The 72089-nt window shown below is 39.4% G+C and overlaps 1 long non-coding RNA gene across 1 annotated transcript; it reads left to right on the top strand.

Annotated features, from left to right (window-relative positions):
* Positions 1–32509: 32509 nt before the first annotated feature.
* LOC113746351 (uncharacterized) lies at positions 32510–68739 on the top strand. The gene is made up of 3 exons (XR_003462783.1): positions 32510–32923; positions 59384–59607; positions 63848–68739. It is a non-coding gene; the product is annotated as an uncharacterized LOC113746351 (long non-coding RNA).
* Positions 68740–72089: the final 3350 nt, after the last annotated feature.

Genomic DNA, 72089 nt, shown 5'->3' with positions numbered 1-72089 from the left:
TTGCCTCTATCAAACGAAAACCCTTTTTTGAGGCCAAAGAATTGAAGAGGAGTTTGAAGAGCAGATTGCATGATTCTGTTTGGTCAAAGAAGAAAAAAAAAAGAGGAAAGCAAAAGGTATCTTTGTGTATTCTTTAGTGCCAGCAACTGATGTGTTGTTTGTGAGTATCTTTTGACACAATGAGCTTGAATTATTTACCTCCATTTATCCGTTCTTTCCAGTCAGTGTGCAAGGTGATATGACGACAATTGAACTAGAGTACAGACCATATATAACTAGCTGCATCTTTCAGTAGTTCACTAGAAAACATCTCATCACAACGTTTGAATCACATTTACATTATGCATGTGGAAAAACATGTGGTGTCTTTATCATTGTTGCTAAATACACTGACATAACATTCAATACATTATTTTATTAGAAATTTGGGTTGATTTTTTTTTTTCTCCTACTATTTCAAAGTCCACCTATTATGCAGTTGAAACCATCCTATACCCACAGGGCCATTTTTCCCTTTCACTGCTCCTTTCTTCTTGTAGCTTTTGTCCTTCAGAGACTTACACAAGGGGAGAAATTAGATCAGGGCACAGTCTGTATCCAGGCAACCAATGCATTGTAGCAACAAACTACATAGATATGCATACATGGATACGCATTCAGTCTGATAACACATTAGTGTTATCAGAATGAAAATGACCAGTGTCCTGCATCCTTACAGTTTTAGAAAGAATATTACGGAGTTACTTTTTCCTGCCATAAAATGACAGTGCATTATTAATTCCATTAGGAAATTGAGGTTTTGTGTCACAATTAAGCCATTGACTCTAATTATAGTATGATTAATGGTATGGTAATTGCGACCCTTTTGCGAAACACATTAACTCGGTCAAAATAAATCATATTGAATAAAAACTCTCAAATCCCAGTGATAGAATTTCCATAGTCAAGGGTGATAGAACAAATCAGTGATGAAAGCTACCATTCATATAGCGAATACATATGGATGGTAAGCCACGCTAAGCAAATGTTGCAGTTACACTTCAGGTATGCTGTATAAATATATATTACAGTCTTATCCTTTAAATTCTTTATTTAGCCCAGTGTCCTCTAACCTAAATTGTTGTTTTAAAAGTGTCAAAGTCAGTGGGACGCTTAACTTATCTTCATGGATCATATGCATGGAAGTCAAACTGGAGGCCCTGATGAAATACTGTAAAAAGAAAGTTGAACAATGCATTTTTACAGTCTTGCCTGTATATTTAAAAGGTATTTCCAAACACATTTTGAGCTTTTAGCAGAGCATTTAAAGCTGTAATGCCATGCTTTCATTCCTGCACATATAATTAGCTGGGCTGAGGAGGGAAGGGCCAAGACAAATTGATCTTAAAAGACGCAAACTATTGTAGACTGCCCCTAAGACATTTGTTTAGTTGTAGTGTTTATCCCATCACACAGCACCTGTAATTTTTCCCATATGGTGCATAACTGATATGGATTAAACAATTAAGACTATTTTCTCTGCATGACTTCTGGCTGCTCTCCCTGCCTTGAAGAACTGCATTTCAAATTAAATTGCCCCAAAAGATGAGCCTTTACTTCCCCCAAACAATTAAATATGGCAGGTCTTATTATCTATAATTCAAGAAAAAGGGAGGTGCGGTGACTTTAACTTGAATTCAGACCTTTTGTTTTTTACCGAAAAGATAACTTTCCCTTTTTGTCCAGTTTTGTTTTGTTTGCTGTGTTTGCCACTCTCCCTAATGAATCTTCAGAGACCATAGCTAGCTGTTGAATTGCTAAAAAACATGCAGGTCAGGGTAAGGGTCATTTTACCATCTGTGTGGTTGGAAGTAAATTCAAACCTAATTAGATTTAAGAATAAATATTTGATCATGAAATTATTTCAAAATTAGATTTCTTTTGCAATAGAAAACATGCTTCATAAATGTGCACAGCAGAAGTGAAGCACAAGCTCCACACAGATCACAGCACTTGTGACAAATGTTGTCGCTACACATGAACAGTCACATTTGATGTGTGAGTGATAAAGCAACGGAGCGTAGTCTTTTTGTATTCTACTGACAAAGTGACTCATTTGAAATCAGCTAACAAGGCAAATTAAAGGGAAAATTTCATGTAACAAATCTGAATCAACAACCCTGATCAACAATGGTCTTATTCTCTTGGCAGACGAATGTGTTTCACATCACAATGCCCCCTCTTGTCATCACGTATATATGCATACGTTTTCACAGCATCACTGCGGGAGGGTAGAAAAACAGAAGTGGGAAAGAAAAGCTGCCTTTTGATTGAGGAAAAGCTCAACCCAATTAAGCTTTATAAAGACAGCGAGGACAGGTGTACTACTTCTGTGGTGACTTAAAGATTTGTGACAATACCCCAAAGCAAAGGCTTCAACTACACAAAGGACACCCAAGTGTGTTAGGGTTAATTGGATGACCCAATCCATCTCAATTAAAGATTTTAAAGCACACATCCCCTTGTGTGTGTGTGGAAATTGAAATCAGCTACAGATGGCTCTTCCTGTGGGGTTGCTCCAAATAATTGCTGGCAGATACCACCGTTAAGGGGGGGGTTGGGTTGGGGAGGGTTGTTCATCATAGAGTCATAAAATACTTTTAAGTATTTGGGTCAAATTCAGCATTGACGAGCACCATGTGTGCATGATGGTGCGAGTAATACTGCAGCTTGGCCTTTTACAAACACCATGTTGAAGTCTGCGCTGCTACAAGTAAGACTTAATGAGGCAATTTTTCAAAAAAGAACTTCAGGGGGCAAAAGTCAATGGGTGGGTAGGAGTGGGGGGAGGATAAGTATCTGTTTACTTTTTCACCAATCACAACAGGACTGGTGCTTGAGTTGAAGGAGGAATAAAATGAGTGTAAGTTTAGTTAGAGTTATCGGTGGGCAAATCAAACCTTAATCCTGTGTTATGGCAGGAGAGAACAGAGTTTTACACAATGACACACCTGATCTGCCTGTTAGATTTCTTGTTAGAAATTCTCAGCATAATTAAATGTCTATTGCATCGAGGTGCAAGACTACGGAAGCCCTAAAAGGCCATACATACATACATTTTATTCCACCCGCTTTCCCGTGATAATGAGATAATTAATTCGAGATCTTGAGAAAACAAAACGTGTACAAACCTTTGTCAGAAATTATGGATAAAAGGGTTTTTTTCATTGGCGTAATAGGTTTGCTCGCTCCGTATCATGGACTACATTCATTTGCCATACATTCTGTAATACGGGCGCACTTGATTTAATACACTAGACTATCGTTTTGTTTTCTCGGATTAATTATCTTGTTATCACAGGAAAACGGAGGAAACTTATCTCGTTATCACGGGAAAACGGGTGGAATAAAATGCATGTATGTACAGTATGGCCTTTTAGAGCTTCTGTACAAGACTAATGCACTGATGCATTTTGATTCTGTCTTAATTAACTAACATTAATTAACAACAAATTTGTCAGTTAATTGGGACTTTTTAAAGAGACTCCAGATTTCATCTTGGATTCATACCTTTTCCTTGTCAGGAATTATTTTCTGACAACAATGTCAACAGTGACAATTTCTGAATGTCATTCAGCTCGCCTCACATCTTTGCCCGATTTTAGATTAGCCCCAGAGGCAATTTGCCAAGATGGTAATGTCTAGACCCAACACCAGAAACCTACTGTCGAAGGTGAATCTTGGTGAAGGAACATGCCACCTCATACAATATGGCTTTTAAATATGGCTTTTTAATAGTTTTGGGACAACAATGTTGGAGTTACTGACAATGAGAAACATGTAAAATATCACTAGAATGATCTTTCACAAACTTGTTCTCTAATTACCTGCTTATATCATGATAACTATTGAGACAGATTCCCTTACATTTATTATAAAATTATTTTTTATTAAAAAAAAAAAGACCAGGATCGTAATATCTCAGCTCTTTCAAGATTGTTCAGGTATATATTTGATCCTATTCATATGCCCAAAGATGTCTATCAATAAGGACTCAATGGGAAGCCATCAAAAGCCATTGAAACGCGATTAGTATAGAATGAGGTATTCAATTAATTCAGCTAAATGAACATGTTCTCATGCTGGAAGAGATTACAGCTGTAGGAACATCTGCTATCAACGTCTTAGTTGTATTTTCGAGTGTGTTTTGTGCTTTTCATCGAAGCGGTTCATGAAATTATGATTGATTGCTTGAATTCATTTATGCTACTTTGGTTAATTATCATCATTTTCACAGTGAGACGATAAAAATCCATTCTTTTCTTTGTGATATGCAATCAATGGAAGCAAGACCCCATGCATGAGCCAGATATATGTGTCAAATGTGACTCATATTGGAGGCCTTATGGCTAAAGACATTTTACTCCATTAGGACCTAAATTGAAGATTGTGCTGATTACACACATTACCCACATTTAATAAAATTATAGTATAATGACAAATTACATGCCAAGTCCATTAGCAGTTTTTAGTGTCAAGCTGTTGGCCTGGTCACATTTCAAATTCTATTTTTGTTTCAAATCCTAGTCTTCCCTGCAGTCCTATTTTTGTATATGTATAATATATAATAATTAAAACATATTAAGATGTTAAAACTACTACTACAAATGTGTGCTTCTAATATCCTGTAAGTAAAACAGGATGTAAGTGTGTTGTTTTTCCTCAGTTTGCCATCAGAAACAGGTGTCACCATATGGTTTCCTCTGTGAGTGGAATGTTAATTAGCCTAAATACACAAACGTATTTTTTTTAATATATCATAGCATATCGCGTAACACATTGTTGAGTGTTTAAGTGTTGCAAATTAATATTTTCCAGGATATCTTTATGAAATTATATGATTTGAGATCAGTTTGGGCTTTGTTCTTTTAAATCAACAAATCATCTACTCACATTTTGTTAAATAGAAGTCAGAATAATTAATGCATAAGGGACTGACGTTAAAAGATTAGTTATTAGATTTCCACCAGTCCGATTCCAATCCGATGCTGCAGTTATTGTTCACACACATGGTTAGAAATGAAGGAATGAGTGCCGATGAATGCAAAGACACACATGTTAAAGATCCAAATACGTGCCTTCACACATACATCACACACATGCACACATAAAAATTCTCACCCTGGCTCACTCCTACCTCACAATGGCCATCTCAATCGTCTGTGTTGACACCTATGGAATTGATTTCCCATGACAGCACGGTCCATCTATTGCCACAAACATTGGGTTGCAGTCACATCATGTTGACACAGAACACAATCACTTCTGCTTGTCTGCATTGTTCCTGTGGCACAATAAAAAAAGACAAGGACTAGAAGATGTCCGGTGGGATGCAACGCATCATCTCTGAGATTCAATGTTAACCTCATTTTGTCATTAATACTGAGATGCGTTCGTCTACACAACAAACGAAGAGAAAAGCAGTTCTGTAATCAAAGGCTTGTGCTCCCACAAATACTCACATAAACACACACACACCTACACACACATTCTAGCACCTATATTAAGAGACCGAAAAGGAGCAATGGGTGAACCAATTCCAGTTTCTATATTATCAATAAATATGTTCACAGAATATATTATTGGCTTGTTAAAATAAAACAGTGACAAGGTGAAACGTATTTAGATCCAAAACAGTAGTCGACAAGACAAATGCCTCATCGATGATGCTGTGACACGAAATCAATTTAACTCACTGGTAGGTGAGAAATTAATTCCAAAGAGGGAAATGTATTAACGATGGTCAAGCTTGTTCAATTCTAATAGTCTGGCTGTGCAAATATAGGATGCATACATGCATTTAACAACCCTTTAACACCTGGACACTGGTGTTGATTTTATAATTACAAGACAATCAATTAGATTTTAATCTCTGTCCACACAAGCGTGTTTGCATACTTATTTTGTCTTTGCTTTAGCACAAGTCATATTTGTACAGCTGCTTTGCTTTGAAAAAAAAAAAAAAGGATCTTTAGTTCTCATATTGTGCCTCTGCCTTGCGTAAAGCATGGATGTTGTTTTAGAATGTGAGGAAATAAATAATGCCAGCATGAAACATCTAGCAGAAAACCTTTTATCGAACACTGTATGCTGCGGCCATGAACTTCAATAGCTCCATAATCCTTTGTCTGTCCAGCATTGATATTTGCCCACCAATTGAATTTCACAGTCTAGACTTATTTTTGGCATCTTCATTCAGGTCATGGTAATCCTACTGAACACTTTGTCACTACGATTGTCTGTAGTTCACAACATTCTGTTAAAGTTGGTTGAAAAGGTTTCATTGATTTTGGTTTTCATATAAATATACAGTATATACACAGTATAGGCCTACATTTGTACATGTATATGTTATTTCTAAATTCTGCATGGAGTGATCTAATATTGGTTTTCCATTTAGTTAAGGTGTGGGCTATTGATGTTTTGTTACAACAGAAGATGCAGCAATTATTAATGAAGACATGTCCTACGGGTAATTACAACACTAATTTGGTTATGGTAGACTGGTCAGGTATCTGATTTCTCCATTGAACTGATTTGTTTGACCAAACATAGGCCTAATTACCCCTATGGATGGGGAGTGACTCTGCTAACAGTTTCAGATCAGAAGGTCCCTACCACAGGCTCCCATAAAAATCAGCAAATCAGTGCATTGGCATTAGCATTAAACCATTTCTGGTGAAAGGCTTGATTGTGTCCGAGATGAAAATGGATACTATGTGTTGTGTATGTCAGATGAATATGCAGTGATAAATAGACATGTTTGCATGTATCTGCAAAACTGCTTGAGCTGTAGGCAGAGTGAGCTGCAGCCATTTATCTGTCTGCTACTCATGTTAATTTGGATAAATAACAAAGCAAGTAAGTTTGGCTGCACACAATTGTCCGGGAGTCATAAGGCTAATCAACTATTGTCTGCCAAAGCCAGACAACATTGTAGTTGCCTTTGAGTTTTTATCCTTTTTTCCGGCATCAGGCTACATATCTAGTTAAACTAGTTTGCATCCGCACTTCAGTTACAGCTCTTTATGCACTGAATCAATATTCTCTTATTATGCTCTTTATTTAATCTAATGCATAAAGCAGGATAATGCATTGTTTTTCATTTAAATTTAATGTTATAAGGCACAGATTGAGAGTGAAATTGAATCTGAAAGCAGTTTTAAATGTATTTTGTGCAGATTCTTCTTTATATATATATTAATGTAGAGCAAAATCCTTGAGTAGGGACGTGCAGAGACATTTTAAGGGGCACTTAAAGTCGCAGTGCTATACCAACATTTGACATAGTCTTTATGCAATTCAACCTTTGCAATAACGTGGTCAATTAAAGCTGTCATTGCTCTTCTCAATCGTTTGAATTATGCAATCGAGGGACACCACAATATTCAATAAGAGTATTAAAAGGGCATAAATCAGCTGTAAGGTAAGGCCTTCATGCTGTGCAAACAAGATGCTATGGTCAACGGATGCAAGTAAGTATCACACTATTTTGGCATCACTGCCCTAGTCTTTCAGTAATACAACCGTGATTTGTTTTGGTTTCTTTTTTCTGAGCAATTAAAAGCGTCAGCTGGCAGAATAATCACAAAAAAATGTCACAAAGAATGCGCCCATTGTTGGGGCGAGATTACCTGCGACACCCCCCTACTACACCTCTCCTCCACTGCAGCACTCAGTGAGACACCGAAATACCACTTCGCTGAAACAAAGCGGCACTTTGCAGCATGCGCGGGTAGGAAAGGCAGGAAAGCAGAGTCCTCGATCTTCATCAACATTCCGTACCCCGCATTCGAATGTGATAATTCTGTAGGTGACTCTCAACAGGCTGTTAACAATTGACAGGCAGCACTTGCCAGAGCTGTCTTGCTCTTACTATCTCTACTCTGCCATCCAGTATTATTGTCACTGAAGATTCATCATATTACGTCAAAGGGACAATAACCTGAAGACGGTCTGGAGGATATGAAATGTGCCCTTAAATTGGCATGATCACATTAGCTATGACCTTTACTGGCCTTCATTAGCAACTAGTAAAAATTGCAATAATAGTGAAACTTTTCTACAGGTAACCCCGTCCCCTGTGTCTCATAACTCTGACATTAACTATAAGATTATATTTTTTTACAATAAAGGTAAGCTAGCTAATTAGAGTCAAGAGCCAAGAAAGTTATGTAATGCAGAAGTTAAAAATCACACTTTGTAGCATAATGGTAACACTGCATTATCTTCTGTTTGTTTGTCTTGGGTGTAAAATATTCTACGATGCTGGCCACGAGTTCATCCCAACAGTCTCAATTGCTGTGCAGTAGGAAAGATGAGTGGGTGAAGGAAGACTGGAAGTGAGAAGGAATTCTACAGCACTGGGTGAGAAGTTTTTGATTTCAAAACATCATAGAGGCTATACTTTCCACAGTCAGAAATACCAGCTTATAGTGATGTAATCATTAAGTCTGTGGCACTGATCAGCAACCTTGTAAACCATTGCATATGTAGTACGGTCACAGAGGCAGGAAACATTTTACTTATCACACTTGGCCAGTGGTTAGCGAAGGTGAAGCCTTTCCTGACGGTTTTGACAGCAAGATAACACTTTGGAACGTTTGAGTAATAAGCCTCACCAGTTTAGGCGGAGGACAGTACTGTACTGTCTTCCTTCCCTGCTCAGACGCACACACAGAGACACACACACACACACACCCGCACACAAACTTCAACATGCCAGTTTCTCTGTGCCTACCACCTAATTAAGGCCAGTCCTTGCAGTTTCAGCTCCAGAAAGAACTGCATTCCCCATCTCCTTCAAGGCAGTCCAATACGTTAGTTGTATTTTCAAGGCACGCTGTTAGCTTGTGGTGCCATATTTTTAGGGGTGAACACCTGCATGTTTGACATCTTGTTCCGTTTGATACCACTTCTCTAAAATGGCTGAAGAAGTCTGGTAGTTTATAAAAAGATGTAACATGGCACCAAATCAAACCCGGTACAGAATGTTGTTGAAACGCAGGTTGTAGTCACATATGCCTCCTACTTACACGCTTAATATTTTCAAGCTGAGTTTCATTGGGAACCTTTAAACAAATTGCTTTATTCTAACATTATACAAACACAGATATTCTCGCTTATCAAACATTCACACAGATTGCATTATGTCTACTGTTTTTTACTGGACCATGAACATTTGATAGGCACCTCTTCTTCCATACAAGTACAGCGGCTTCACTGATCAGGCAAATTAACATATTAATTGTTTACTTGTGTCCTCACTCTGGTTTCCAGGGTGTTGCCTAAGATATGAAGCATGTTTCTGAGCACACACACACACACACACACACACACACACACCACTTAGTGTGTCTGTGTTCATGTGTGTGACCGAGACCGCGCGAGTTGCGCAAATGCTTATGCGCGACGTTGTTCCTGTCTACACTCGCTGGTACATGTGCGTGTGCATGAAGGTGTGTAATCAGAGCCGCTTTGGAACTTTACAAGAAGTCATTAACAGTCAAGACTATTGTGCAGACACCATTTTCAAAGGTGCTCCACAACAGCTTGTGCGGCGAGGGCTGATTGAACCAGAGCACTTGAAAGGGGGAGAGAGACGTCAGGTTCGCAGCATCCTGTCGCGGCCCATCTGCCTCTCTCTCTGCTCCTGCCGTCAGTCTCCTTTGTGAGGAGGAAGGGGTTTGAACATCAAAGAGCAGCCATGCTACCTTGGAGACAGAAACAATTAGTAAGGGATCTGGTGAAAGGTGGTATGGAGGAGAACCCTGATCCATGATACTCAAAAAAAAATATATCCGGGCATTGCTGGGAAGTAAGGGCAGCACTGTATCCCAAAGAATGTATTCCACAGAGAGGCACTGTACAGTATATGAATTACACATTTTAGAAGGCAAGAAGAAAATATGTCAAGCTACCAAGAGTATCAAGCACAATAGTGTCAGTCTAAATTCTCCTCTCCACACACTATTTTGTGACGTAATTCTGTTACTCATCCGTTGTTGTGCATCTTCAGCCTACAGTGTATTACAACACAAAACGCAGCATATAGAACTAGCGAGGATGAGACAACCGACAGATAACACCTCTGGCTGTGATAAGTATATTCTCATTAACACTTGTATCCCGCAATATCTCTACAGTAACCCAGCTTGAGTCCAGAGCAAATCTCAGGGGGACGCTGCCTCATATAGAATACCCTTGAGCTGTTTCACAGCTATCTAAAATCTCCTAGATGTCTTTGCTGGCTCACTAAGCAACTCCACCTACTTTCACCCTGGCTTGCATTTCATTACAAACGTGAAGTTTGAGTTGGCTAAGCTGCTATTTAATAATGCATTTGTCATCCGTGACCAGGGCAGCTGAAGGGGTTAGACCAAACAAACAAAAAATGAGGTCAATATCACCTGGTCCTCTATATTGAGGTCGAACGCTAACACATGAAAGTAAGACTAAAGGAGAACACTTGGTGCAATTTACTCATGTGTGCTATTACATTTTCACCCCGGTGACAAGTACAGCTGACGGTTCTTACATAGAAAATGGAAAATGTATTCTTAACAGCAGTAAATTACAGGTAACACATCTGAAAGTGTTTTACACATAATGTCACTAGTAATTTATCACACAATCACTTCAGTGCCCCATGCTGTATATTTACAGCACATTAATCAGAACTTTTTACACTAAAAAGAAGAGTTGCATTAATCCAAGTGAGTCTATGATGCCAACAGATATGGCCATGCAAAAAGGAGACAAGAGAAGATTGGTATACATAATCAATTTACCAGGAAATGAGGAAAACATATTAAAAGACCCTGAATAATTAAATTCAATTATCAGCCAGGGCAAAAAAAAAAAGAAAAAAAGAAAAGTAATAATAGACCGGAGAGCAATAATTGCTTTGTACTTCATGTTCTTCATTGTGCATTTTCTTCACATGATAATTTATTGTGCCATATTTTTTTTAAGCCACTGTTAGCCACAGAAGAGCTCCATGTGTGTACTGAGTTAAAGCGTGACAGTATAAATAGATGCATTAGATGTGATTGAATGTATCAATCACTCAGTTGACTGCCACTTAATCTCCAGAGTCGAGGACATGCACCACATGACGGACAGGTGTGTGTGTGTGTGTGTGTGTATGCATGATAGCATACATGGATACACACCATTAACAAGTAACTGTACCTCAACTGACAGGAGTTTTTTTAATTTTTTTTTTTTTTATAAGTTTTACGTATTCACAGTGTGGCCTTGTCTTACTAAAAGTGATATAAAGAAAAGTACATTTATTTTCTTTGGTCAATGTGATTCATTTGCAGGATGTTTTACTTCTCTTCATGAAGTAAAATGAGCGCTTTTATCTTCAGGTATGTGGGTGGACAGCAGCCGGACAGTTTTGCATGTAATTTTGTAGAGTTTGACGATTTTCTTTTCGTTCTAGTTCTTGCAAACATACAAGTAATGAGACGGACATTTTTTTTCAAGGTTATTGCACTTATAATTCCACCCATTTCAGTGCTGGAGAGAAGACAAGATACACAGACAGACAATCAGACTGACACCAGCTGACTGTCGAGCTGTGAAAACCTGTAGGCATGTGAACAGCAGAGGCGGTATCAATCCCTGGAATGAGGCCGATGACCGATTCCAATTCAGGGCCACATCAAAGAGTGTGAATGCAGCAGCACTAACAGGGATGCTGGGGGTCAGGGACACTGGCTGAGGGATTTAGTCATTTCAGGGCTTATGTGAAGCACCATGGAGAGCAGCCATAAAAGCACAATGTCACTTTGTGACCTGCAGTTGGAGGGATACAAACCTGGAGCGTTGTGAGCTGGATGGGAACGTTACCCTGTTTTGACACACTCAGACATGCACAGGGTTATTGAATTGCGCACATACACACAAACCCACACACGGGCACAAAGGTCGAGACTTAAAGAAATAGGCTACTTTCTGTTTCTCGTGTTGCTTCTCTCTTACTTACTCTGTAACTTCCATCCTTTTTCTTGTCATCCATCCCTCACACCTCGTGTCTTCTGTCTCTCATAGACACAGATGCATGCAGGCAAACACATATATCTGTCTATGGGCGTAAATCTAGAGCAATTTCTAAGGATGATGATAGTAAATGATGATGGTAATTTTTGACAGTCAATTTGCCACTGATGTCCAGTAAATTTGCAGCGTTTTTTTTTTTTTTTGCCTTTAATGCAGCTCTACATGGTAGCCATATATCGTCTACTTCTGTGACATTTACTGGGTGCAACGACACTCATAGGAGACATTTAGATCTGTCTCATCCGCATGCAGCGCTCCAAACATCCATCCGGGAATAGTCTTGCAGCTTTTAGGGGCAATAAAGCTCATCAGACACTGTTTCCTTGTCAGAGTAGACCTTGTCCTTCCATAGTATTTTTTTCTCTCCCACATAGGTAAAATGAAAAGGCGATTGAATGCATTTATCTCAAAAGTTATGTTTGCTTAACAATGAGCTCGATGAACAGTATAGGTGCCACAGATGCCAGTGATGTTGTTTTATAAGATGAAGGGAGGGAATAGGGAAGGACGTAACATCCATAAAACCGTTGTTGTTGTCTGAAATCTCCTCTCCCTTTTCAATAATACTAGGACGCTTATTAAAGAATTACTTACAGTACATGGTTATTATACTCCTGTGCTTCTCACACAGTCTATCATTAGCTTTATATATCAAGTCCCGTCACAAATCTGAACCTATTGTCCCCTCTCCTTTCTCTTTGTAAGCATACTGTCCACATCAGCGTTAATGAGTGCCTGCTACTGTTGCTAGCAGCTCTCACATTCTCATCCACTTGTTATGCAGTAATGAATCAAACTCTCTTACGAGTGCACTGTAGCATGCTGAAGACAAACCAGGGAAGCTACTTAAAGGCACAGCTCAGTTGGGTTGATCACAATGTCAGTCTATTAGCAGACTCCATTTTTTCCCCTTCTTGTTCACATCTGCACATCTGTAGTCTTTATGCGTTGTGACTGATAGATTACTATTTTGCCGGAGTTCTTAGCCAACACGGCCAGTTTAAGTCTTTATGCACTTAGTTAGAAGTTAGAAGCCCCCACATAGCAATGCTGCCCCCCAGTGCATGCAGAAGTTGACACCCAACATCAAAGAAATGGGATTCGTTGTTTGTCCTTTAAAATGAAGCTGCCCTTTTTCAGTATAGCTTGCATTTGATTTTTAAACTAAGTGACATTATTTGGTTGTACCTTTTACATAATGCAACAGAGATGTCCAAGTTCTACTTGCACTCCACAGTTGAGTCCGGGGAGAAAGAAAAGGAGTAAGAGGGTGTCATTGCCTGAGTCAGCGTGGCTGTGATTTTGCAGTTTGGATGTGTAGCTGGCACCTACCCAGGAGCATGCCATCCCTTCCATTCTTCAAAGTGCATTTATATTACTAGCTCTCTTGGCAGGCAGGCCTCTCTGGCGGTTAAGGCTGAAGCGCCTCCCAGACTAGCGATGATTACGATGGCTATAACATAAAAGCTGTTATTGGGCTTGTTTGGTGATGGTTATTACAAGTGTATCAAAAACCCACACATGCATCTCCCTCTACCCCAATTCTTCAGTGCTGCAGCCGTGTATAGGCACTAATGAATAGGTGATTTCAGTGATTCGACATGTGTCATAAATATTAAATGGCTCACTGCCCTTGGTTACCTTTGCTGCCAGCTAGAGCCTTTGTCATGTATACCGTAGCTGTTTAGATTTTTACTTATCGACAGAGGTGACAGTAGGGGACATTTCAAAGAGAATTTCAATCTCCATGGTGAAATACTCCTTTGTAGTGATACTTAGGCTATGTATCTGTTGAAGGCTTAACTCTGTAGTACAGTTATGATTGTTGTTATTGTGGTTGTAGATGACAACAACAATGCAAATGGCAGTTTTGATGCAAAAAATATGCCATCAGGAAGAACCAATGACCTGTTCAGTAGGCTAATAGATTGAGTAATTGTGCGACTTGTGAATTAGAGGCAATTATTGTTTATTTTTATTACTCAGTTGATAGTTAGTTACATTTTATACTGTGTAATTAATGGCTTATAATTAAAAGGGTCATATGTATTATTCATTATGCTTTGATTAAATGTAAAATTAACATAACTTAACAAGTGCCTGCAGTTGAAAACACATCAAGCGGAACATTTAGCTCTGCAGCTTTAGCAGCTTTGTTTCACCAGAAAGTTGGTATTGTGGCCTTGCAGCCAATGCTGCTGGGAGTTCACTGTCATCTGGTTTAAGGGCCCTGCCTAATGGCTTACAGTTTTAGGGGGGTAACACTTTCCAAAAGTAACACTTGAAATTAATGGTCTGACACAGAAGAAAGAGTGAGCGCAACCACAGACTCTCATTCAGCAAGTTAAAGAACACATAGAGGCCAGTGGGTAAAAACAGAAAGTAGAGCCAGAATATTTTCAGTGGTTCCACTGGACTCTTGACTCCGGGGACGACAAAGATACAGTGGGGACATGCCAGGACAGGGGTTCAGAAGCAGGACAGCAGCAACAGGGAGGTCGTGTATCAGAAAGGCACTGACAGCATAGAGCCAGAATATTTTTCACTTCTAACTATGCGAGTTAAGAGTTTATTTCATCCAAACAAAAGTTGGTAACTGTCAGAATAGTTTTTATTTTTTAGAATAGTTCTTTTGTTTGGTTTGTTTATTTCTGTGAACTTTGATTGGAGTTAAATAAGTTAGCACGTTGTCAGTGACCACATTAGACAATGTTAGTATCAAGTATCAAGCAACACTATCATGACAGATGTTGAAATACAGTAATGTAGGTCTAACCTACTCAGCTAAGGACAGTTTATGTAGGAGGCAAGTTTATTCCTAATAAGAACGTTATTTATTGTTGACTGTTGCTGAATCCTGAATGGAACCATTTCAAGAACCACAGCTAATTTGGTGGAAAGGGAATACTCCTGAGTCACACTTCTCTTTGTAATATTTTCCATTTGGACCTACTAATACTGTAGGTGTCTTTGAACCAACGCTGCCTGTTATCTTGCAGACACATTTTAGCAAACATGGATGTGTGCCTCCATTCATGAGTGAAGACTGATCCAGCCATCTATTATCTGTACCCACTTATCCTTATCAGAGTCACGGTGGGGCTTGAGCCTACCCTAGCTGACTTTGGGTGAGAGGCGGGTTACACCCTGGACAAGTCGCCAGCTTGGGAACATAGAGACAAACAATCATTTTACACTTATTAGCACCAATTAGCCTATTTAGTGCATGTCTTTAGACTGTGGGAGGACACTGGAGTACCCAGTGAGAATCCACTAACTAACACAGGCTAACCACTGCACCACCATGCCACCCCTACGTAGACTGATACTAAAACTAAATATTACAGGAAATGTCAAATTACTCCACATAGTGCTAGAGGGAAACTGCATACCACCAGTGGTACAAGAACTATAGTTTGAGAACCAGTGTTCCATATCATCACACTATTGCTAATATAAGCAGGTGATTTATTGATTTTTTTGTTGTTTTATTTCAGAAGTGGTCACCACTACAATCCAATTACATGAATGGACCTGTGCCCCTGAGAAGAACCTTAACTATACAATATTTCCCACCACTGGATTTGTAATTAACCACTATAAACTTGAGCTTTCTTCCCAATGTAGAGTGAGGGACATTATGCTCTTAACTAGCAGTGAATGGACAACAGTCTGCTTTTCCAAAGCTGATATGAGTCATTGGTAAAGTGGTTAACCCTCACCAGCGGAGATGTTCATTTACTTGGCAGATAAAAGGTGTTAAGATAAGCAACTAAATAAGCGTGAAGAAGGTGTTGATGAAAAAAAAAAGAGCATATGTGTTCAGCAGATCCTCCTCTTACAAAATGAATAACCAATTTAATAGTTCCACACAATGACTTAGCCTTATTGCAGCACCACTGGGCAAAGAGTACCACTTGAAATATGTTGTTACAGACTTTTCTTGTTTCACGAGTAGCTGAATGATTTTTTACATAAAAGCCATTACTTATTCTTCCTTTTAATACACAAAAAGCCTATACTTCTGAGCCAAGTATGAAGCCGAGAGATTGACTCAATTTATAACAAAATTGTTGCCCTGCAATTCAGCTGCAGGAAATTAGTTTCCTCATTTGCTTGTGGCATGGAGTCCCCATCCATTGGTTGAGATGTGTGCCTCTGTCATACTAACGCCTCCCAAACCATACAGAGTGTTTGCTTTAGATCCCGGACAATAAGCAGCAGTATAAACACTCCCCCACATTTCTCACGGCTGGGAGGCCTAAGCTGTAAAATGCCCAGATTGATAGAGCTATGTTCAATTCCTCCCCTGAGTTAGAAGGGCAAACTCCTGTGGCGCTCCTGTATCAAGCATGCCCTCCCTGTGAATCGACACTGGAGATAAACTTTCCTAGACAACAATGCCTCATCAGTGGCAGCAGCAAAGGGGCCCTCTTTTATTGCCAGGACTCCGATGCTGGACAATTAACAGCTCACAGTGGTCCCCAGCACAAAATACTATGGCCAGGTAAGCATGGTCTCTCCCTTACACTTTCCCCCTTCACCACCACTGCAACCCCTCCTATCCCCAAACCTCAGGCCCCAGGCCTCGCTGCAATGCATCTCTCATTGCACTCTGTTCTATAAATTGCCAACAGCGCGAGAAGGCAGATACAAATAAAGGTGATTTAGCCCAAAGAGATGCTGAGCGATTGCTCTCATTAGTCTGGAGTGGAGACCAAAGTCGAGATTTAACTGAGAGGGATTCCTGGCCATTAGGGCACTGGCAGAGGCTGTATTGATAGGTTTTTAATAAGACGCTACATTAATGGTTATCATGAGTGAGTGGGTTTATGGTAATGGGAAAAGGCAGAGGAGGGGAGAGGAGGTCTCCAATGTGTTTTCAGTCAAACTCAGCCTCGGCTTGGCCGCTGCTGTCAGCAGCTTGAGCATGTACCTTTGCGGGTTGACAATTTGTGGAACACAAACTCTCTCTGTGCTCTGCACATAGCGAATGGAGGAAAGGTGTAGGGAAAGCAGCAAATTGAGTGACGTGAATGTGGAGAGGGTGATGTCAGTGATGAACGATGCCGGAGGGATGTCTCCTGTGTGTGCAGAAGTCTTCATTTCCTCCTATTAATCAGTTGGACTAATTCTCCCCTTGTTCCATTTTTAACCCTACAGTGTCACTGCCTCCAGTTGCTCTAATTGAAATATTAGCAGCCGGTTAAGTAAATGAAGACAATTTAATCAGTCCCCTTCTTGTGTCTTCCTCGCCTTTCTCTCTCTCTTTTTTTTGTCCTTTTCCCATGCGACGGTGTGATCTTTCTATTAAAGAGAGAAGTTGAGAGATCAATTTAGATTGTCTTTTTTTTAACTAAGCTGACAACTCTATTGTCTCAGTTCCAGAAGAAGCTGAGATTAACCTTGTTCAAATGTGAACCTTGCCAAAGAGTGTCAGATTCTGCCAACAACTTTTTCCCTCCCCGTCCGTTTCACCATTCACCAGTGGAGATCCAGCAGGGTGAGTAGGCTCTAAGGCTCTAGCCAGCAACAAGGCGAGTCATTTTCTTTCCAAAGCACAAAATGTTAACTGAACTTTGTAAAGACTCCGAACTTACACTAGTTTGATGAATTCAAATTAGTCTCATAGGGGCTGTTATATTACTTCAGTAAGGAAAACAAATGTCGGGAACATTTGGATAATTGGCCTTAGGGCATTGTAGGATGATTAAGTCAAAACTACTTTCTAAGTTTCTCATCTTAACTTGCCTCAAAGAAGAGTGATAACACCAAATGTTCAATCAAGGCAAATAATATTGTTTAGAGAGTGACCTTTATGTGCATAATATTGATGCATAGTATAAGTACATGTGTTTCAGGTAAAGGGGCAATATGTAAGATATGAACATTATTATAGTTCATTCATCTTTAAATAGCAAATATTAGTTAATATTATCAAAAGAACATGCAGAGGTAACAACAGCTTGTCAAAAACATCTTGTTGCAGAGATATATGTATACTGAATTTATCATGTTAACTAGCTTCTGCCCTTCTTGTAATACCACTTATGTCTTGAGAGGCATTAGCGAGTCACTGTAGCATTCAGTATGCCCTCAGTCCAACAGCCTCAGCAGCCCAAGGTGAACTATAGAGGAGAGACCCGGAGGCAGACCTGGAGATTCTTGATGAGATTTGTTTCGTTTTTTTCGTCTTGTTTTTAAGTATCCTCCCTGTGGCACTGGTCTGCAGCTGTGGTAATACGACTTTATATTAATACAGACCAGACAAAAAAAAGAGATCGCTTGGAAAAAAAAGTAAGCAAGGAAGTTGGACTACCTACAGTAAGTGCTGACGATATGTGTCAGATACTTGACTCCAGCTATCAGTTGTACTTCACTATGAATTAAGTTAGAACAGACCTAATGGACCCAAACTCCATTCAGAAAAGAAGCATTTTAAAAGTGAATTATTTTTTACAAATCACCATCATGATGTAGTCATTTGAGTGGAGTCAGTAGGTCCAGCAATTGCATAACACAACAACGCAATCCTGCGGTCGTATTCCCTATTATGAGAGCTTGGAAAGTTTGCTGTACATTTATGTGCACACTGTAAGGCCTATAACTGGTGTCTTATTATAAACAATCTGTGTCATTGCGAGTGTGGGAGGACGTGAAATGCTGGCCTATATTTCTTTGGAGCATGTGGCCAGGAACTACGCTTTAACCAAGTGGGTGGTTAGTAGGCTTCGTTTTTGTCAGGATTACCTAATGATCCTGCTTATTGAGACTGATACTTATAGATAGTCAATCAATACTCTGGTATAATGGAGTGGGACTAAAAGATACTGATCCAGTGTAATTCTTGTTCTCCATAGTTACATTTACCACTGATACACTTGTGATTTCAGATAATGATGTAATTAGGTCTTAAGGGTTGAAAGGGAAAAGTAGAAAAAGAAATAGATGGACACCATTGGTAGGAATAGCTGGTTTTTCTAAAGTTTGAACATATTCATTTTCTTCAGACATATTATCTTATCTGCTACCTTAGCCAGTTGATGGTGAGCCAGTATATGAAATGCCAAACATTTGTTCAAGCAGCCAGAAACATTATGCTTTTTATTGCTCTGTTACACAGATTTTTATTTGTTGTGAAATTAGCTATACATCTGTCTGCTTCAATAGAGTTCTCAGATCAGATCAGATATCTTTAGTGTATATGCTCATGGTTTGCTCTGTTAGACAGCAGTATACAGAGAACTTACTAATTCATGTAGAAACCAGGTGGGTAGGGGGAAAAAAGGTAAATTCTTTGTCAGATCTTGTGAAAAACCAATCCAGATGGCCTATAGTTTGATTTCAGTGTTAATTACATTCACAGACTTCTTTTGACACATTAGTTTTCTTGCAATATTACTACATAGATTTCATGATTAGATTTTTCATCATTACTTTCTTAATTTTTTCCCCCCACCACCTCTCTGTCACTTGCTTGGTGCTTGGTGTCAGAAGCAATAATACATTTCATTTTGCCATTCTAATCCTGATTGGAATGACTAGGCTAATCACTCGATGCAGCTGACAGGTATAGAGGATTTGTCGTAATGATGTCTTTGAAACTTTTGACAATTTGGCATGAGAAAGTGAGGTTTGTCTGGCATGATAATAGTGAATCCAACAGCTGTAGATGCAAGTGAAAGTGACTAAAGCATAGGCGTGCAAAAAAGAACCAACAAGTGTGGTGGCCAAGCTCAACACACTGCAGACAGAGGACAAATGCGTAAGCAAACGGAGAAAACTACTTTTACAGCACATGCACGTCATTTAGGGAAAAATGCTGCAAAAACAGAAAATAACCAAATACACACAACATAATCAAATACAGAGTTGCTTTCTATTCAGCTGTGCATTCTAAATGCTGCATGTTGTGCTGTTGAATTGAGGATGTTTCCTACATTCAACAATACAATATTCATGACAAAATGTCAGCCTATTAAGTTCAGACCATTGTTTCTATTTTTTTCCAAATAAATCTCAACTTATAGTTGATTTTTTTTTTAATTTATTTATATTTTATTTAAGTTAGTGTAAAACTTCTCCCTTATTTTTATGTTCTATCTAGAACTGCTTTTTCTGGTTTTTCTGGGTCTCAGGTCTTTAACAATAAATTAGAGATGGTGGGTTGACTGTAGCTTTTGCCTTTTATCATATTTTGCTATCAGCTGTTCTCACCAAAAGGGTAACACATGATTAATATTTAAATCATGTGTTAATCATTTCAGCAGCAGTGCTAATTCAGCAGCAATGCATAATTGTATGTAGACTTTTCATCAAATTGCCCCGTTCCCTCTCCAAAATGAATCATATCGTCTCTCCTCCTTCTGTGCTCTATTTGTAATGATTTGTACTTAGGAAAAAAAAAAAAAACCTTTCTGCTTTTCTCATTATCGCTTTCTTTCATTTCTTAAGACGACATTAAGTCTTTATTTTCAGGGCAACGTTGTTATGACCCTTGTACTGCTTGCTTGCAAAAAGCAGGAATTCAACTTCATTTTTAGTCATGCACTTACTGTGAGTTCTGGATAAGAGTATGAGCTCTATGCTTTATGCTAAAAGTCAATCTCAAAGTGCTAGCTACTTAAAACACCATGAAATAGGCTTTGTCAACTTCACACTGTGAATGTACCATGTAATTTAATTAACACGTCTATCTACGTTTTGCAGTTACAGTACACGGAATATTGATGAGCCACGTCAATTAATATTAGATCGCACCATCCATTCGCCTGAACCAAATAATCAGCCCCCCCCTTTTTATTTACTTTCAAAAAGTATGTGCCTTTTACAGTAAAGCACACGAAGAAAGTGGAACAAAAATTGAGGCGAAGCAATCAGCTGATAAATCTTTCCTTTTTTCTTTTTTCAGCTTCCCTATCAGACGTGAAAGCCCGATAACCACTGCCACCCCAACACACCCCCCTTCTCTTGCCCTTCACATCTGTGTGTCTGCACAGCCGCGATAAGCAAATCAATATCCTGTCACTTCTCATTTTTACTAGCCCAATTCTGCTCTCTGCACCTTCCACAAGGTGACAAGCTCCTGCCTCACGGTCTGGACTGGACAATCTCAGTCTCCTCTTTGTAGAATATTGTCTCTCAAGCGACTCTGAAAGACATTCTCTGTCACTAGAATGATGCCAACATGTTAGTGCCAATGCAGCCAAGGTAGGTGCTCAGTGATGCTTAACTTTTTTTATTTAGTATTTTCAGTTCACTCTCAGTTTAGATAAAATGAGACTGTGAGGAGTTGTTGTAAGATAATTCATGCTGTATATTATTCCCTTGCTTTGGTGAGATTGCACTGAGGTCTCAATACAAGGCCTCACAGCTCTCATGCAGTGCACTGCCGCATCTTCATGCATAAAAACTGCCTTAATCGCACAGCTCCAGTGCAATTTATGAGTCAGTGGCAACTTAGGTCACCATGATAATCAAAGGAATGTTTACATTTCATATAAACTTTTTTCCCCCTTTGGATAAATTAGCCTTAAAGTTGAGTTTGGGTGATTACCTAAAAATGTGTAACTGTAAAATGTCACTGTAGTGGTTTGCGGCTATGTATGTAATTCAATCCTTTGGCATCGATTCATTTCAATCATTAGATTATATGTTGGTGCTGAAGACTTGGAGGAGATAAAGATTGACTCCATGCTTTACGTTGTGCATATTAAACTGAATAGCTGTGCCCTGAGCAATACAACCACCGCCGTAGAGGAGTTATGTGTCTGAAATCACTAAAAGCTTCAGCCATTCCCAGCGCTTCATGATAGATGCTAAAATAATCTTACATTTATTGGCAACAAAAGCAATTCAAGGCAGTGGGGGGGAGTTTTGGTGAATATGGCTTGACAACTAAATTTAGTTGTCGGAGGTTACAGCTATATCACTGGAGATTTAAAAAAAGTTTCAGGTTCCATCAGAGCTGGTGCTCTTTTAAATAAAAGACTGCCTCAGCGCAGCATCCCAAGGTAAAGTACTGTGCCAACTCAATATAACCTAACTATCATCATACATCTGCCACAACGGTCCCAGGAATTGTGAAACACCGTCTTTGTTCATCCATCATACCAAAATTCCAGCTGTAAATCACTGTGGGCAGCCTTATTGGCCCTAGCCCTTTCCCCAAATTATGTGCTGTGTTTTTTTCAAAAAGTAGAGACGATAGAAATATGACATGCCAAGTTGCAGGATAAACAGAGATAATGGGAAGAGAACTTGGGCCTGATCTTTTTTATGGATGGCTAACATTCTACAGAAGAAGATAAAAATTAATTTGGTTGCAGCCACTCAAGCTTTTTGGGCAGCAGGGAGAAGATTTGTTTAAATATTCAGTGCCCAAGGCAATGTCAAATGACAGCAGACTCTGATAAGATTTTCAAGGCTTGCCACTGAAATTAGCGCCTTAAACAATGATTTCTTGGAATTATTTCTTGGGGCTTCAGGTTTAGGATTTAGAAAATGAACTGTGGAACAGAGGGATGATGTGTCACTCCGTGGAATCTTTCATATCCCCAACTTGAAAATGCCAGTCATGGAGTGGGCATAATGAAATATAAATTGAGCCGTAGACCATCACTAGCACAACAATGATTTCTGCCAAATGTGTACCCTCCAGATTACTCCTTATCACTACCAAGACACACACTGGTGTCCTGTATTGGGTAAATAAACACCAGCATCTAAATGGACAGGGCAAAACACAAACTTGAAGGCTTCATGTCCATTTTTGAAGTCTGGAACCATAGGCTAAATGGAATTGACAGCCATGCATAATCACCTGCAGTTTTAGCTGGGGGGCTTCGGCTTGGAAAAAGCCTTGTTGAGAAAAGATTCAACCCCAAAAGCCCCATTAAACTCTAATCCTAAATGGGGTTCCATGCCCCGACAGTTTAGGAGAAACACAGTACAGTTAAACAATTCCTGCCAAATAGATTTGGAAACTACTCTGTTGTGATGCCCAGGTCTGTGATAGAAATATAATATGGGTTAGACAGCTGTTTTTCCCTCACAGTCTGAATCCCATAAAAAAAGTGATTCAAGTAATAATAGACTGACTTATGTGCTTAATGTACGTACTGTCTCAGTCAACTGCTGTGTCACTATCTCATATGTCTGAGACATACAAGGAGTCCCTTTCTCATTTATTTTTCCTTGATACCACAGGGCCTGATACATAACTAATTGATTCAACCTTTCAAGAGACTTGAATAATGCAATTGTTCCTTTTGTTCACATAAATGTCCCCACGGGACCTGCTTGATCAATTAACGTCAGATGAGCAGTCGCTTTCATTACTGTCTTGCTCAGCATACCTTACAGGGGAGTTAACGAAGAGAGTCAGGCAGATGTTTGGGAGCCTTCATTTGATGCTTGAATTCCTTCAGTGGGTGTGTATGTAGTTGACATTGTTTTTTTTTGTGTGTGTTTTTGTAGACTTACATTGTTGTCCTTATGAGAACCCAAGTCATTTTTAGAGTTGTTAGATTTGGCGTTGCAGGTATTATTAGGTCCTTGATAGAAACTGTAGGCAAGACTCATAGCAATGCTCAAGGCTCTATGAATGGAAATGTCTGTTAGTCTGTTATCCATCGGTCCTCTTTGGACCAGACTAAAATATCTCACCAATCTTGAAAATTGGTGCATATATCCATAGCCTCCAGAAAAGTAATACTAATGCCACCATCGGCAGGTCAAAATTTGACTTTGTTGAGTATTTCACAAATTTTTGCATACTAACATGCTAAACTAAGATATCATGGTACATTACCTACTAAACATTTGCATGTCACTGTGTAAGCATACTGACATTAGCAATTAAGTCAGTCAATACCTAGATCTTTTAGTCCAAATCGATTCTTTTACAGGTTTGACATGTTGCAAGAAATATGAATTGAACTTAAAGAGATAGCATATGTGAGCTAATGTATTCATACTTCCACCTCTTCTTGTCCAGGGTGTGATTATTTGTTTCCTCATGGGAAAACATGGGAAAATCTTCTATTACCAGACTGTCAGGTCAGTGTGGCAGAGTAGGGAGCAAAGAAACAAGTGAATATGACTCTAATACAACCCCCTATAATGCATGATTTATCTCACACATTTGGGCTACTGGCTCAAGGTTAACAACAACTGAAATAAAAATTTAATATAAAACAAATAATATACAAATAAATGTACTAATTTAAATAAAATAAAATAAAATCTACAGAAAAATTATCTTTGTTCAAAATGGCCCAATTTGTTCATATATATATAATATATATATACAGGCTTTTCACCTTTATTTGTTGGTGCAGTTGAAGTCAGACAGGAAAGAAGAAAGAGAAGAGAAGACATACAGCAAAGGTCCGAAGGCGGATAATCTAACTCAGGCCACTGCAGTAAGGACCTCGGTATATGGGTTGCACACTCTACCAGGTGAGCTACTGGAGCACCCCTAAAACTGAACATTTTTTAAACAATAAAAACTAAACTGAAATGAGCAAACCACTTTGAGACTAGACTTAATAAAAAATTTATAAATAAAGAAAGAAATGAAATATAAATAATAATAATAATAAAAAATACAAAACTATAACACCTCTGACCATGAATAAAATATCAAATATGTATGCCTTTTGATTCACAAAGATAAAAGTATTAAAGTAAAGCACTTAAAAAAATATTTTCAAATAAATAGCACTTGAAAAGGCATATGTAAATATCCATCTCCTTAGGTTTAGTAAAGGGATAATGAATGTAGTAGAGAACATGAAGCTTTACAGTTCATGTTTGGGGAATTTGTACAGTAAGACTAACATGTATCTGTTGGTGCAGGCAGAGTTGAGTTTTCTAAAAGTAAAGTGTGAGTGGGTGGTTGTCATCAGAGCCACATGGAGGTCACATAAAGAAACTGGAACGTGTCTTTGTGTGCAGTGCAGACAGATTACCTACTTCTTTGGTTACATAATGCTCCCAACCACGCAGAGTCAAGACGGTCAAGTTACAGTCCAGTTGTGTCAACTGCAGCTACTACATTTATGTCTGCTGTGGAAGAAATACAATTAAATTGATTTTATTCAACAACAAAAAAATAAATAAATAAAAAAGTTGCACTGCCATGTTTATACAGCACAACTTTGCTGATAACTTCAGTCTAGCTCATAAACTATTGAGTGCCTACAATAGAATTCCACCGTTGGGGTTGTCTTTGAGTTTCTGATGGTTCAAGATTATACTTGGACTGAACTTCACAAATGTAAAATGACATATTGATTTGCCAAATCCCAAACACACCTGTGCAATCTCTCACTCACATAAACAGATTTGAGATTTTGCTGATGCATAAAGGTGAAATTTTCCCCAAGATCCGTCCCAAGTCTGTAATAAGCTCTTTTCAGGATACACATGGGTAACGTCTGTTAAATGCATTACCACCCATTACAGCCTGCGGATGAACAAAAGCAGTTAAGTTGTCATATGACTTTGAGCAATATGACCTTGTGAAGTCCATGCAACAGCACACAAGTTCACATAGTAACTGCCAACATACTCGCACACATTTGAAGAAACACACAGATGCATCTGCACGCACATCCATACACAATTACACATGTGCACGGACCTATTTACGCCCCCCCTAAATTCAAGTTCCCACCCACATTCACACATTAGCACCCACACAACTGCACCAGCTAGCTCTCACTTTATTTCATAAAGCAGTTGGCTGAACATCTATAAATAGGCTGTAGGGCACTGCACAACCTCAATTTGCCACCCCCGTACACTCCTATAGCAATTATCCCAAGGTTTATTTCGGTTAAGCAGTCAAGCACGGGGAATAAACGACTCAGCCCATTCAGCGGTGGTTAATAGGAATGAGGATACTTAATAGCAGCCAGCAATCAATCAGATCAAAAGGGAGTGAATAAAATAAGCTAATTTGTTCACTACACATGATCTGAGAATGAGAGTATTTGTTGATTTGTACCAAATTTAGCAAATCTGATGTTAACACCTCTTTTGGGAGTCCAGTGTTACAGATTTTCAGGTTTGCCCTTGCATAACCCACCTTCACACACCAAGAAAAAAGTCTGTAGCACAGTTATCTTCCAGGTTATGACCAGGTAATGTATGTATAAAAACGTACTATAAAAGCTTGCAGTACATAATGCTGTCTGGCAGGAAATATAAGTTGTATTTGCACAGGTTGTCATCCAACACAACACTTTATTTCAACTCTTCATTTTCAAGAAAAATCGAAATTTTAAAACTTAAAAAAAGAAGATGGATATTGGAAAGCTCAACCTTGCAAAACTACAGCTGAAAATCATATAATAAAAGTTTTTTGTTAGATAGGATGACTTCTGCGAACTCTTGTTTTCTCTGCATACTCTGTTTCTTTCGATTACTGGAAAGATAGTCTTTCTGTCCTTGCCACCAGAGAATCCTGTATAGTGTAAACTGTGCAGAACACTGTCCTCTGGCTGCAGGAAACATAACAATTTTATGGTTTGTTTGCGTAGGAATCAGTTTAAACTGAAGCTTTTTTTTTTTTTTGGCATATTTCACACAGAAAAAAACATCCTAAAAATCCCAAACCACAAGCCTTAAAAAAGAGAAAAAGTTCAAGCTCTCTACAGCCACCCATATGAACGCTATAATCATTCCTAATCATTCCTCCTGTTCATGCTGGTCATTAAGAGATCCTTTCATAATGTGCTTACAACGGAAATGATGAGGGACACAGTTCCTGTTATGTTCAAAATATATTCCAAAGTTCATCTGGAGAAAAAACTTAATCAGTCTGAGTCGAGGAGCTGGCAGACAGCCAGCGATTTCTGCTGCCCGGCAACACTGGTGTTCTCTTTTCAGAATCGGCACGGTGCAAGGCCGCCACAGAGGCTTCCGGCTACCTCCAGTCCTGTAAGCCTGTATACCACAGGCTGCTGCTATTCAGTACTCACATAATAGAATCTCATCACACAGCTAAATAGATTAGGTTTTATTTTAATATAAGGGAATGGTTAATTCTAGTTTCACTGACTATGAAATATTGTTTATTGTCCAGAATTTGAGCATTCTCTTCATCGATCTGTCTGTTCTGTACTGTCAAAGAGGTTCATCATTCAAATAACTAAGATACCAGTCGAATCTGCTCCTGTATCAGTTCCCTCACTTGAGTTTCTGTGGTTGCCATGGTCACACAGTGAGCCGAAGTAGCACCAAGTTGAAAAAGTTGAACCTTCACAAAATATGACGTAGCGGCAAAGAGCTATGCGCGTTCATGAGAGCGGCAGGCGCCCTCCCTCTCATTCAGCTGCCACTGTCCTTTTTCTGTGCTGAGCTGCAGTGGAAGGACTTAACAAAAAGATCCTCTATTGTCTTGATTTGTTTAACTCGATGTAATTCTTAAAGTAGTTTTGGTTGCACGAAACTTGGATTGTAGATTTAGTCCCATATCACTTGCACTGGAATCCCAGCGTGAACAAGAGGATTCAGTGTTCATATAGGCACCCAACTATTCCTTTTAGACAAACTTGAAAAATTGAGAACCCATCCTTTAAGCCCTCCATTATACACTGATTGGTAATGTATGGCAGGGGTAGGCTGATGAATGTCCCCTCCTGCAGCCTCTGCGCTCTGATGGTGATTCGGCTTGGCTCTTCGCCCAATGTCATTGAGCTATTTCTTCCATTGGGCAACAGTTCTCCCAGGACCAGTGCAACATATGTTTTCTCCTCCCATGCCAATTTAATTTAAGGTGCTGTTTATTTGCTTGTGGCGATTATAAACCTCTTGTACAAGGACATCAGTTTCCTCATGGGAAATTCTTTTGTTATAGATTTAGATGTGTTTAACACATTACCATATTTTACAAAGGATGCACAAAATGGCAATTTAGTTCCTCATCACTGATGCTACACATATTACTTATATATATTCCCCAAAACATACAATACTCTGTTCTGTCCACCACTGTACTTAAATCTGTACTGAAATAAAAGCTAAAGTGTTCATGGTTTAATATTAGATAGTACCATTCTTAGAGTGCTTTAACTTCAATACCAGCATTAAAGCATGCATGTTATCTGGCAGTTAGACAGGGTGTTATGTTGAGTTAGAACATTAATTGTGGAGCTGTGCCAGGCTTTTTGAAAATCTACAAGACAGGTGTACATGCGCATGGTTGCTGGTGCATGAACACCAGTCAAATCTTAGCCAGCCATGTGAATTCGTCATGATTTTATGAAATCTTGTAACAAGCTGACTGCTCACCAGTCAAATCCCTGAAACTACTGGAAAGAAAGTGGTCTTCAAAGCCTCAAAAACTACTTTCCCAAAGCAAACCGCTAAATCCAAACTGTTGCGGTTGATATGCTCAGTGGCCACAAGTACAAATACATAGCTGTGAAGGCAGCTGCCAGGTGTGTATGTGAGTGCAACTCGCTCTTTCCCTGCCCGAGGTCACTGTGTTAAATGAAAAGAAACACTTGGAACTTGGGTGGTTGCAAAAGTCTCAAAGTCATACTATGCAACATCAACAAAGCACTTTAACATAAAACTTTAAGTAAAAAAAGTTCTGTTTTAACCGAGTAATTGAATCATTCAACCAATCTATTTGCCACCTATGTGCTAACAAAATACCATCTCTCTAATTTGCATATTTAGGAGCAACCTTCAGAGGTTATCACAGAGACTGATCATATCTGCTGATATCTATGCTATTTTAGGATTTAAGACTATTCCGCCCTTGGTACAGATGTTGTTTGCTGTATAGACAAGGCTTTGCAGATGTGCAGGCTGCATGAGACTCATTGAATGTGAAGATCTGGAGTCAGCACTTCAACTGACTAACTAACTGTGCCACAGGGAAAAGAAAGTGACTTGTATCGAGGCTATGTTGAATCAGACAGACATACACACAAAGCGGAAGGAAGAGCTAAAAAAGATAGCGAGGGGGAAGTTGGCGGGCATACCGAGAGTGAGAAAGAGACGGAAAAAGAGAGAAGATGAGGGGGAAGAAAGAGGATAGTGAGGTCAGAGAGAAAGCCTGGCTATAAAGAAGCAGAAGGAGAGAGAGAGAGACTTTACTGAAAGGGAACATAAAGTGACAGAGAGGTCTAACAGACACAGTGGCTTTGATATCCCCTCAGCTTCAGACTGACCTTCACCTGCTCCACATGAACCAAACAGTGGAGACACAAGGTGGATGGACTGTTCCCTGAGCTGTCCTTTAACTCGCGCTCTAGTAACTGTAATAAAACAGCGCTGTCTGGATGGCAAAGAGTGACAGAGGAAAAAGCTCCTGTGACCTACACGTGCAACCTGTTTAATGACCGTAAAGAGATGCCGGGGTGAATCATATATATAACCATAAAATTATATCGATGCGTAGTGTTCAGAGATGCTGAGGTTGTATCACGTATCTGATGTATTATTATAGTGGAATTAAGTGAAACATGTAAAGGATTAATTATATATCATTATTCCTGTGATCACGGATCAAGCCTCATCTTTTTTTATCCATGAAGCCATTATTCAGCTATAGCTATATTGTACAGAGAACGTGTAATGTTGAAGCACAATCTCGATCACTTTCTGAATTCCTGCATAATTGATGAATATAAATCACTACGATCATCATCATTCAAAGGAGCATCGATGCAAAAGAAAATGTATTTTAGAAATATGATTTACATTTCATTTGTGCACGGTCAGAATGTACAAGTCATATTCTAGTGATATGCTCAAAGTTTTTTTTCTTTCCCCTCCATCCCTATGATGTTAACTTGAATCTTCTAAGTCATACACAGCGGCTTTACAGCTTCCCTTATATCCACTGATTTCTCTTCCTGAAATATTTATCATCTGGGAGAGAAGGGGTGAGGGTTGTGCCGCAGGGATCTGATCCACCTGTGGGGGTAAGGATTGTGCTGAAATAGCCAGACTGCACACTGCCTTTATCTTGAGACCCAAATCCATGAAGTGTACGATCTGCTTCACCTTCAGTCAGAGAAATGAGAAAATGGCCTCTGGGAGACACTTTTGGAGTGAACAAAAGATCCTTCAAACAAAAGTCAAAAAGGGACACTTCTCTAGTATTCATTAATACTGTATATTACAAAGATTAAAACATTCATTGTTACTATTTATGGCTGACTACAGACTCACATTTTCATAGTCAGCACTGTGTAGACCTGATCCAGATACCCAGATACTTACCTTCTAAGCCTTGCCAAAAATAAAATGTGATTTAACACAGCTGTTTGCATTTACTATAAATGCGTGTTGCATCTAAGTAACACACGATAACTTGCATCAGTTAGTTATCTAGTGGACATGTGAGCATTTGAGTTGCTCACATCCACCTTACAATGCAGTTGGCAAAATGCCACTAGAGTGCAGTTGAAACTATATTTATACAGCTATCTCACAGTTTCAGCTAAATCACTGGACATTTATCATTTAAAGGTCCAGTGTGTAGGATTTAGGACGCTCTACTTACAGAATATGGCAGAGATGAAACATAATATGCATAACTATGTTTTTTTGTTTGTGTAGATCACCTGAAAATAAGAATTGTTATGTGTTTGTTAGCTTAAAATGGATCTTTTATATATAGAGATACCCTTGGGTCCTCTTCACACAGTCTGCCATGTTGAACTGACATGTTCCTTAAGTAGTCCAGAACAGACAAACTAAATACTGGCTCTGGTGTTTCACGTTTGCCGCACATTTTGTGGCCACTGTAGTTTCTCCTTAATACTGTATAGGAGGGTAAAACAAGAGAGCTGCAGTCAATTCAATTTTATTCTGCCATTTTGCAGATAGCAGGTCTAGACCATACTATTCATTCATTATTAACAGAGACTCAAAAAATTCTCACCCTAAAATCCATCTACCAGCACCAACTTATTTGTGTTGTAGCTTGTTTTTTTGTTTTTTTTTTTAAATCTGTATAAAAATCATAGTGTAAAAGTGTGGGAACCAGTAACTTCTTAGGGTCTCTGTTTCCTGGAAACATGCCCAAGCCCAAGAAATAGACTAGCACCAACTCCCACGGGGTGTACTCAAATCAGTATGTGTTACAAATAATGCAATGGAAGTGGATTTTTCTTCTTCCTAAAAAAAATAAAAAAATAAAGACAGTATGAAACATGGACGTGGTACCCGTGACATCACTCAAAGGTTTCTGAAGAACCATTATGAAGAGTTTGATTGTTCTAATCCAAAACTGGCCCATGATGTAGATACAGGGGCGTCACAGCGCTTTAAAAAGTGGGGGTGTTCTAGGGGTGGCACATGAGCGAAATTATCTGCATCGATTATCGGGAAAATTAACCATATATATGTATAACTAGAAATAATTAAAATGCTCTGACCACTCAATCAACTTTGGCAAGTTATGGCTAACAGCTGAAGGCCTGTTGCCAGCCTGGCAACAAAAAATGGAAGAAACATTTACTTGTTACTTGCTATCACTGGTGATGGTAGTTTGGAAGCAGGATTTGAGTCTTCAATTTTCTGTCAAAGAACTCCCCAACATCTAACTCAATCTTTATTTATATAGCACAACACGATACAAATAAAGAATGCAATACAAAGTGCTTCACAAACTAAAAAACATCTGACAGAAATTAAGCGAATATTGAAAACCCACCACAAGACAGAAAAATTAACCAAGACTGACCAAGACTCTTAGCTTTCCAACGACATATGGCATGATTAGCTATGCAATTATAGCAGATGTGTATCTTACATGATTGCACATAAATAACGTTAGCTTGATGTTTCCCTCCTCTCACTACAACTCCACTTACTTGACACTTTGACTTGAAAAATGAGTCGATGGTCTGCTGTCTCTTCCTTTTAGACATGGTCTGATCATCAAACTTAGAAGTAGATGTCTGCAAATTAGCAAACCTTCTGTCAGTTACCATTAACTTGACTCGATGCTAAGTTTGTTTGCCACCTGGCTTGGTTAATATTGACTTAAATGTCACAAAGCAAGACATAGTTTTGTTAGTTACCGACAAAATTCCTCATTACTTACTGGTCAGATGACTGTTACAGCCTCTGCTCGCTGTCTGCTTCGTAATAAAGAAATGCAGATAGAGCTCTGAAAAAATGTTTATTTTTTTATTTTTCGCGCGGCGGACCTGGTGGGTTTGGTCAAATGGCTGTGATTGGCTGGATGGCCGGATGGATCTAACTGGACCAATGGGTTTTCATGTAGCCTATGGAGAACTGACGTGCGCTCCGTTTCAGTATGCTGGTGGACCGCGAGGACGGGTAAATGGTTTAAATCTCAGAAAGTGTGTGTGTGTGTGTGTGGGGGGGTGAAATCGTCTTTTTGTAAAAGTGGGGGTGTCGCATCCCCCCACATCCCCCACGGGTGCGACGCCCGTGTGTAGATAGTGTGTGGAGCTGAGGTGGGCTGAATGAAGCCACGGTGCTCAAACATGCCACCTGTGACTGCAACCACCTGTCCGAAGTGACGCAAATCAAACGCACCTGAGATGTTGCGTGTTCAACAGGTTGCATGCTGGGACCTCCAACATTGATTGTGACGTTTGCTCTTCAGGGTCTACTTTGAGTGAGGCGTGTGAAGGCCTCTGTGCTGACGTGACTGCGGCGCAAACATGTTTGAAGTGGACTGGTTATAATGGGAAAGACAGTCTGGACTGGTTCTCATGCTCCATGAGCATGGTCAGGCAAAGAAGCTGAATGAAAGAGCGCAATGTTGAAGACTTCGCGGTGCACGAGGCTCAGAGTGATGCTCAGACAGGTGAGTACAACCACTGCGTTGCTTGGCAACCTAGCGTAATGCTGTGTATAAACTGCGCAGCGTTGTTTGCTTTAGTGTGTGTGTGTTTGTGTGTGTTTGTGGCTGCACCCGCTACACAGTTTATATTACTGAAACATCTCCGTGTTGTCACTCTGGTGATGTTGAATTCTGCTGTTAAAGTGTCAAATATTATATAATAATAATAAATAATATGGCCATGGTATCCCCTAAGTCTTTTTGTTGTTGCTCACTTGTCTTTTCTGGTTAATTCCAGCGAGGTTATGCAGAGGACGATTGTTTTGTATTCATAATTTATTATTAGTGCTATACTCAGGCTGTCTGTACAAATGGAATAAAGATATCAGGGCTCAGTGTCATGATGTTTCACTGGTGCGGTTTGTTTGACATTGAATGCAGTTGTAGCACTGGTTTAAGAGTCTAAGATTATTACCTTCAACTAAAGAATATTTTCAATATTTTCAATATATCTTTACATAGTTTGTATGCAATATATGACAGTTCATAAGGGAGAGAGCATGAGGATGTCGATCTATATTAAATAATATATCACATGCCAATATTAAATCAATCTGATGCTTGATGAAGGCACAACAATTGAATTTCCAATCAATATTAGATTAGAAAGTACATTTTCCCCATTTTTACCAAGTGTGAATCCAGTCTGAGTCATCCATTGCTTTGTGGATGACCGTATTTGAATCTAAATCACTTGTATTGGCCAGGTTTGTGAACACTATGTTAAGTTACATTTTGGACCTTTGGTGAGCCATGTACTGCAATTTGTGTTTGATGTTGACTCCATTTTCAGGCAGAAAAAGAAAAAAGGGAAAAAAGCTTTCCTGGTCACAAACTTTATCATTTTATGACTTAACGGTACATTTAAAATATGTTTCTAAAAACATTTGAGGTAAGAAATAGGCATGACTTGTCAATCACAAGGTAGCCACGCAGGGTAGATTTAGATTCAAGATTTAAGTGCATGTTTAACTACAATTAAATAATTGAAAAATATACATATAAAAAGTGACATTGGCTGCTCGTTTAAAGTGCTCTGAAGGTAAATGTGGTGAGACCGAGCTTTTAATTTGAGCATGCACCACTTTACAATTGGCATGCAATATTTTCAAGCCTATGAAAACATGGAACTGCCAGATGAATTAAGCACACTGGTTTTATTGTCAGAGAGCAGCAACCCTGATATCCAGTCACGGACCACAGTGTGAAGTTTTAATGAGCACAGAATGGCCACAGGTTTCCCAGGTCCGCATTGGGCCATGCCATAAAAATAATGGGTGGGTGTGTGCCGGTATTAAATTAAAGTGAACACAGACTTCGGAGGAGGGCAGTTTTGTTAAAGTCAGTTCTACCAAAGTTCTGGGGAGACTTAGGCTTTAAATGGCCCGTCTCAAGTAGATGCATTGAACAGAGAGTGACTTGTTTGCTTTTGCATTGGCTAATTAAGACTTGAAATTGGGAGCGGGAGGAAGAAAAAGAGTGCAAAAGAGAGAGAGAGAGAGGGAGAGAGTTACGTCTGTTTCCATTTTGAATTCATCTGCAGGAGAGAAATTACAGTTGACTCCTCCACTCTAGTGGGAAAGCAAACCAATATGAAGCAGTAAAAAAACAACAGCAGCAAAGCTTTGAAACTCGGTTGCAGTTCTCTTCATTAATCGCCTACAACACATTGACTCTGCATTCCCTTTCAACCCTCACCCCCTTTGAGCTTTCTCTGATTAACTTGGTTTATCAGACAGATGGCTGAACATACCTGACAGTTATAATCATGACCCTCTATTTAATGGCCACTGTTAATAGATCTGGGTGTTTCGTTTCTGTATATCTTTTCCTTTGTGTTTTCTTCCTTTACAAGACAATGACAGTCCTTGGAGCTGAACTGCATGTGGCTCTATGTATCTCACAGCATTCTGTTTCGAAAATGCCTCGTGCTCATCATTGAGTGAATAGCTGCTTGAATAGTGTTTTCTCTCCATTTCGTATTTATCCATCTCCGTGGAAGAGAAAACTCACATTTGGTTGAACAGATTGCACAAAGTAGAAGCCATGAATTTCAGAGACCAACCTGTCCTCTGAGAACTGTGTCCAGTGAGTGTCACAGAGTCATTTAAAAGGTGGTTAATTGTAATCTCTACTGGGATCTGTACAGACAGGACTAAAGACATAAGAAAGTGAATTATTCATCCCAACAAATGATTTGCTTGGCCTCTGAACTTGCACTAAATAACGTTACGTCTTTGCTGAAAGATAAATCATCACAGCTATCTTTAATCTCCCTGGCGGATATTGGTTAGGAGAAGTCACTTTTTCATATTTGCATGTCTTTTTCTTAATAGCCTGTTAATGAAGATACATGCAGAATCCTTTGGCTTAATAAGACACATGTCAGGTTTTTCTTGCCTGCGGAAGGAGCACTAAAACTCAGGAGCAAGCTGAGGCTAAGTCTTAAAACTGTGACAAACCACACTAAAGGAGGGGGGTTGCCACAGGCAAAGGTAAAGCGGGAGCAAGATAAGAATGGAGGAAAAGAGGGAAGGGAGGGAAGGGAGACATAGGGGTGTCAAGACAGAATTACTCCTCATTACAGTGCAGTGAGGAGCCAGTAAATCAAATGCCACTGCAGCCTTTCTGCAACTTTCCCCCCATCATCAGTCAAAAGCCCTCCCCGTAAAACATACTCTGTGTTCTGGCGCATGACTGCCTCCAGACCTGTAATAATAGAAACATGTCCCAGTGCACTATGTTCGACAAGGTCGCCTCCTGTGTCTCCCATCTGAGTCGTGTTGTCCTGTGGGTGTTTGGCCAAACAACATGGGGATGAAGAGGATGGGGTGTCTTTTTCATGGTCAACAGAAGGTCGATTGATGATATTGATGCCTGATTTTTCCCAAAGTCATCCAAGTGTTGTTTGGAGGTTTGATGCCTGGCTGGTCCACACGCGTCATCAGCTGAGCAGGTGATGTCCTGCCACCGTCGTTTCACAAATGGCATGTTGCAGCACCTTGACATTGTCGTGGTCGCGGGGTGAAAAACGATGTCGCACTTCATTAGGTCCCTGCTGGTGGAGAGCTGCTCGTCCCATTAGACGCCGCGGCGTGTCGCACCATGTTACTGCAAGCCCCATTGCCATTTATTTCACAATCGGCCAGATGAAACGGCTGATATTAACAATCTGTTCCTTGATGTGTTTCTCTCTCTCTCTCTCTCTCTCGTTCTCTCTCCCGCTCTTGCTCACACATTTTTCTCCTCTCTCTTTTGCGCTCTCTCCCCCCTTCTGGCTGCAAATTCCTGGCATTAACCTAGACAAAATTTAAAAAATCATTTGTTATGTTGGGTCACGTTTCAGGACACAATTAATGGGGGGAATCGTGTGGACAGGTAATTTGAATCATCAGCTCCATTTGTTATTTACAATTGTCAATTAATGCTGCCCTCAACACCCCTTGTGTCAGCTCTCTCCCTGCCAGTTGCCAATTACTCTTCAGCCCACCTTGCTGACCTCCTGGCAGGGAGAGAGGAGGGGGAATGAGACGAGCACGATCCCTCTGAGACATGAAACATCCCAGCCATCTGCCGCCTGCATTCATGCCTCCCCAAGCAGGAGAGGACGGGAGAAAGTGTGTGAGAGTAACAAAGAGAAAAAAATGAAAGAGGGGACAAAGAACAGAAGAGAGTTTTTGGGAAAAAAAAAACTAAATGAAAGCAATGAGGGAAAGGAGGACAAGCCAAACGACCTGATTTTTAGGGGACAGCTTTGACCTTTTGGCTGAATGACTCAGTATAGAGTTTCTGACCGGAGATTGTCAAAATCATAAGGTCTCTTTTGCTTCATCTTTCACTCTATTCATGTCAGGCAAGGATGTGCCTGTTTGTGCACGCATGCATGCGCACCATGAGTACGCATGTTGTTGGGTTTATAATATACACAATGTCAGCACTGACTTGATGCTTAACCTGATCCGCTGACTTGGAGGCAACATCGTGCGGCTTGCCAGATGCCAAACATTTTTTTTAATTAAACATGTGAAAAAAGAAAGCAAAAGCACTTATTACACTCACTTACAATATAGCCATCTCAGTTGTGACTGTATATTCCAGTTTGAGCAATAAAATTGGACTTTATTGCTGTATGCGGTAGTGATTTGGCAGGTTTCCTTTCTCAGTGACTTTATCACAACCATGCAAGTGACATTTTTAAATAAGAAGTGAGAAGAAACAGACTGCTTAAAAACACAGTATGATTCTCCTGAAATAGAAATGTAAAGAACACTATCCAATTATTGTTATGTGCAATATATTTTACATGATGTGTACAGTATATATTAGCACAATATCATTTATTCTAACATGTCCAATTCCTTTTTAACATGTATTGGAGCCAGGCACAGATTTCTTCCTTTTTTCTTTTTTTTCCTTTTACACCCAAGTGATCTCTGTGCCCTGGTTTTTGGTCATTTGAATTGTACCTTCCTGTGAAGAGAGTTGAGAGTCAAAACTAATAGCAGATCTCTGTGACTTAAACTTCCTGAGGGGATTACGGCCCTCCTCTTACATTCTAGTAGTCTGTCCTTATTGAGTGTCATTTTCCGCCCAAAGAAAAAAGAAACAAGAAGGAAGTGCAAGGGCTGACCTTATGCGATGTGGAATTGCAATTTGCCACAGCGGGCACCTCGACACATACAAATGACGAAGGGAACTAAAATTCCAATCCCTTAGAGTCTCCTATAGCTGGAGGTTATTGCTTTGTAAAAGGAACATGACATAACCAACCTTGCAAATGTGTCTGATGGCTTTGTTATGGAGGGACTGAGCAGGGAGCGTGTGGAGGAGTTATATTCACTATTGTGCAGCGCGGAGCTTTTCAGCTTTTGTCAGACCGCTGATGTTCTGGCCAGAAAAACCCAACAAAAAACATTAAGTCACTAGAGGCTCCACAGGTCTAAATGCTTTATGATGGGATGTTCATTCAGATCTTTTTTTTTTATGACAACAAAGACAAATCATGCAGGTATCCAGACATTCGGGTGTTGTCTGTAGACTACTGACTGTCAACAACTAATTTAGTTACAGTGACAAGCATATATATATATTACTGAAAAGTGGGGGGAAAAAGTGAAAAGCAACACAGGCATTTGGAATATGACTCTGTCAAGTTGTTTAAGCTTACACATATATGTTGCCTTCTAAAATAGGCACTATAATAATTAGGTCTAATTGCATTGACATTAGCTACACGTCAGTGGCAGTTAAAGGTTATTTAAAATCAAGATAAAATGGGATTTAAAAAAAAAACAACTACAAAATCTATATTTTTTCAAATTTCTTTCCATTTTATGGGCAAAGCGAAAGTTATTATACCTGTAAGAGGGAGGGCTCTGAGAGACTGGAGAGGAAATGTGAATGATAATGCAACAGACAGAGCATTTAGCTTGAAAACTCCACTTAAGCAAACATCCTGTTCTTGGTTCTTTGCATGAAGCAAAGGTTGGTGTAAGCAGACAACATTTAATTCTGTTCAGTGCCACTCTGAATTTTGGGATCAAAGGTTGAGGCTTCTGTAAATAGTTAACTGTCTTGCGGTACAGCACCTCAACTAAGCAGACTTCCACCAGAGACTTTCTTTACATCTTCGACTGAAACTTTTCAGAGGGCTGCACAGAGTATAACTCTTTTCCAAGGTTATGTGGAGATACAATTTTCCTCACCTGCCCAGTGGAACTTTTTCTACTTGGGTAAATACTTAAAATGATATAGGTCACTGAAGTGTTTCTGCCATCATATATGGCATTAAAGAGCCTATTTGTGGGTGATCAATGAATGATATTTCTATTGATATTTCTATGTTATTGTAGATGTCAGCAGGGGTGAGGTGGCCAGTGTGTGCCCACTTGGCTGAAGTGCTGAATAACAGCTGCTGGACTTCCTTTGAGTCCTTTGACTAGCCGCCATGGCCAAACATTACAGTGTCTAACCTGTCAATGACATACCAGGGATTGCTATTGATTGGCACTGTTATTGCTGCCGGCTAAATTCATTACAGGATCGACCAAGGTTGTCTGAGATGAACACAGAGGTTGAAGCTTCTCAAAGCACCTGAAAGGTTAAAAAAGAAGAGAAAAAAAATAAAATAAAAACACTTTCAAGGCTTGGAGCTATGAATATAAGAAACTGGAAGGAAGGAAAGCATGATGATATTTTGTCAAATTATTTTACCTTCAAGTAAAAAAAAAAAAATATCGGTTTCCTTTTCTGCAGGTCAAAGATGGAATGGAGTTATTTGTTCACTTCTTCTTCATTTTAGCTATGATTATATTTCCTATTGGTTTTGTTAAATACAGACTTTAGAAACTGATCCCAACCAAGGTCAACAAATAAAATCGTTTGTTTTGCTTTAGAAAGAATTACAGTGCAGTGTTTTAAAATGTTTTTTGTTTTTTTTGTGGTTAATCATACATTATTGATTGTCGAACGGTGCACACACAGCTCAGCCTTGTTGTTCGCTAAGTTGATGTGGGGGCGAGATACATGTTGTGCAGTGACAGGAAAATTAAGTTGAACTCTGAGTGTATTAAAGAAAGGAAAAAAAAACTTTGACATGAAATGTTTATCTTGGAAACTTTGATGTACTGTCATTGCGGCCAACAGTAACCCAATTATCTTTTAGGTTAATTCAGCCAAATACATAATTAAAAAAAGATGAAAATAAAAGTCCAATCAACTAATACGCAATTATAGGAAAGATATAGAAGAGAAAATTCAGGATTGTGTATGTGAGCTTTCTTATCTGTATAGCAGAGCCCCACCACACAACACTTGGTGCTCTTAATATACACCTAAGAATACGAAGCTTGTCTCTGTACCTTTTTAGATGCAGAACATGCCACAGTCCCCCTCCGTCCATTGATCCCATTCTAATTTCACCATGCTATGTTGATTTTGTCGATACAGTAATATGGCCAAACAGTTTGACAAATGAAAACAGAGACACAGCCATCTCAATGCCTAATCTGCTTCTTTATATTGATAGATATAAACCCTCTCCTGGACTTCATTTGTTCTTCTACCCATTAATCCACAGCTAGGCATTCTCCATCCAGAGGCTTAGTAGCTCTCTATTCTTTCCTTCCTAGTTGGAGATTGGGAACACCATAGGGGGCCGGAAGATCCTGCGGAATACCAATTGGCCACACCAGGGGGGGGGTGGGATGAGGGATCTCGATTATAGATTTCGCTTGAAACATGTTTTTTTTTTTTCACCTCCTCTTCTAGAGAGAGCTGAAGGAGAACTGGACTTGCAATATTGCAGGAAGCAACGGCGTCATCAGGCTAGTGTTTACTGATCTTAAATAGCAGGCCTTCTCGATGGGGGTCTGAAGTTTTCCTCTGTGGTTTACAAATTACGATCCTGACACCAAAGTGCAGACACAGGAAGGAGTGAATTGCTTTTCGAAGATGATTTTCACTGTGTTCTATACTATGATTGGCCGTGTAGGTACAAGGTATGTCAGCAGAGAGGAGAGAGAGAGAAAAGGAGGAGGCGAGGAGGGATTGCAATAGCTTCATTCATCATAAGGTTGCCTGTGATTTCTCCCGCCTCTGTGATTCCGCATGATCTGGGAGGATTTAGTTTGAGGTCTAAAGCCCTACGAGACAAAACTGTACAAATTGAGTTTGATAGTTACCAACTCTTATATTCTTCCATAAATCTAGTCTTTACAATTGACACTCGTATGTCTGTATTGACTTTGGCTGCATTTCTGCTTTATATTTTTAAAGCTTTTTCATTCTCTCACATCTCTCTTTGAACCGCTGTGTCCTTTTTTTTCTTCTTTTTTTTTTTGCAGATAAAGAGAATTAGCTTTTCACACAATTTGAATGCAGATATACCATGGTCTAGCACACCTGCAGCATCACAGAATATCCTTAATATAATGCAAGGGGAAGGTCTTGCTTAAAATTGGACATCATAGAGTTGAATGGTTGTCTGATAAATTGCTCTAAAAACAGCAGCCTCTCTCTGTTTTTTGCTTTGAATTTTATATTCCCTCGTGAACAATATATTCCCTCGGGTATAACATAATCTGCATTTCATTAATATTTTCAACTTGACAAATTCATTCAGTTAGAATAGTTTACAGTGCTCCATGAATGTCTCATTTTAATTGCACCACATGTATACAGTAGGATATATTTAGAATCTTTTGATATTTTCCAACGCATTTGAAGAAATTCTGACTTCATCCCAGGCCTCCACTCCACAAGGAAAAAAAAAAGCAGTCACCATAAGTTGCTGGAATATTGTGTGACAGTTCAAAAACCAACACTTTGTATTGTATCAGATAAAATATTGCCCAGAGATGCAATCATGCAGGCTGATAATCCAGCATCTGACTGTGCCCTGGAGGCCGGTGGAGCAACCACCGGCCGAAGCTGGGGGTCTGTGTGGCGGGATCGATGCTGATCGCTGTAGCTTCCCTCTGTCAGTCAGTGAGCATGTTATCTGCTCTCGTCCTTCACTCAATCACCCATTCACTCGTTCACTCACTCATTCAATTGCTCACTCCCTCACGCACTGCAGCAGCCAGACAGGCCGTCAGTCCCGCCTCTCTTGCAAAATACCAACACTGCCCCCTTTTGGTCAGACTAATCAGTCACCTGGACAGGATGATGTCCCACTTGAAAAACGACTGCACCGAACAATTTCTGACACTCACCCTGTCTCATTGATTTATAAATCTTCTTTGGGAGAAAAGAAAGAGGTTTTTTTTATCGAGAAACGGCGGATAAGGGCTGAAGGTTGATGTACTTTTGCTTGGCCTGACTTGGCTATATCTCTGACTGAATCACTGCCACTCAGAGCTTGTTACTGAGACACCAGCCATTTCACAAGTGCTCGGGAATCACAGTGAAATAGTGCTTGTGGGAGAGATGGGGCTGGACTGGAGTCCCGGGGGGAGGGTAATTATCCGTTATGATCACTAGGAGACGACATGAGTCTGTGTGACAGCTTTTGTTATTTTGACCGCGGAGAAGAAGAGTAAAGGCGAGAAAGGATGATTAAAAGAGTGTCTGCCCTCCTTGTGTCTTTGGAGGAAGAAGTATGGTGACACCCGGGTGGTTTCTAAGGATGTGCCTTGACAGCAGAGTGGGAGAGGGATGGACATGAGAGAAAGAGTGTCCTAAGGGGGTGTCGGCGAGATGTTTGAGGCCCCTCCAGCTCCTCCTACTTCACTTTGTTGCTTGGAGACATTTGGAGAAAATGCAAATGAGCAGGAAACAGAGGGACTGCATGATTGTATAAACAGTTACACAAACACAGCTGCCACAACAGCCACACAGAGCAGTGTGGTTAAATGGCTGATTATGATAACAACTGATAATTTAATGGCTGCATTAATCTAATTTATGCACAGCATGCAATGACACATTTTACAATTTGAATAATTAAAGTTCAGAGAAAAATGTAACATAGCCGTAATATGAATAATAATGTATGAGAGAGTCCGCACCTTCCTTTTTTTTTTTTTTTTTTGACAGTTTCACTTGTCAAAGAAAAATGGACAAAGCTCAGAGGCTCCTCATTTTTTATGGTCATGTTCCAGTTGCAGCATCCCATGCCAGTTGTTAATTATTGTTAACCATTCACCAATTCATCGCTGGAAATTTTTAATTAGACCACAAAATGTCAGCCTTTCCCCTACAAAGGCTTAATGGGATTTGGGTGTTTCAGGCTCCCAGTGAGTTCTGCTGACACTCTTGTAGTTCCATGACAAGTCACAGATTATATTGAGGATGGTTTATTCATTTTCAGTGCACTTTATGGTCACTTGTTTTCATCCCAGCCCTTAAAGCCTTTCTCTTGTTTATGCCACCCTAAAAATAAACATGAAACATTGGTTTTGAAGCGTGAAGAAAAAGCTGAGATGCAATATAAGTCAGAGAGAGAGAGAGAGAATGAGAAAAAGCCATATCTACAGAGATTTTTTTTTTCAATGTGATGAATTAGAAATGTGTGGGAGTCTCAATACACTGGTCTCACAATTCCCATGCTAATAGCTCAAGAGTGTAGGGAGAGAGAAGCCAGAGAGTCCAGCATTTCATCTGCAATGTTGGTTATCTTTGTTTTCTATCGCTTGATTTCTATATAGGCCATCGACTTTTGTAATGAATACACACCGATTGAAAATTCATATTTGAAAACTAACAAGAAGGCAACAACACAAAGATAAAAATCCAATTGTAGGAAATGATGCGTGGGTGGAATTGTGTATATGCGCGTAAATGTGTATACATTCAGACTACTTTCAGCAGGTGTTCATTTATTTAAATAACTGTGTCTTATGCATATAAATATGACTGATATGAATTAGATAACATATGCCTGATATCAGTACCATATATTTGTATATTGTAATTTATCACCAGACAGAAGAAGTTATATGTAACTATTGTTTTTCCAGAGATATGGCTCAATAAAGAATTTAGCCATATACACAACACAAGTCTGTAGATTATGGATTGTCAATTGAAGTGAATGTGATGCAAAGATGAATCAAAAAGAATGTGTATATATAAAAGGTGAGTGAATATTGGTGGACAGAAACAGGATTTCAAAATGAAATCTAATGATTTAGATGATGGAAGTCTTGACTGTGTCTGCTGGATGTGTGACTGTTTGTCCGCAGGGTTTCTTATCTTCTGAAGTCTCTTGGATAAAACTTTTGCTGCAAAAGTGTGGTTGTGTCTTACAATCAGGGTCATCTTGTAACAAGTTAGTATGATCTCGTACTGTTTTCCAGCACATATCGTACCATACAGTACGTACCCTGGGATTAATTTCCTGTTCTCTAAGCAGCCACTGGTTCTGTTACACTTCAGAGTGAAAATCATACTGCACAGACTTTGCTTCAGATACAAATGGTAATCCATCACAGTAAACATTTCTTTGCTTTTATTCTATGTCAACTTGCGTCATTGTGTAGTAAAGCAGATGCAAGAGGGACGTGCTGAAAGGCTAAATTTGTATTGTAAGAAACTACCTGATCCACATGATCTTTTTCATGATGTGCATGTTTGTGTGCTTGGTTTGATTTTCTTGCAGTGTAGCTTGTAAGTGAAATGCTTTTTCGGCAGCTGAATCTAAAATGTGCCAATTAAAGCTCCCTATGGTCCTAAGCAAACTTTTGCTGAGAGGCTCTCCTTGCAATGATTCAGTAAAGAAGAAAATGTGTAATATGCCTCAGAGAAACAGCTTGCAACAGGATGTCCATGCATTTGATCCTGAAATATCCAAAAGACTTTATACAGTTAACAGTTTCAACCGAGTAATTTGTTTGGACAGAAGGCATTCTATGAGTGCTGATATAAGTACAGCAGCACTGAGACTTATAACGGCATGTATCACTCTGCTTTACAGATGTTCAACTGAGTGTCGGATTCACGTCACAGCAGTCAACATGTATCATCATCTGTGTTAAATTGTAATAAATTGTGCACCACAAAGATGAACATATTTCCACAAGTAGTTTAAAAACACACAAAGTGTACAATACACAAAGATAAGCTGTATTTCCGTCCAAACTTTACATTTTGGATTTCATTTCCCCAACAACTGAAGTCAACTTGCAACAACAGTTTTTGCAGTTAAAGACAAAGGCAAGATGCACTCTGAATTAAACAATGACACTGTTCATTTTTACCCACTGTCGGGTGTATTGAATAGGTTAAAAAGTGCCTGTCAACAGACTCATATTTTACTGTTTACATAGATGATTCAAAGCAGATGACCTGTGGTAACATGTAGACTGACACAAGCTTGTAGAACTGCTGTATAAAAGCAATATCACATTCGAGGTTGTAACGTTGTATGTGATCCGCATTGCTGTGATTAACTTTGGCTACGACCAAATCACAACATGCTGGTATTCAGTAAAACAGCACTCCCTCTTTGTGATATTGCTTTGTTAAAATGTATTCTGCCTTGCCAGTGACATCAATGGCACTTTAATTGGAAAAAAATAAGAAAAGGTGTCTTCAAATGCCACAGTGATGGTAAGCAGATGCCTTGTGTAAGCTATTTCTTCAAATCATGTACGACTGTGACATTATTTAACTGCTCTGCTCAGATTTTCTCGTTTCTAGAACAAAGTGTGCACGGCGCTGTTATACATTGTACATATGAGAATAAATCTGAAAGTAGCTTTTTTTTTTCTTCTTCTTCTTTTGATCAAATGTATCGTGTACATCCACGCGGTTACATAATACACATGTCAGCATGTCCACAGAGAATTTGCTTATATAAGTCTGTCATACAGATAATATGGGACAAATTACTGTGTTCTGATTCAGTGGATAGCATCTGATGTACTGAGAAGTATTGGCTGTAACTTATTGAGATCATAATGTACAACTGCTTTTCAGTAAGCAGCTATCCAGGAGGTCCTATCACTGTATGTTACTTTTGTTCTTGCTTCCTTTTGTCCACAGGGATAATGCCACTTTGATGCCATCCTTTCATGGCCTTAACAACATTTGCAGTGGCATTTCTGACATGAGTGGGCGGGCCGGTGGGCGGGCCCCTGGGCAGTGTGGAGGCTCTACGCAACTTGGCTGTACAGTTGCTTGTGTGTGTGTGTGCGTGTGTGTGTCCCTAATTCAGCTGTAGAGCCTAGAAGGCAGAGAGAGGTAAAGAGAGAAACACCTTACTCTCCCATGGTTTGGCTTTGCCACTGCAGTGTGAGGCTATTATCAGGCCATGGCAATAGGGGTGAGGAAGGGGCCTCTGTAATAGTTTTTATAGGTTCACCACTGGCCTGTCTCTGCACCTGGCATTTATCTCCCCCTGGAGGTGCAGCAAATGATTTTAAATTAATAAGCAGGTACAGGATGGGCTGCCTGTGATGGGGTAGGATGCCCTGAACACAGAGAGATGAATAAGTAGCTGCACAGCGTACAGTAAGCTCTTCCATTCTTTTCTCTTTTGTTCATATGGCTACATGTTTTTCTCAGTGTAGTCATTAGTAATCTGAAAAACAGAAGCACAGTGTGACTAGAAATCCATAGAAAAACATAAAACACTGCAAACCTTTTGGAAAGCCTAGATCCAAAGAGAAATCCTAAGACACAAGCCCTGTGGTTATCATGGCCCATTGGCTTACACGCAAGTAATCAGTGAGATGTTTGTGGAAAACAAAGACTTGCTCACCATCTCAGTTGTCTGTTCCACACAGCTTCTGCCTGGATCCCTGTGTTTCTCTCTCCTTTTTTTAAACTTGCGCCTTGCTTAGCCAAGCTGTGACTTGGTGCTGTTTTTGTTGTTGTTGTTGTTGTTGTTTGCTTGTATTTGGAATTAAAATTTAATATGTGCAGGATGTACACAGTCCACCATCTTGTACAGTATATTTTCCCTGTGTGTTTAATCCTGTTATTCATGTCAGTGTACTGCAGTCTACTGCGCTGTTAGCTGTCAGGATGTCTCTACATTTTAATGAGTTAACTTTGTACAAAAGAATATATTTTTTTAAAACAGGACCACATCTGGGAACGTGTTAACAAAAAAAAAAAAAAGACGTGAACTTATCAACTTATCACCTAGCATGTGCAATAAACAGTTTCTTCAAAGTGTGGAAGTCTGTCTTGAAATGAACATGCAGTCCTGCTGTGCGAGCAGTGTTTTATTAGTGATTGTTAATTAGGTAGAGGGCGGGCATACTCAGCAGGTAGCCATCTTCCATTATAACCTTTTGGCAGGATTTGGCTTTTGACAGCATTGTTAGTTTTCCTGTCTTCCAGTCCCTGCTGCCCACACCCATGACCAGGCCATTTCATTCCAGATTCCAGGTGTTCGGATGTGGGAAGTCAGGGTGGGAGGCTGAAGTAAACAGCATGTGCACATGCATTTTCATACAACGCCCTCAGCCCTCCTGGATTCTGGTTGGCAGGATGCCTTTACCAGAAGAAATACAATTCTTACATTTTACAATTCCACCTACACACATGGGGTTACACACAAATGAAGGCCCATGAACTCAAAAGAAGGCATTCAAAAGTAACACAATTGTCCATGATGGCTCAAAAGAACATATTTGCATGCAACTCCATTGGCACACAAAAACAGAAAGATTATACATAAAAACATATAGCCTGTGTATGTTTTCTGTTCAAAACATACACAAGCACTTGCCCACATGTTAACACACAGACAGAGAGAGCTTTTTCTTTGCTCATTTGTCTATGCAGACTAACATTTTACTATAAAAATGCCAGAAGACAAGAACGGTCTCATTAGATTGTTCATTATGTTTTCCTGCTACAGTGTAATATAAGTTTGAGAAGTTAATTCCCTCAAAATTAATTACTTTCCGAAAACTTTGATGGGGCCTCATTTCCATATTTTAATCCATGTCAGAAAAGGGAAATGTCTATCCAACCACACTGCAAGCTAAACAGTGTTAGTTACTAGGTTATTTCACCACAAAAAGAGTTAGCCTTGTGGTGGCACAAGAAGAAGAGTTGGGAGAAATAACCACAGTTTGAGGGTTCATTCTCTAGGGACTCTATCTACAAAACAGTCCCTAGAGAATGAACAGGGATATGATAGGCTGTTTCCGCACGCTGGGTCCGCCCGTCTGTTAGCTGATTGGTGTGGTTGTGTTGAGTGTTTCTGCCAGCAAGAATGAACTCCACGAAGACAGCTCCGCTTCGATAGAAATTCGCTTCAAAACAAACAACAAGCTAAAGTTCTGTCTCGCCCAGACGCGTGCACGGCTTACAGTCACAAACACGAGACAACACACTCGCCATGGCAGAAGCACCGGGCCCGAGCGCCGAGTCTGCCGCGGTATCGTCGTCAGTGGCACCACTAATTTTGCTCAAAAAAAACAAACTCGTTGTTTCAAACTTGTTTCAGTCTAATTCTTACTTCACCAGTATTATGTTTATCCTGCACCAAACATTATTAAGTATTTATAACTTGTACAAATACATTGCAGTTCATAAAAATAATAATAATAAAAAAAGGCTGCAGTATCGCGATAATACCCGGAACCATGATACTTTGTCTGGTATAGTATCGTGAGTACTTATTTTGGTATCGTGACAACTGTCCTGCAGAGCAGCATACACTACCTTGATTTTGTCCATATTTATAAAATTCAGCAAAGGTCTTTTCTGAAGTAGTTTTGGTTGTCATCTTTGCTGCCTAGAACCTTCTACAGCATTCAGTCCTCATTGTCGTGCTGGTATTACAGACACGTCTGAGTTGACCGTGGCCTTTCAGCTTCTTCAGCGTCTTTTGTCAAGCCCTGACAGGGAAAACTACTACTTACTTAAACGCATGAACGCCAAGGCTGAATCTTTAGCATACAGTTTTATGACTGTATTCACAGAAGTCAGTGTGTTGTTGATGGTGTTATTACTTCTGGAAAAGAAGTTTTTATTTTTTTTTTCTATGTGGCTCTCCATACATATACTCAGACAAAAATGAATGGATATAATTTGAGTCACTAAAGTGTGTGTGTAACACATTAAGTGGTATGAGTTGTGTTCTCTCTTGGGGAATGGTAAATCAAGACTTATTAGATACACTAATACATGCAATGTGTATACTCTTGGGACTGGTAAATCTAGATGTCCATATAAACTAATATGTGCAGTGGATTCGCCTGTTCTTGCTTTGGACTTTTTATCATCTTTAGTTAGAAATGTTACTGGTCCCTTGTGCTCTTTCTCCAATAACAGCTGTGAGACAAGGCAGTATGTCATTCCCGTTCTGTTTATTTTAATAGTTACAGAAAAACATTATTAGATACAATCACATTGCAGCTACACTCAATTCTTTTGAAAACATTTTGGATATATTGATAAAAAAGTATGTTTCGTATGAGGTTGAGATTTCTTTCTTTTTAAGATATTTTTTTGGCCTTTGCAAGTTTATTGGATAGAGACAGCTGAAGAGTGACAGGAATGTGGGGAGAGAGAGATGGGGAATGACAAAGAGCCGCAGGTCAGAGTCGAACCCTGGGCCATTACAGCAAGGACTGACCTTTGTACATGGGGCAGATGCTCCACCAACTGAGCTAATCGACACCCATGAGGTTGAGATTTCAAACAGACCAGGCCAACCATTAGAGTTTCTCTAAGGAACCAGTACAGTCTCGACTCATGGTTGGCTTAGTTTGTTGTGACTGCATTTTATGTTCAGAAAAGTAATTCATTGACTGAATTTCATAAACTCTGACATGCCCCTGAACTGAAAACTAGGCATATTAACAAACAACAGATACATGTCTTTGCATAACTTCCAAGTGAATATCACTCAAAAACAAGTGAATAAGAACAATTTGCTGTTGTGTTGTTCCAGCTAATTTTGGCCAGAAAAATCTCTTTCTACAAACACATCCATAAGCCTCAAATTCAGAGCGCTTTAAACTAATTAAAACTAATATCTTGAACCCGTGGCTTTGTGGGATTGCAAACATTTTAATTGATAATTGAGTGGCTGAATGTACAGCGCATCTTAGAGCTGTGAATCAGAAAATATCCACTTATTGTACCAAAATCACCAGTGTGAGTGCCATATCTTAGCTGAAAAAAAGACTAAATTATATATATCAGCACTCATTGATAAAAACAAATCTCCCCAAACAGTATCTCCCTTTTTAATTTTTTTTCTTTGTATCATCCCTTTTTTTTTTTTTTGCTTTGTTATATTAATTGTCATTTAAATGAGCTGTGCAATAAAATGTGTGATCCTTTCGACACACTCCTACACAGGTGTAAAGTTGTCATTTAAAAAAAAATGCTATGAAAATTAAGGTATGTGTTTATTTTTTAGATGTAACAGGTGCAATGGTGCCATCACGAGTCAGATCAAACACACCTACACGGTCCGGAGATGAGATCTCATTAAGCCAAACACTCTTAAGTGAAAACACGAGTGTGGGTGCACCATGGGTGTGGAGAGCTCTTAAATTGAACATAAGTTATTAAAAGCCACAGCACCCCTGGGACTGTATAAAACATTTTGTTAATTTACAAAGAGTGTAACTACATCTAGCTAAGCAGAGGTTTTTGGGTTCAAATTAAATTATGTTACACTGACGGGTGTTGAATTCAATTCTCACTACCTCGCTTCAGGTCTTTTTAGATACAATAACTATACTATTTGTATGTCAGTACATGGTGTTGGTGGTTTATATTTAAAATAGTCTTTAGTTAAAGTGGTGCCTTCATACAGAAATGTATGATACTAACTTAGACTTATTATAATTTCAAGTTTCTTATTAGAAAAGGTTGATAAAGTTCTGCATCACTACCATCCCTCTGTAATATACTAATGTAAAAGTATGATCTTTTTTTTCTGAGAATTTGTTCCACTTAATGCTTATCTCAATAAAACAACTCAGAATAATCACATAATGGCAATAGATGTAAACCAACGTTCACTGATATTTTCATTTTCATTTTGGATGGAATCAAGCTAGTAACTTGTATAACTGGCAACTGACAACAAAGTTGTAACTGACAACTTTTTTCACATCCATTTGGACCTCAGTTCTTCTGAAACATCCACTGTAGTGTCCATCATGTAAGAAGTACAAGTCTGAAATCCTTTGCACCACAAACTACGAAAACTACTCTGATTCCTCCGATGTCCAGTTCCTGGATCAGGATGGTGCTGTCATGAATGCACATGCCCCCTGCTCAACCTGCTACCGGCAGTCTGGATTGTACCAAGTAGGGATTATGGTAGGGAGGAAGCAATAGGTTCTTTTCTTTGTATTTTGTTTGCTTTCCAGCCTTAGTAAGATTAACTCCAGCCTGAGTGTTATGTTGTAGAGCTATTGTACATTTAAAGCCTAAATAAAAAAGCAGCTTTAACTCTCTGAATAAGACAAATGAAGTGGGTATCCATCCTGGCAGTTGTGTCTAGGGTGTCTTGCCAGTGTTTTGTTCGGCAACAACCTATGCACCAGTATCTTTCCCTCTGCTCATCATGGAAACACTCAGGAATGTTGTGCGAAACACTAGTGCTGTAGTCAAGACTACCTTTGTTGGGTACAAGACCAGCACTAATCGAGACCAAGCAAAATGAAAGAGACAGAGTCACGACCGAGACGGAACCAAAAACAAGACCTCTTATAATTTTTGTAAGGCTACAGTATATCCTATATATCTCAAGATGATCATCATGCATTTTTATTTGCAATGATGAACAAACAAGCACAATGTAACCACAGTGTAAGATCAAAGCAGGTAATACTGTTTACTTTAAGTATAGCTTTTTCACACTTGACTCAAAATTGTAGATGGCTTTATGGTGTAACAATAACGTTCTATATGCAGATAAATAATAATAATAATAATAATAAAGTCACATTTTCAAACAAAAGGTCCCTTTTGTGTGCATTCCCATTCATTACACAGAGTTATTTACCGAGCTGTTTTAAACTCAGACACCCTCCCGTCTCCCCACTGTCTAATGCGTGAACAGCTTAAATAAAAATAAATTATGAAAATAAATCATGGCTCCTAGCTTCTCTCTAACTAGAATATTTGCTGAGGCTAATGGCCAAGTCCAAGACAAGTCCATGTGCAAATACCAACGAGTACAAGACCATAGAAAAAATGTCTCAGGTCTGGACTTTAGTCCAAGACCATACTTTAGTACAATAGCTCTGCTAAATGTACTGTTACCTAATATTACATTTTGCACAGGAGGTTTGTACCTCACAGGAATTTCTTCAATGGATGACATTCTGCCAAAGTACATTGAAAAAGTCCATGAAACTACACTGTAAGAAGTGAGGGGGAAAGAGTATTGTCGGTTTCACACTGTGCCTATTCAAATGGTGCATTACAGTATATCATTTCCTTTTAGACCTAGTGGCCAGTACTCTTGCACCAACACAACATAACTAAACATTATGTCAATATGCACTGTGATATTTGTAATGCAAATTGGTAAGAAGGCCCAGTTTAATGCAGAGTCAAACAATACATGTGGGTATTTCATTAAGAAAGACTTGAAAATCTGAGCCTGTCCTTTATAGTAACCCTTCTTTAGCATGTTGCTGATAACACATTTATTTTTGAAAAAAAAAAACAATGAGCATGTTGATCTTATCTGTAGTTGCAGACAGAGATGTGGGAGGTTTTATTTTTCATACGCCTGGAAAAGCTGTTTATTTACATGATATATTAGGTTTTTCACTCTGCCTATCCAAGCAATGCACTGGTAGTATTACAGTATATAATTTATTTTTTGATCTGTAGGCCACTTCTCCTAGACGTTACAAATGCATTGTGACATTTGTAAGGCTAATTGGTTAAAAAGCCGATTTAATGCAACGGCAAACTGTCAAATTTGAGTCAAAGTGAGTATGTGCACCTAAGCCCTTCAGTATCACAAATAAACTTTCACAGATGTGAAGCATTTTCCCACATAAAATGGGCCATAGCGAACAGAAATTCATTTCCAGGTTCTGTCATATCCCTCTGTTTGTTATGTAGTCTTTCACTGAGCCACAGCACAACAGATTAAGGGGGCCTGGCTGGTACATCTCATCCTATGCACCAGTGACATGAGGCAAGCACACACACCTGCACAGCAGACAGATATTATGCAGCATAACGCTCACTTGCACATCTGTTGAGGAAGAGACTAGATGATTTATTTATTAGCACCCAATTAAAACTTCAGGAACAAGAACACTTCAATGGGAATATAAATATCAAATAGAGTAAGCTCTACATGACTATTTAGTCATGCAATCTGGCTTCTGCACCCTGGCACGCCAGAGAGAAAGAAAAGCTGAAGATCAGGAAATGGAAGTGGAAACACTCAGATCTTTTGTGCAGCAAAAGAATCTTTTATTTCACTCTCATCTTTTTCACCACCTCCTCTACCCTTTCTTCTTTCTGTGCTGTAAATGTGATTTCTTTTTCATGTTCTTTTTTCCTTTTCTTTTCTTTTTTTTTTTTGGAAAGGGAAACCGGGACGGTATTTCGTTTTGACGGAGGCTCTGACCACGGTATAGGCCAATCGATTGGCCTCGCTTGGTTTAGTGCAGGAATAAATGTTGTGGGCATAGCCAAAGGCTGGAGAGGGCTGATTGTGTGGCATTTGTTAAGCTCACCAGGGAGTCGAGAGCGGCATTGTTAGGGTGAATATGGATTTCGGCACAGCTCAAAGTGGACTGACTTCTTTTGTTGGAAGCAGATGTGCACGTGAAGTCATTGTAACTGCAGGTAACTACTGTGCAGTATACATTACACACCTTATCTGTGACTGTCAATGAATTTTTTTTTATTTTTTTTTATGCCATCACAGGGAGAATCGGTGACTGCTTCTGCTGCGGCTCTTCCTACATATAATGCCCCATTATACCTCTTCTTAACAGCAATGGAGAGATTGTTAATGTGCGGGACACATGGCCCACTTCCTCCTGAATTAATCCATCAAGCCTGAGATACTTTTAAGGATAAGTGTCTTCTCTCACACATGATCTGAGATTCATTTGAAAGCCATTACTTAATTAAAAAAGATTGGTATCAGGAGGTTAAAGAAGGGGGAAAAAAATCTCATGGGAGGTTGAGTAATTTCCACAGCGATGTAGACATCAATTACGAGTGTAAAAAAAAATAAAAATACTACTCAGGAAAAAAGTATTGCAGAAAGATGCAAAATTGTACCTTTTTAAGTTACGACCTCAAGTGATGATTTTTTTTATTTTTTTTAACATTTTTTCATCCACTTTTTTTTCATCACTTTCGGTAGATCAAAAGACAAATCTGGCTTTACTCCTTTGTGAGATCTGCACTCCTCTTCTTTTTGAATGCGCGTGTTGAACCCTCCAACGAACTCACCCTTTTCAAAGTTAGAAAAGCCAGTGAGACACAGTGAAAGGGGGGAGGAAGTCTTGTTAAAGAGCAGTTAAATCACTCACAAAACAGCAGCACATCTGTAAAATTAATAGAAAAGCCTTTCATAACAGGGTGCCTGTCTGACATGCTGGCAGTCTGCCACCTATCACCAGAGTGTCCTTATTACCTCTGACATATTAGATGTGATGTGTTCTGTGGCTCTGGTAATAAACTAGAACCCCCTACATCCACGCCCTCCACTGACAGGTCCACATCATCAGCATGTTCCATTTGATCCTGTCTTAGCCTCTCTCTACTCCTGTCATTCATTCCAAAAGGACAGATGGTCTGATGTGTGAGGATTAGATTGACAGAGGAGGTGTTAATATTTGTTGATGACATGTACATGATATCACTCTGTCTTACTTTGTAAATGCGTCATATAGAAATATATCATATATATATGTGTGTGCACGTGTGTATCTGTCTCTCTTTTCTTTAACTCCGTCTTCAACTGGACACTTCTCATCACGGAGCTGTCTATTTGACGCACACTTTCTTTTGCTGCAACCTCAGAGGCGAAACGAGGCGCGGGGCAGAGGGAACGGGTAAAGATTTGTCAGATGGGCAACGAAAACCTTCACACAAGCCGAGCTTAGGATGATTTATAGAGCTTATTTCTGAGAATGGTAAAGCGAAATTAATCACGTTCCCACCTGAAATCTCTGTTCAACAGTGACAAATGACAAGCTGCCAGGGACAGACAGTGAGCCATCCATGAAGTGTCCACTGATGTGCTCCTTCCTTAGATAGCCTGACCCGGGGTGCTGCCTTGCCAGATGCCCCCCTCTGGATGGCCAATGCCAGGCGTACTGGGGCCAGCCCTGTCCCCCCTCCAACCCCCCAGCTGGGTACCCATGCAGGGGCCTAATGATTTGGGGACAGCCTGCCAAGCAGATGGAGAATGGAGTGGGGGGCTTACCCTATCAGCTAACGCTGATGTCTGATGACTGGGCCTGTGAAGGCCACAAAGCAAGTCGTGTGTAGCTACCACATTGTGGCTGCAAGAAAGTGTAATGCACAATGCAAAATTTATGTGACTATGTAAAAAAGAAACACTGTACTGTATATAAATTTTATTCAAAACGAGATCTACTGCTCTGCTCAGGCATTTCTCCTGAGCGCACAGCGGCTTGTTTGAGACTGAGAGAAATTGAGAAATTTTTAATTTGCGCACGTCTTCTCTTTCAACAGAGATAAGGTGTAAATAATGTTTTCACAGCCGACATTTTGACATGTCATAGCAGGAAAAGCACATGTGTATTTAAGAACATTAATGATGGCTGCATTCCTCTTAGAGCAGGTCCTGGGATACTTAAGTCATTAATGTTATTAATTACACCTCTGCTCTTCCTGCTGTGACAAGTCAAAATAGCAGCTTTCAAAATGAATTCTTCAAGTGAAAAGATGTGCAAACATTTGCAATTCCATGCTGCTGCTTAGCTTCATAATCATAGAAATATAACTTTCTAAAGGAACACTACTATTGGAAAGCGGCATTTACAGTTCTCCAAAATATTTTAGTTTTCATTCATCATAAATGATGAATTCTTGTTTAGCAAAACTTTTTATGGTAGCAAGAACACAACTCACTATTTTACTTGATTGACATTCCAATGGGTATTTATTTATTTATTTATTTTCTGACCACAGAATCTGCAGTTGGGATAACTTAGAAAGGGTTACCACAGCTACACTTGTAGCCCTGAGCTGTTACAGCAGAGGTCACCAAGTTTGCTGACAGATGACTTTCAGAGTTGTTATCAGGAGTTATCAGAGTTGTCATTATCTATTTATCCAAGAGAACTGACCAAACATTTTCTATTGCCATCCCTGGTGCTGAATTCAGGAAGGAATTCAAAAAAACATCAAAAAGAAAAGAAGCGTGGCATCCGATGATGACAGCAGCTCATCTGGCCACAGCTGCTCATTTGCAGATCTTTTCTCTGCTCAGGATGTTTACACGCGAGGCTTTTTAGTTTTTGTTAGGGATTTTTATGTTCGCCAATTGAGCTGCCATCCCTATGAGGTTCACCAATGAATGTCTGTCTGTGTGTCTCTATTCATACATAGTAAGCATAAAAAATTGTGTTTACTGATAATATCATGTGTGATCACAGTGAAGACTGCAAATATACTATGTATATATACTGGAAATATAAATTGGAATGGAGCCTGCAGTATACTGCTGCTCTGCCTCTGCATGGTTGCTGCATTGGAGAGGTCAATGCCATTTGTGTCATTGATTGTTTTTTGTGACACTGACTTAAAATAATGAATCCCAATCTTCCAGTTGTGCATTATTTACTGATTTACTGTATTTTGACCAGTGTCTGATCGATCTGGTTATCCCCTTGTGTCTATTGATAATGCTGACACATAACAGTCTACTTTCTGTTACAGAAGATTCTGTCTCTCTTTTGTTGGACTAGAGGGAGCTTTAAAAGTACGTACCAGGAATCATTCATCATTTTTAAAAGTAGAATAATGTAATTTTGGGTGTTCTTTCACAAAATGCAGCTGAATATTAGTTTGTTTGCACTTCTAGAGAGGTACATGCTAGATGTGCCCTGGGATCTTGCATCAATCAAAGCCATTTTCGATCCAATATTGCCTCATGACATTATATTAAGACATATATAAAAAACAGAATGATGCATTTGAAATGTTATGTCATTTATCTATACTTTGTTCATTCTGTTATTCTGATCCATCCAACAAGAGGCACACTCTGACATCCTGTGTTGCCTTGACCCCAACGTATAAAAAGATGAATAGCAGTACCGACTCACCTATATCCACGGGTGTGTGTGCTCTCGGCAGCACTCCAGGTACTGTACAATATTTGCAGTAGAGAAGCTGCACTGTGAATGAGATTGTATGCTCTGACATAGTTTTGACCTTTTGACTACTCCTTTCTGACTACTCTCCAGAGATGCAGACAGGCACACATGGTGAAGAGCAAAGAGTTCAGTAAATCTTTGAGTTTACAATTTCAAGTTAAGACATACAAGCATGTGTCCTTCAGTTTAAAAAGTCTGTGGGTACATTCATAGCTTGTGTTAGTTAACAGGATGTTGATGAAGCCATTTCAGTGTCTCTTGGTTGTCCTTCCTGTAGCCGTGAGATGGATCCTGTGTGTGAGTTATATCATGTCACAGAACATTAGGAACAACATTTATTCATATGCTCAGTTCAAGCTTTTGTTTAGTATACAACATTTATCTGGCCATTCAAAGTACGGCAAACAATTCCTCCCTCATTAATGTCAGCAGTGACATTGCAACATTGGTGGAGCCTATTATTTCCCATAATTCAGGTTAAGCCATTTATTGCCCTGAACGATAATGTAGACATTAGTAGCCTTTGATTGAATGTCCATGTTTCCCTGTTGTTCTGTTTAGAGGTGCATGTGCACATGAAAAATGACTCTCCTAAAAACCCCAAAGCAGTCACCTACGACATGATTTCACTCTCTGCCATGAAAATAAATAATCTTTACCCTTGACAGCCACATAATTAATAGTGATGTGTAGCAGGTCCATTTCAACGGACCCACTTAATCTAATTTTGTTTCCACTCCGCGATTTGTAAATTACTGCAAAATGACGCGCCATTTACCACTGTCTCCGCCTGCGACAATGGCAATTTTTCTTCCTGTGTAATTCTCTCTTAGCTGAGGATTTTAAAAAAAGAAACACTCATCTCTTCTTTTCTCTCTCCCTCTTCCTCCTCCTTCCTCCACATTTCCTTGTGCCGCTTTCCAACTCCCTTACTCCCCTTTCTGCTTTTCTCTCCAATTTAGCAGCATTGGAAGCCGCTGAGACCTTCTAACACATTAGCTGTTTTACAGCTTCCCCAGAACACATATGAGCACTGTCTAAAATGTCAGCACTACAAATGCCTCGTCCACATTCCATTATTTGCCACTAAATGTTAAGCGTTTATATTCACACAGTGTTACGTTGACATTTGAGCGCACGGAATGAGAGCGTGGCCCGGTGATTTGTTGCACCATTATGTATCATTTGTGAACATGCTAACAACTGACAATCATCCAGGTGTCCAAAAACTTGATTCCCTTTGTTCGTTGTCCTGAGAATTGTCAGAGAAATACTTGATATGTTAGAGTCATCAGTTGATAAAAAAATGTCACTTAAAGCACTGACAGGGAAAAGGTTACACCAGCCTTGACAAACGGAAGACATTCAGATCCAAATGTCACAAAGGAATATGCCGCTTAATAATCAGCTGAAAAAGGAAACACTTTTTGGAGCATGACCATGGAAGTGTTGCATCGGTCTATTACTTAACACGTAGTTGCAAAAATGTAAATTGCTCAAAGGGTTATGTTGCGTCATGTCCAGCTTGATATTCAGTGTGATTCTGCTTGACGGCGTGGTTAACTTTCAGTTTTACATGATTTCATTTGAAATATCAAAAGGCTTCAGCCAGAATGATCACATTGTTTCTTTTGTTTTTGGTGTTTTTTTGCAAGCACCTTCTGTATATACCCATGGGCTGAATTGTGGGAACAGACGTCTTGTCCGTCCTCACATAATGCAAAGGGTATGGCACCTAGCCAAAAATAATGAAGGGCTAAGTCTCGCCTTTCTATTTTCTGGGAGGATTAATGAGGCAAAGCAAAATGTTTGAACAAACCTCTTGGCCCCAAGGAGAGTGGGGCCCTGACCTGACTACCATTCACAATGTCAAGTAGGTGGACTGTCATTTTATACATGCCACAGAAGACTGATGAAGCCTGACAAACTCCACCAAGTAAGAGAAAATACAATTAGCAGGCTCGTTGGACAGGGCAGGAGGCCCCCATTTATTTAAAATACTTGGTGACAGCTTCTAGCTGCTGCCTCCCAATTTCTGTTCTGTTCGCTCTCTCTGTCTGTGTGTGTGTGTGTGCTTGTGTTTTTCTGTGTAATGTATTTAGATCTGACCTTTCTTATTGGCACTGTCGTAGCTGCATTCACGTGCTTAACTGGATAACTGTCTTCATCATCAGTCAGAAGTGGCTGTGCTGGCTGGTAGCATTCAATCCTCACATTAGGCTTCATAATAAACAATTATCTAAGTGGGGCCTTCATAGGGGAAAATGAATTCTGGGAGAGATAACTAGAGCTGTAGAGAACATTGATTGATTGAGTATCTTGTGGTCCTCCTGTGTAGCTTTTATATTATCCAATGACAGCAAGAGGAAAATCAGTTTATTTAAGAAGGCTTCCCCCTGAGACAGTGAGCGAAAATGAGAATGAAAAAGACAAAAACAGACAGTAAATGAAGCATTGGGTTACAGAGAGGGATGGAGAGGTGCAAGAGGAGAAATGTATTTCCAGTACAACCATGGCAGCACAGCGACGATGAAAGCCATGTATCGATTGGTGAGGGCGAACTGTATAACAAGGCCCTGCCAAGCTGTGTGGCTATTGTAAATGACAGCACAAGGAATGTTTGGCTGTTATTTTGTTTTCAATGATTCTATTTTAGGGTGAGATCCTGTGGCCACAACGCCTTACTTCAGAGGAAAGGCATCTCAATAGAGCGCTGCTGTAGACGGGCCGGAGAGGCAGGCGTGTGTGAGGTGTGTGTGGGGGTGGGCATCCACAGCAGACAGGCAATTGGACAACGTCTCTCAGGGACTGTGAGGCGGCCAAACAAGAGTCTGCTGAGGAGGGAACTTGAAAGAAAAGGCAAATTTGAAATGAAAAGGAGTAAGTTACTCATACTCAAACCCCCACCCTCATTCTGGCTTTCACCACCCACACGCAAACACCTTCTCAACGCCAACACATTTTCCTCATCACAGGAAGTATCATAAAGCGAGCCAATAATGATCATGATTCACACCAAAAGAAGATGACAAAATATGAAATATAAAATAAGAAGTGTGATTTCCACGTGAATTAAAGCTGTATACACCTGCTGGCATAATCATATCACAATAAACAGTTGTTGCATCTTTGTATATGTCCATACTGTATATAAAACCTGCTCTGTGAAAATTGAAAGGCTCCATATGTATTAAAATAAAAATAAAAACCCACAATCTGATGCCAAATAATGATGCCAACCAGAAGACAGGTGCAAGTTGGAGCTGATCCTTCAAATAGTTTACGTGTAAATTAAACTCACTGTGCTAATAACATATAACAGTGTGTTACAGAGAAAATGTGTCCATATGCCAGAAGTCAATCTGCACATCTTTCTTCAGATAGAAGTTTTATTTTTAGCCACTCTCGCAGGGTGACTCTAGGGAAAGCCATGTCGGTCCACCACTTTAGTCCAGACTGAAATATCTGAACAACTATTAAATGGACTGTCATGAAATTTAGTACAGACATTGTCCCCAGAGGATGAATCATACGGACTTTGATCCCTTGACATTTTATCTCTCACCATCAGCAGGGAAAACTTTTTCACTTCTGCAGTAATATATCAGCACCCACTTGATGAACTGGCACAACATTTTGTACCGACATTTATGCTCCCCAGAGGATGAATCCTCCTGACTTTGGTGATCCCCTGACTTTTCCTCTAGCACCACCATGAGGTGGCGTGGAGTTGAATGAAATTTCTTGTCAACTATGGATGAATTGCTATGTAATTGGTTCAGGCATGTCCCCCTCAGGATGAATTGTAATAACTTTGGTGATCCCCTGACTTTTCATCCAGCACTATCATTAACTTTATGTCAGAATTTCAATTTGTTCAATACTCTGGTTTATAAGCAAATACCTGCAAATCTAATGGCATTCCCCTCAGCTTCAGCTATATTATGTTTGATGCTAAGAGGCAAATACTAGCACACTAACACACTAAACAGAGTCACTATGGCTGTATTACATGTATTTATGTTTATGTATTTGTTTAAATGAAAATCAAATGTGTCTAATCGTTATAATATAAATTAGTTATATAAGTTTGATTTTTCTTGGTGTATAACTAGCATTTTAGTTTTTAGGATTCAGCCAAGAAGGCATCAGAAAATGTTAATGAATTACATTTAGGTCCACATGTTTAAAGACCTGACAATTAATTTGAGAGGAAATTAAAATCTTGCATCTTGATTTTTTTTTTTTTTTTTTTTTTTTTTGGTCGCCGGCCAACACTTTTGTTTACATCTGGATATGGGCTCTGCTTTTAATTAATCACTTCTGTCTGATTTAAGCAGCTTGAGTTAATGTACTATTAGTATTCTCTCTCCCAAATATCCGACGTGATTGACTCACAGAGATTGAAGTTATATTAACAGGCTGTTTTACATGTCCCATGGTGTTCTTCTCACAGTGGGGCGCTTAATCCAGCCCTTTAGGTGTCTACTTACGTGCTTTTATGGATGATGGAGCCAACATTGAGCCCACGCCTGTAGCACCTACAGCCTTTTGCCTTTTTCCATTTGCACTTCCTTCTTGGGTACAGCAATACACAATTTTCACACAAAAGCCTTATGTAATGACAGTGAGAGAGGTTTCTATTATTTATACAGGTGGAATGGTTATTTAAAAGCACACGACCCCCTCCACTTTTTGGTCTCCTCAGTTGTTATCTCTGTTTTTACCATCCCATTTTCTATTTCTCTGCTGGTTGATTTCTTTGTGTGCGTGTTTTACCGCATGTATGCATGCGCATGTCTATGACAGTGCTCCGAACAAAACATAGCTCCTTGCATTTCAAGTAGGTAAGGCCCCTCTCTCGCCAGGCAGCCGTCTCCTTAAATGAATATTTGCACAGTATTGATTAGCATTAAACCCACAGCAGTGTCTTTCATTTGCATGTGGCAGCCAGGGATCATCACTGGGGGAAAAGCTGGGGGACACAACCAAAGAGATGGAATGTAGGTTGCGTGGGCAGTGGCAAAGATATCAAAAAAATCTTTTCTCTCAACAGGGTTTCCCTTAATAATCCACCCATTATCTTGTGTTTCACTGCTCGCCATTGGGCCATGCTATGCAGTCTGGCCCTCATCAGTGCAGACAGCCAGATAGAGAGAAGAAGCAGTGAGGCTGGCAGAAGTGTAAGGGGTTGTGGTGAATGGTTGGCTGGGCACCTCACTGTAGGATACCAGAGAGATAATAATGTGTGGAGGCAAGCAGGAGCCATGTATGTCTTGCAAAAGAATAATTGCTACCCTTTCAAGAGCCATTTCTTAATTGGCCTGGCTGTTGTTGAGAGGAACTTGGAGAACAGACAAGTGAGAGACAGACTGAGAGAAAGAGAAGAGAAAGAGTTAGAAGAGGACAGAGAGCGTGCGCTCTGTTGTTATCACTACTATAATTATGTTTCAGAGGGGCCAAACGGCACCTACAAGTAGGTAAGTGCATATCATCTATTCTTATTCCTGAACAGGAAAGTAACCGAGATCCATTCCCGTCACTGGATCCAGCGCCTCCAATGTTTTGTTTTCTTTATTTTTCTTTTTCCTCACACTCCACTGCTCATCTTTTTGGGTAAGAGGACTAACTACGGGCAGTTATTTCAAAACTTTAAACCTCCTTTAAGTTTCTATTTTATTTATTACTTTATTTTTTCCAGCATCGTTCTGGAAGTAAGTTAAGTTACTGTAAAGCTTCTATTAAAAGCCCAGCCCCAGCTAAGTGCCATTCACTTTTACTTAATGGGTGTTGCAACAGGTTTGGACAAATAAATGCAGGTTTCAATTAGATGGCGAGTCTGGTTTTTATGGAAGTAATTTTGATGTATAAAACCTTTTCACGCCCACCAGGTTGATTGAGATAGTTCTAAGCTTCTTAGATCAGACATTAAAATATGAATCTTTAAGTCATAACCTTCTGTGGAATAACTTAATATTCAGCTGTGGAAATTCAATTGTAGATATCTATTATTCTTAATTGTACTAGTAAAAAAGAATTTACTGACTGGACTAATTCTCTTCCTATCTTTTGGATAAAAGTCTGTGTGATGGTCTCTACATTTCTGAAACTGCTGCTCTTTCCTGTGGCATGACTAAATTGAAAGGTATTTATTATCACTGTTTTGCTGATAATATCCAACTGTATGCTTCCGATTGCATAGCTTCAAAGATTGCTCAGTGTAATGGGTCCTGTTGAAGGCATTACACTGATCTGTGATTTACGTATATCATATTTATCATATTCATGTGAGTAACTTGTAATCATGCCTATGTATAAAATTATGTTGATCATAATGAAATACTGTTGATCATGTTGATGTGATATTTCTGAAATGATGATGATGATGATGATGATGATGATGATGATGCAATGATGAGGTCAGGGGGTGGTAACTCTATATGTAGATGTCACCTGAGCACAGGTAAGCTGTGTGTTTGGCTAGAGAGCGGAAGGAAAAACAATTTTCAACCGCATTTCGAGACAAAGCGGGTTTTTCTCTTTAAGATTAGTTTTATTTATATTGCTGTTACTGTTAAGCAATAAAAGAACGTATTATTGTGACTCTACGAAAGAATGTGCGTTGATTTACTGACCGCTCCTATAGGTCCATATCTTCAGCGGTAAAGTCTAGTTTTTAAAATCTTGGGGTCAGTTTTGATCAGTCTATGCACTTCAAACAACATATAAAATCACTAACCACTTATGGTTACTGTAAGTTATGGTCTTTTATTGTTTTATTTAAAGTTTTATTCTTTGCTTCTTTATATTGTTCTATGCCCTCATTTTTTTTTTTTTACATTTTTAAAGACTAAGGTTGGCCCAGGCTAATCTCTAGAAACAGATATGGAATCTATATCAGATTGGAATCTGAAGCTGTGTCCATTTTTAGCACTGACCAATCACACTTTAGCAGGCTTTGGTTGCATGTATGTACACAGTCTTCAAAGAATTAGAACACTGGGTGAAATACAACCGTGAAACACAGTCAACACCCATCATCTGACAACAATTCAGCCTTTTATTAGGTTTTTTAACGTTATCGGTTCATAGTGCTTAACCAAAATGTCTTTCTACGTAGGCAGTTGTAAGAAGATTTAACCACTGGCCTGCTGTTAAGGAGAACAGTTGCATAAGAAATACAAACAGTGCAGATGGACATCCAGTGATGGGGGATTCAGAATGGTGCAGGGTAGGGAATGGCAGGAGTCCAGTTGTACAGATGTTGAGACGAGACAAGGCTGGACGTGGCAGGTGAGTGGCGGGGGGGTTTCCTGGAACACAGGGTGATCACAATTAGGCAAGGATCAAACAAGAACAAAGACTTCACAAATGAGTATAGAGTTGGCTGTAACATTACCATGTGGGAGACTGAACGATCAGGCGCAGTGCATGGCTGAACAAGTCTTGTATGCAGCGGAGGTTGATTGGGAGCAAATCAATAGTGCAAGTCTTGAAGGTGTATTCTAATAGTGTCCATAAATATAAGTCATACTGCAGGTTGTCTTTTTAGCAAACTATTAACAAATTGGATAGATGATGTTAATGCCTCTCTTAACATTAGTACTGATGCAGTGGCATTAGCGTTAGTCTTATATTAACAAAAACACACAAAAACGCAATTGCAACATTAAAACTGAAGCTAAAATGTTGATGTAAAAAAACAAAAACACACCTTTTTAAAATTGCTTTTAATATTTAGTTGTACAGTGTCTTTGAGTATCTAGACCAGCGCTTTTAAATAAAATGTATTATTATTATTATTATTATTATTATTATTATTATTATTATTATCTATAACATGATACTTTATCTCAATAACTAATAATAAAACACTGGTGACTCAATTCACAGATCTAAAAGGGTGTTACCTGCTATGACACATGATTCCCAGTCTCAAGTGGACTGGTAATAGACTGAGATTATAATAGATCTGAATTAATTGTGGACTTCTTTGCAGTGATCCACCTTTACCAAGAGATGATAGTGGTATATTGAGCCAACTTTGAGGCAGAGTGCGGCCCTACACCCACGTCTGTGGCACTGATAACAACTGATAATGTCCATTTAATCGAGTGGTAACATTTAAAGCAGGTGCAGAGAGAGGCAAGAAAAAAAAAAAGTCTCCAGCTCAGTGTGTGTGGATATGTGTGTGTGTTGCACGGATGGGTGTAGGTGTTGTAGATTCTTCTCTACCTTGTCTGCACTTCTGTTGCCCTGGGAGCAGTAGTCATGGAGCTGCTCCTCAACCAGGAGATATTCAGACACACACACACACACACAGGCACTATTGTACACACAGACTAAATGCACACAGGCAGATAAACCCAGTCACAGACATGCTTACAGATTTAGACAATTGCAAAAACATATGGTTCAGGTTCACACTGTGCGGTATTTTTCGAACTGTCTCTCTCAACTTGGTTTCGGTGGTTAAATGATGATTCATTGAGCCTTCGACGTAAAATAAAACAGAAATAAAATAGAAAATACCATGAATCATTCTGTTTTCAGGCCTTAGGACAGAGGTGCAAACATGCACGACAAATTCTCCCATGAATAGATGACAAAATTAAAGGGCAGTACTGTAAGTAAGATTTTATGGCTCATAGCACAAACTGAATATATTTGTGAGGGGGTTGATCAATACTATTGACTTAACAATTACTTAGCAAGTGGTGGAAGCTCTGGCTTTCAACATCCCTTATCTAGTTAATATGTCTGTTTTGAAAACTATTCCCTTGCTCACCACATTTGAACTACATAACAATGCAGGACAGTGCCCAGAGCAAATGACCACAGGTGCAAAACATTTAAGATGGCTTCTTCTCTGTTGGTTATCTGCTTTATTGAAAAGGTCATTGCATGACACTTCAGAAAAAAATAAAAGCTAGAGCAGCTTGCAGACTCAAAACATACCCACTCAAAGCCATGATCCGTTTGGACATGGATGTGTCTAAAGCATGGACAAAGGAATGTGCTGTCCTGACTACCCAGAACTTTAGGTCTGCCAGTCTTAGGACTCTTATCATCATTAGTATTCTCATGCCAGCAGGGTTTTTTTAAGAAAATCTTTATGAATCTCCCTCCTGCTGAGATGTGACAGAGGTCGGTGTTCCCTTGTTACATTTTTTAATTAATTTCTTAAATTATCTCAACCTCACCTATCCGATCAGTGAAGGGAGACAATAAATGATATGCAGTCCAGGTGAGCTGGAAACGAACTGAAACAGCAACTACATTTCCATATCAGGCTAGTTGCAAGACCACTAAGCCGCAATGACACCCCAAAGCTTGAAACATCAAGTTGAGATGGATTCTGTCAGACATTTCCAATCAGATCTGTTCATTTTATTGATCTTGTATTTTTCCTTGCAAAATAATCAAGGCCATTAGACTAGTATACATCAACAAAGAAGACAGCCTTTCATCAACACCAAAATCTCTGGTAGGTGTTAGGACAGATAAATGAACACCTGAGGTCCCTTGTTTTGGGGGCCTTCAATATCAAACTGCCTTTTAGGCCACCTGGTAATGAATAGGTTTTGCAAATTTAGTTTTACACTGCAACTGGTGTCCGTCCCACCATTCAATTGGCTGACTGAAAAGCACTTGTTTTAAAGCACCGTTGAGTGTTTATCTTTACTGTGTCTCTGATTGTGAAGCCCTAATGACTATGTACAGCTGCCACAAGAGCAATGGAACACGCATTTGCCAATGCATTAAATATCCAAAGGCTGTGAAAGCTCTTTCACAAACAAAAATTATAGACTGCACTTGATTACGTGTATTTGGAATATCAAAAGGACCTTGTCAAGAACATGCAGAGAGCGGTGTGGCTCACAGGAAGTAGGCTGTGGGTATCATCCTGAATAACTATTTCAGTCCTAATTATCCTCCCCTTCCCTCTGCTCTCAAATTGTGGAGATAGGTCAGGTGATGTGTGACTACACAGAGAGCAATGATGCTTCTTTGTACCTGAAAACTTAAATAAAATATATATGCGCAATCGGGCCATGGAACACAAGAGTATTTAATTTTAATTTAATATACCTACGCAGTCCATACAGGTGGAGCTTTTCATGCTAAAGCTCTTCCCCAGGCAGTATTGACCAGATAAAGCTATACATGTTAGTAAAGAGAGGGAGCTTAAAGGATGTCAGCAGCATACATTACCGCAATACCGTATGAATCTGACAGCTTATAGACGAATAGAAAACCTATATGTACTTGAATAGATGCCAGAATTATGCAAATAATGAAGGAACTGTGAAAAAAAAAAAACGTCACAGAAATCAAATTAACCAATACCAGCTCAGTTTCCTCCTTCATAAGAAAACATGTTTGAATTAAAATACTAACAGGCCTTAAAAACCTTAATCTATGACCAAATGCTTCATCTATACCATGCAATCCCCTGTATATGTTGTTTAAAGATCATGAGCAATACAACAAAGCAGTGGCATAAATATAAGAATATCCCGCCTTTTCATTTGCAGCCAACTTCATGAATCATAAACAGAACGTGTGATTTGAAGGTTGAACAACAAAGCTTGCAAATACATGGTATACAAGCCATAGCCAACCAATAGTCGTCTTTTCAAGTCTCAGATCATTCACGTTCACTGTTGTTCTCTGCCTTAGCTTGACATTAGGTCAGTCTCAAGTGTTCAGCCTCTGTTTTGTAAGGAGAAAAGACAGCAGGGGGAGAGGGAGAAGTTAGAAACTACAGTACAGTATTTGCTATCAGGGCCACACCTGAAGGGAAATGATGACCTGGCTGTTTGTAGAGTGTGACTGTTTGCGTGTATGTGAGAGAGAGATAAAAAAGATAGAGACAGAGCAACTGTGTCAGGCATATTTATGCGTGCAGTAGTACATCCTGCACGGTGCATGTGTAGGTTATTTCACTAACAGTGTTGTGGGGGGGGGGGGGGGGGGTGTCTTGGATGAATTTTCTGCACCCAGAGAGAGTGAAGCAGAAAGAGAGAGGTTTTGATTGAGTGCCCGCTGAGGTCCCATCAGATGTGGCTTAAAGGAATAAAGGATTCATTTGAAGGAGGGCGAGAAAGATTACATACAGTCCTCACATCTATCCAAATCCCTCGCAAATCCCTCTACATCACACTTATCAAGCCATGTGCAGTGCAGTATACTAACTCTCTTTGGTCTTATCGTAAGGCTAGCATGTATCATAGTTGTCTAGTGGATGTGTAACTTATTCTGCAATACACTTTGGATCATGCATACATGTCTGAGTGGGTCATGGGGCTACACCTCTTTCTGAAAATGCCAGACTTTAATCACAGCGGTACTTAAAAGAAATGCCAGTATTGGTCATCGAGGTAATCCAGCCCTTCGTTGTGAGGCACTGATAGTGCAGTAAGTCATGTTTAAAACATAAACTCTGACAAACCACTGATAACCTGAAGGTTTCTTTTTCTTTTTTTTTAATTCATACAGCGTTCACAAGCTTGTTAGACAGTACACATATGTTGGTAAGCACTGTAAAAACCCTTAGGCATGCCCTTAAGCATTATTTTCTGTCTTTAGGGCACTTGAGTTGGGCCAACAGTGCCCAGTCTGAGTACTACACATCAGTACTGAACATCACATTAACCACTGCAGAATGCAGCAGAGCATTGAGTGTAGCTATCATCGAGTACTCGCATTACAAAATGATCAGATGTTGACATTTTAGAATTGTCACGGTGTGAGAATAGGTAAAAATATGCAGCAATGACATACAGTACTTATCAGAAGGAGAAGGGTGTACACAGCTAATGTGATTTTGTGTTTATTTTCATGGTAAAAATAAAAAAATAATAATAATGTAGCAGTTGGTGGTTTCAGATCCATGGAGTCAAGCTATTTGGCTCTGTTTCTTGCCATGCTCTTATTGTATCAGCTTACCCACACTCATTAATTCTATTTATTCCAAATTACACATTGATAATGTGACCCAGGAAAAAATCAAATACAAATGTTACATCTACAATGATGTTTTGAAAGTTCCTAATGAGATTGAGTTTAATGTGGGACAATTGTGTAATTGGGAAAACTGATAAATCTGCCTGAAAACTACCTGTGTGTGTGTGTGTGTTTTTTTTTAAGGATTTCTTTCAAAACCCACTTGCTGTGACCAAAACGTAGAGTCAAAAGGATTGATTGACTGCCTTCTATATACATGTCAGCGAGGGGTGAGAGGTGTTGAAACTACATCAATATGTTGAAGAATGGGCCGTGCTGCACTCAAACTTTACATTGTGGAACCACTAAAAAGATTTTATTTGGTATGAGGACACATTTCTAATGCTTGAAGAAGAGCTCTGTAGCAGCTTCATGGCTGACTCAATGGACATAATACTGCAGATTATGTACAGTATAAATCAAAACTAATTTCTCTTTTCAAATCTTGAAAAAAAAAAAGAGAAACTTTTTGAGTTGAGATTCTACACTTAACCTCTGAAGTGCTCTCACTGCAGTCAATGTAGTGTATCTACATCACTCACATCGTACCGTTGACAGTTTTGAACACTGTTGGAAACTAAGAGACAAAGAAATGTTTGAAAACTTTTACTTTCCCAGAGTGCTCCTTTTTTTTCTTTAAAAAAAAAAAGGAAATATATTTGTGTGATGAATGGAATGAACAGTTTTGATATTTTAGTTAATTGTTTGAGTCATTCATCAAACAACAATGCCAACCATTTGATTTTTGCAGCGTATTAATCAGAGAAGCAACTGTAAGAACTGATTTTTCTCATGTTTTCTCATTGTCAAGTGAGTAACAAAAGAAACTATTCATGTTGTAAACATATTCTTGCTGTTGGAGTTACATTGCAGCGCTATCCGTGGTTGATTTTTATTTTTATTTTTTTTTTATAACAACAATACAAAGCCATTTAAAACCTTTAGTTGATTATCCATTGAGTTCAGAGAGTAACAGATTGAAGGACTTTGAATAACTATAGAACATGCTGTTGCCATGGCAAGCGAATAGCATAATAGAATGAGCTGTACTTATACAATGGCTCCTTTGCTTTTTTAACCCACTTATACGTGTATTGTTGCCTCTTCCAATCAATGGCTCCTGTCTCTCAAGGTTGTATATCATCACAGATTTGTGCTGCCCATCCTATTCCTTTTCAACAGTCTCTGCAGCTGTGCAGTATTTATGTATTATTCACCCAGCCCTTTGAATGACGAGTCCATGTACTGTTCGCCCTCTGAGGCTAATCTACTCTTTCTTTTCTATCAAGCATCGTTTGGCACGACATTTTGCAATTCACATAACCAAATTGTGTTAAGAGGGATTTACTACAGGAATGATAAACTACTGACCAGTGATGAAACTCAGTCATTGCCATAATCCTTCTAATTCTACGCTTTGCAAGAGGTGTGCACAAAGGTTGTGTTTTGACAACCATGGAGGCAGGCAATCTGTGAGAAAAGGAGGGAGAGGGAAAAACTCACCTCACCATGTAACCCAATAGAGCTTGGTGAAGAATGTCTCTGTGCTGAAATAAAAAAAAAAAGAATAAATAAATAAGCTCCTCATGAGTAATAATCCACAGATGGTGGGGGACTTGAATTGAAATATCAAGCGGAAGGAACGGAGGAATATTAGTGCGTGGGTTAGGCTATGTAAAAGAAACACCGACATGCCATGGTCAAAAATAAGGAAATCATTAGAGATGATGAGACTGAGCGTCGGCAAGGCAGGGTGCATTTTTTTAAAGGTCTGTAAAATTTACTGTTGTTTAAAAGGTCACTGTCTGGTGCTGGCAAGCAGCTGGGAGTTGTAAACGACCCTTCTTATCAAATGTTAATGCTGGCAGACCTCACGTCACATGCGCCAGCAGCGGGAATATGTCTTTGAGGTCCTGCAGGTTCCATGGAAACAAGTCATTTCATTTACATACGGAAATGCGACCAGCTAATTGGTTTTCGTTGAACATCAAATAGCAGGATGACTTTTTGCGGAGGGGGGCCAAATGGAAGGCTCATGGGAGGGATGGAAATGTAAGACTTCCCTAGGGTCTGTTAAAGCTGTCTGTTTTTGTCACCATATGTGTCACTGGGTTTGTGGGCAGTAGACTAAAGGCCGAGGAAGGAGGGAAAAATATTTTGTGGCCCTGAGGGATGTTTGTTGTTTAGAGGGAGCGTGCGCTTTGGGGCAAAATCAGGGTCACTTTAGGCACTGATGCTCACAAACTAAACTCACTGTTTCACAAAGGTTCATAACAGAAGGAGACATGATAGATATGAAGCCAATGAACTAGAAGGGGTAAGAAAAAACATCAGTTTAAAACTGTATCTCTAATAGGTGGATTACTGTTTTCTGTGTATTACCTTTTCTTAGAAATTGCATGTGAAACTAATTAGCTTGGATTTACAGATGTGTTTTAACAGCCTCTTTCCTTTCGATGCGTGTGTGTGTGTGGCCACAGAAATAAAAAATGCAGAACATCATTTGCTGTCATCAGATGATCTTTTAATTCTCGTTTGACGGCTACTAACTGCTGGCTAAATTAGGACGTGTGCCCACGCCGGCTCCTCAATAAGTTCAGCCAATGTGAATATTGATATATGGCACGTCTCTGTTGTAAACATTACCACGTAGATAGGCTCATTATTTGGTGTGTGTTCAAAATGCCTCCGGACTTCGCAGAAGATGGCACTTACTGTCTGTTTACCATCTCAAGGCTGATAACATGATGTGACGGAAGCAGAGAAATTGATTTAATCTTCAGCTGCGTGGCAATGAATGTTAATTTTCCTAGAAGATGTAATCTTTGCCATGAATGTTTTGTTGTAGACATTAGTGTAAGCCCTTCTGTTGGAGAGAATGTGGCTGTTATCGTTTCCCTTTTGTCCCAGCTGAATAGGAGATCAAATGATTTGTGATTACAGTGATATGGTGTTATTTTCAATCCAAAAATCCCGGAACCAGGAAATGTAGACAGCAAATCCCACAAAATGATTCATAAATCTAATGATATGCCCACCACGTGGCAATTTCAAGAGAGAGAAAATAAGACTTGCATACGAACCCCCCCCCCCACCCCCACCCTTTGTCCTTGAGAGCTATTAATAAGAGTAACTTCACATTAATGGGGACAGAGAGAAAAAGAGAAACAAAACAAATATATGGCTAATACACTGAGGGTTCTCGGTTTTTGTATTTACGAGTGCCCCGGAGACACAAAGCATACTAATCACCCAGGCGAGGCCTGAACTTGTGTCCGGAAAAAGTAACAGTGTCAGTGGTAATTACACATGTAGAGTGGGGCTTGTCCAAACACAATTGAGATGTAAAACAA

This window comes from Larimichthys crocea, chromosome I (genome assembly GCF_000972845.2).
Source record: "Larimichthys crocea isolate SSNF chromosome I, L_crocea_2.0, whole genome shotgun sequence".
Lineage (NCBI taxonomy): Eukaryota > Metazoa > Chordata > Actinopteri > Sciaenidae > Larimichthys > Larimichthys crocea.
The sequence above is the reverse complement of the archived record's forward strand: the minus strand, read 5'-3'. Positions and strand labels throughout refer to the sequence as shown.